The 72089-nt window shown below is 42.8% G+C and overlaps 3 protein-coding genes across 13 annotated transcripts in view; 2 read left to right on the top strand and 1 right to left on the bottom strand.

Moving 5' to 3' along the window:
- MARK3 (microtubule affinity regulating kinase 3) overlaps positions 1 to 10018 on the top strand; it is a 49973-nt gene extending 39955 nt beyond the window's left edge. For 2 of the 11 annotated variants that reach the window (XM_075614994.1, XM_075614998.1), the window contains 4 exons: positions 1 to 105; positions 5283 to 5309; positions 8363 to 8407; positions 8987 to 10018. The exon at positions 1 to 105 is cut by the window's left edge and continues 153 nt beyond it. In XM_075614994.1, coding sequence (XP_075471109.1) covers positions 1 to 105; positions 5283 to 5309; positions 8363 to 8407; positions 8987 to 9332 — 523 coding nt within the window. In that variant the 3' untranslated portion in view covers positions 9333 to 10018. Of the gene's footprint in view, positions 106 to 5282; positions 5310 to 8362; positions 8408 to 8635; positions 8752 to 8986 lie in introns of all 11 variants that reach the window. The other 9 variants (XM_075614995.1, XM_075614999.1, XM_075614996.1 and 6 more) reach the window with 6 other exon arrangements.
- A 21493-nt stretch (positions 10019 to 31511) lies between these two features.
- CKB (creatine kinase B) lies at positions 31512 to 38735 on the bottom strand. The gene is made up of 8 exons (XM_075614993.1): positions 38587 to 38735; positions 36583 to 36787; positions 35935 to 36089; positions 35568 to 35700; positions 33552 to 33723; positions 32772 to 32895; positions 32347 to 32536; positions 31512 to 31887 (listed from the first exon to the last, which is right to left on the bottom strand). The coding sequence occupies exons 2-8, from the start codon at positions 36773 to 36775 to the stop codon at positions 31709 to 31711; spliced, it is 1146 nt and encodes a 381-aa protein (XP_075471108.1). The 5' UTR covers positions 36776 to 36787; positions 38587 to 38735; the 3' UTR covers positions 31512 to 31708.
- A 4636-nt stretch (positions 38736 to 43371) lies between these two features.
- Positions 43372 to 63607, top strand: TRMT61A (tRNA methyltransferase 61A). Its single transcript, XM_075614992.1, has 4 exons — positions 43372 to 43516; positions 45458 to 45801; positions 53344 to 53610; positions 62324 to 63607. Exons 2-4 carry the CDS (start codon positions 45471 to 45473, stop codon positions 62641 to 62643), a joined length of 918 nt encoding a protein of 305 aa, XP_075471107.1. The 5' UTR covers positions 43372 to 43516; positions 45458 to 45470; the 3' UTR covers positions 62644 to 63607.
- The last annotated feature ends 8482 nt before the right edge of the window (positions 63608 to 72089 follow it).

Below are 72089 nucleotides of genomic sequence, written 5' to 3'. Positions count from 1 at the left end.
ACCAGCCTCCCCAAGTTTATCCCACGAAGCCACGCCTCTGTCACAGACTCGAAGTAGAGGCTCCACTAACCTTTTTAGTAAATTAACTTCAAAATTAACTAGAAGGTAAGTTTTGATCCGTCAGGATTTTTCACCAGTCACTCGCTGCTTGCCTCCACTCCCAAAAATTACACCGCTCACGTCACTGATTTGTGAATTTTTTTATTATTGTATTCTTTGTAACTATGTAAATTTCGTGCCATATTTATAAGGTCACGTTTGTTCTGAGCTCTTTTTTTTGTAACTTTTGTGTATAAACTTTTTGTTCTATTCTAAGGGATCTTTTCGCAGTATATGAGAGATTTCAAAATCTAAACTGCAAAGATCTGTTTACACTCGAGTGAGTGAATGTATCTACCAAAACCTTTTGAAAAACCTAAATGGTATAAACCCGTACCTCTCTTTTTCTAACAATATAATTCGATTGTATTCTTTAGGGTGCGGTATGTGATGCTGAAGAGCGCATAGTATACAGTGTGACCTTGAAACAGACTAGTTTGTATTCACCCAATATATGGGAGCACTTCCCTGGCATCATGTACAATGTCTGTACATTATGCAACCGGAATACACTACAGTTGAATTAACCGTATCACCCCTTTAACACCCAGATTTGAGTTAGGCAAGTCTTTGTATTGCCTCGTTAATTCTGGCTATTCCATTGATGGATTTCTTTTACGTTTCTAATCTACTGATGGTTTTTAAAATCTCATGGGAGTTCCATAATTGGCACAATGCCCAGTCTTATGGGTAGATATATAGATATAGCTATAGATATATATCTATATAAATATCTATATCATATCCCTTTCCCTATGATAACCATAGATGCCTTCATGATACATGGGTCTGAGTTGCCTAGGTAGAAGGAAGTTGACATTTTATTTCCTGTATGTTGGAGGCTGTTATTGTACAGACATAGTAGCCCTCATTCAATAACTCTGCACAGGAACGAGGAATTGTAAGGGTGCTGCTATTAAGGTTGCAGCGGCAATCACAGTGCTGTGATTTAAATGTATTTATTTTTTTGCCAGAGAATCCTATGAGATTTTGAAAGCGCCACACACTTAAATTTCATGTGTGACGAACTGTAATGTGTATCCCCTAAAACTTATCAAAACCTACAACCAATCAAGAATCCAAGGGATGCCTTAATTATAATGGGGGAGGGGAGAGGAGACCGGATGAAGCAGTTGTTTGAAGTGACGCCTGTGTCGCTTGAACATATAAGCACATCCAGTCCCTACCAAGTGAGTTGCTGTATTTACTGCTTGTTAAAACGTTTTGTAGTGAAGTTAGTTTGTAAATTAGTGCAATACTGGACCAAATGCCTTTTGTTGCCTTCCATTCTTGGCCCGAAGAGAGAACTGCCAACTGAGCCATATTGTCAGTGTAAAGCAGGAGTGGCCAACCAGTCCTCAAGAACCACCAACAGGTCAGGTTTTAAGGATATCCCTGCTTCAGCACCAGTGGCTCAATCAGTGGCTCAGTCTTCGACTGAGTGTAAAGTATCTGGTGGTGTAATGTATCATCGTACAGTTCTTGCTTGTAGAATAAAGGTTTTATAGATTAAAAAGGACATTGTCTTTGACATTATGATCACGATGCATCAAAGCATATGTCTTGTTTCATAGCTAACTTTCACTCCTTAATCATGAATATTTTGAGTAGTTGCATTCAGCTTTTGGGCATTTGAGTTTCTGTAACCAGTATTTGGGCAGTGGTGGAAAAATTAAATAAAACCTTTTATTTTTTTTCATAACCGTGAATCTACCTCCAAGATTGACAACTGCTTGTTTAGCTTCTTTATGTGCAAGTTGGTATTGTACACCGAATAATTAAAGTTTATTGAACTGTTTTGTGATAATTTGAAAATGCGGTCATGCCCCTTACTAAATAACAAGGTTGTAGGTCAGAATATAAAGCACACAGATTGTAAAATGTGTCCCCCTGTACCATGTAAAAATAAATAACCCAGTCAAACAGATAACCAGGAACATCATTTTTTTAACTAAAATGCCAGACAAAGTTTCAGGTCTCGAACATATTTTAGAAGCCGTAAAAGATGACATAGATGAGCTTTGACAAGTAGTATTTAATGAGTATGGAGATATCTGTCCTATTTTCACTTCTCTCTGAACCCTAGTGACTTGTAGACTGGTTATCAAGATGTTGCTGGTCCTTCCAGCAGCTAAACAATACTCTAATGTACTTTTTATTATGGTGTTTAATTTTTGATGTATGTACAGATACATTTAAAGTATTAAAACTGCCTTAATGTTCAGTTGACCGTATCTGACCAGTTTCCCTTTCAGTCATTAAAAAGAAAAAAGTGAATCGCCTAATATTTGAACCAGTTTTAGGAGTGTTTTGGACTTTTGGATTAAATGTATTTGTACTGTTAATTGCAATGTGTCACAACAATTTAAGTAGTTTACACCAATCTGTTAATAGTGATACAGTAATAAATGTTATGCATTGTACCCACTGCTTAAATGAAAACTGTTTGAACAAACAGAAAAACTTCTCAGGGCCAAATCAGTAATTCTAAGGTTTGTCCTAAATCCAACTCGAGACCCTTTCACCAGAAAGATGTCCTCATCTGGCCGGTCCAGAGGTTGAAGCATCAGGAAGCTTTAATCCTGTTGCCACAGAGGTATAGTTAACAATCTTGACTGAAGATGTTTGTAAATTATGACTTACTGAAGTTATTTACCTAGCTTTCATCCTAACTTGCTTGTAACTGAGAAATTAATAAAACTGTTCAGAAATATTCTGTTTGTGTGCAATACTTAGTTTAAATAAAATTGAAATGTTAATGTTACTATGCTAATTTTATGAGTACTACAAAATTAGTTTTAAACCTTTAATGTTTATTCAGTCCTTTTATAAAAAAAATCCTTTTTAATGTTTTTATGAAGCATCCTATTTTTTTTTTTTCTTCCTTCATTATCTGATCAACCAAGTTCAATGTTTTCAAGTGACATATTTGCAGTGTTTAAAAGGATTAACATTTTAATTTCCTTAGGGCTGGTTTATATAATTTCACATGGACATATTCCAGCAAGGTTTTTCTCCTCTGTGTTGCGTGCCCTCTTAGTGAAATTGGTAGCCCAACGTTTCTGTTTTCTGTCATTTTCATCTGGAGTCAAATTTCTTATTTTCCTAATATTGAGAACCTATAAAACCCTGCATCGAACCATAAAGGAAATCGTAAAAAGGAGAGATGTCTATTAGAGAACTTATACCTCATATCTCTAGTGAAAATGCTGCTTCAGACCTTTTTTGATTGATCTAGAAACCTAGAGAGATCTAATGAACAGAAAATAATGGGTTGCTACCTCCTTTCTATATATCTTTGCGGTAGTTTGAAAGTTGCATGTTCCTTCTTGCAATTTTCTGTCCAGTTTACCGACTCCACATACAGATTTAAATACAAAATGCAATTTGTCACCAACATCTACAGGGCTCGAAAAAACCTACTCTCCTGGGACGAATGGAAAACTGCCGGTGACCTGCTACTGCAGAACCGCTTCTGAACTTTACCAAAGTCGCTCCCCTAAATGCCATGTTATAGCACTATACACGGGCATTGTGGGGCATGCCCTCTAAAAGCAGAGAGGCGATTGACCACAATGCTTCTGGATCGGCTCTTCAGTAGCTGTGGTCTTCCCTGTGCCGGCCCCTACTGTGGACGATTGGTCTCCAGCAGTGGACCGGTGCAGGTAGGTAAAACATTTCGAGCCCTGATGTGCCAAGTTTTTCACATTTATGTGCACCTATACGACAGCACAGAAGGCACAATGACTTCTTTCACATGATACTCTGCATCGGAATACGTGGGGAGGGCCAGAGCAAAATTAGCAAATGACAAATGCGATGTTCATGGAGTGGGTTCATTTTTTTTTTTTTTATTCCAGCGGCAGAAGTTATAGGGGCGTTATAAACAAGTTAACAGAACCCTATAGGGCTCACTCCCATAAAGATATTACCGTTCACGCAGCTGCAGCTTAAATTGTTTATTTAGAATTTAGTTTACTGTAGGTTGCACCTCCAACTAACATCTGGTTTATTAACCGCTCACTAACTATGCACTTAGCCACAATAAGGGTTGGAAGTTGGCTATTTGATAAAGAGTATCGGAAAAATGCGATTTTATTACCTGTGTGAGGACAGATGTGAATGTGCCTTTTCATGATATCTCTTCCCACTCGTGGATTTTGATGTCATTTGGAGGTTTCCTGCTCCACTGCTGTGTTCGTACACTCACTAGATTTGGCTTATCTTGTAATGGACCAGTTATTGGAGCATAGAATATATGTGGAAGTGTAGAAGTCTGAGTTGACATGCTTTTTATAAAAAGGCTATCTAACCATCTCACGAGTAAAAAAGCTACTTTAACCGATGCTTGTATTGCCTCCCATTAAAACTAAATATTGAAATGTGTACATTGTGTATGGGTAGTGTCAGACTATAACATGATTGCTCTGTACATGTGCAATTTTAAATGTGCTTATAGTATTCGACATACACGCATATAAAAAGGGGTTGGAATATTCTTGGAATTGACCCAGCAGAATTGTTTCATTGGGTTCCAAATTATTTTTTTTAGCAGTGCTCTGTTAAAAAAAAATGAAATATTTCACTCTTGCTCCCATTGGGCAATTTCTGTGCATTATAACGAGCGATAGCCAGAATATTACTTGTGTATAATGCATGTAAGAATTTTTTTTTTTAATATATATAAATATATACAGTTTAACGGGGGGTGTTTGTTGGATTTTTTTATTCAGTGGATCTCGTCTTGCAGCTTCTGTGTATTTTAAAATATAATACAAAAAGCTTCATCTTTTTGCTTGTTTAACATCTCAAGTCTTTAGCCATGTTTACAATGCATAGGTATTTGAGCTTTTATTTTGTGTGTGTCTGGTGTGTGTCTGGCGTGTGTCTGCGTGTGTGTTAAAGTTGGCTGTATATTTTTGCTATCCGGTTTCCATTACAATTTTTATTTAACTTTTCTGATGTCTATTAAAACAGATACATCTCAAACTTTGCAAACTGTATCGAGAATGAAATGAGTCCAATGAAGTATGCATGGTGAATAATTCTGGGCTTGTCTGTTACAAATGTGTTTGAATGCACAGGACTGAGGTTATTTTTTTACCTTTTTGTTTTTTATTAATAAGTTTGCATACTTTACATATTTTTTTACTCAGTTTTTTTTTTTTTTTTTTTTTTTATAGAAACATGTCATTCAGATTTATAAAAAGGTAGGATTAAAGCTGCATATGCATTTTACTTTTGAACTTATCTTTCTGGTTCTGGTTTTCTGAATACTAAACTTTCTGCTGAGAACTAAATGTTTGGATGAAAACAGGGCAAATTCCTTCTCTACTATTTAATGCATAATGGCACTTAAGTAATTCGCTAAGCATGCACTGCAGTCATATGCATCATAAAATTTCATTTTTCATATTTACTAATCTACACTTGGCATGCTTATGGCAGATTTGCGGTGTTTGGTCATTTATAACGAATTTTAAGTTCATTTTTCCAAAGGTAAGTACATGTTTTTCCAATTGTTACTAATTTGTGACGCCTCATTTTGAGGTTAAGTACTAACCTCACTCTAATTTGCCCAATTTTATCTTACTTTTCAGCTCTTGAAAGAGAATCTAAATGTTGGTGATACATGTGTTAACCAATTTGTTTTAATACCATATGAAAAGAAAGGAAAACACATTATTGCACTGGGATGGACCAAATATAAATATGAGCTGAGAAATTGGATACAATCACTCAAACCCAAGCACGTAGACCCCCATGAAAGTGTTTCTTTCATATTACAGTCTATAGATTGCAAAATGTTTAGCACGGGGATGCTCGACCGCAGTCCTCAAGACCCCAACAGGTCGGGTTCTAAGGATATCCCTGTTGGGGGTGGGTCTTCAAGACCGGCGTTGAGCACATTTGAATTAGCACACCTCGAAATCTTTGTGAACCATGAGATTACATTTCCTCATCTCAAATTCCATATTCCAGTCCTGTTTTCCTGGGAGCGAGATCTAAGGATTAATAGAATTGATTACAGATTACAAACCTTGAATGTGAAATACTTGTAGCTTTTCTTGCTGTTGAATCAGCAGTTAATCCTACCCTGAATGGATGTGGATAAAATGAGTTTTGTAACGGTGTACACGGATAGGTATAACCTATATAGGTAGTAAGGTTATGTGCTTGTCCTACAGCTGCTGCAATTTTTTGAGTAAGCCCATTCCTGCAGCAGAAAGTGATATTCACCGTTCTATACAAATTTGGGGAAACCTATCCAGCTGACCCGATTCTTTTGCAATACCAAAGCCATATTTTCTGGGCCCTCGGGTGATTACTTGTGAGTGCAGTTCTATTCAGAATATCATACAAATGTAGAGCTCGCTTTCTTGTTTATCCATACAAATAATTTGTGACATTTTTGCAGTAGTTTTTGTTTTCCGAGAAAGTGATGTAAAAACATGTTTTGTCCATTGACTCCTAAATGTGGGTATGACTTGCTTTGCAACTCCTCCGTGACCTCTGATGTCATATTTGCAGAATACATTCTTGGCTCAGGTGTCGGCTCCCAACCAAAGCGGTATATTTTGGGGTTATTCTGTGGATTTTTCATTGCAAAACGGCCAAACCCACACAGATATATCTTAATTTATTAAATCACTTTTAAAAATGATAGGGAAGGAATTTGATGCCTGAATAGATTTGCAGTTAGTAGAAACACAGTGGTTGTCACCACCTGTTGGCAGTGCCACTGTGCCACATACACCCCCACCAATACCACCATAAATAAAATGTCACAATAATTGTCTCCTATTGTGTGCAAATCTGTTCTGTTTTCCAATCAATAAGAACTTACTTTAGAATAATTTAACAGCAGTACACTTCCATGCCGACGTAAATCTTTTAAATATACATTTTGATTTAATATGTTTATGGATAAAGGTAGCCATTCTAAAATGTCATGGTTAACGGACTCAAAATTAAATGTATCGTTTTCCGTTTCTGCATAACATGATCTTGTGACCAACAATAAAATTGACATTGGTTAAGTCCTAAATACAGCAGAAAACCACTGTAAAATTGGCACGCACACACTGGGATGCATCCACCTCAAGATGTAGACATTTAAATATATTATCTTCTGAACATGCAGTATTTACAACAAATTTACTGTGTACTGTAGATGTAAAAAAGAAATGTAATTGAGGTTAATGAATTAAAAAAAAATTGAACTTCTACTTGTTCCCAAGGATTTTTATGCATGTAATGCTAGCGGGCCCTGCCTGTACGTGAGGGGGGTTGAAGGCTAACTTCAGTAGCAAAAAAAAAAAATATTTGGTCATTGCAATGCGCAGTGAAATGGTGCAGTGTAAATACTCTGGGTTGCTTTAAAAACCAACTGTAATCATCCAAGGAATCTGTAGCACACCTACCTTACTGAATTAAGAAAAGATCATTTATTAAATAAAAAATCAAAATAAGATCATTGTTTGAAAATCTAAAAGATAATAGCAAACAATAGTAAATATTGAGTCTGCCCTGTCGAGTACATATCTGGAATCGGCCCTAAAATGTCAGAGCTCAATATTAAAGTGTGTGTGTGTGTGTTTTCATTCTTAATCCTTCCTAGGGAAGTCGCAAAACACGAAATTATTGACGTTAGGGCAGTTGGTTCGAGAGGGCCAAGCTGGGCCTTAATCATCCCCGGCGTCTGCTCTTCCAAACCTCGTTTTATGGCGTTTCCCATTTCCTCCCCCCTTTTTCTTCATTATTTCCCATCCCCTTTCTCTGTCCCCCCCCCCCCCCATTGTTTTGGTTTTTGGGGAATTGCATTTTTTGCGACTCCCCTAAAGAGGATTGAGATTTGTCTCCCACTCTCCTTTCCTTATCTTTAATATTAAGCTTTCGTACATATAGAATCCACACTAAAATGTCACAGGAGAGACTCTTATTAATGTTATTTGCTACAATCTCTTGTTAAATCAAATATTAAAATAAGACGCAAATTACTTTAATGGTCGTATTTTATTCAGTAAAATAGGGTGCCCTGTAATAGTGCCTGAAAGATAGAGGTTGCGCATAATCGCACTGCTTTATGTAGCATTTATTTAAATCCCACATACTGATGCGATGGGTCATTAGAAGTAAATGTAACACTATATGAATAATAAACAGATTTATCAGTTGTCATGTTGCTATAAGTAGCTGCATTAGTGTAAGATTTCTCTTCTCTCTTCTGCTTGCCTTTTGCTTTTGCATTCTGTTCAATGAGGCTCCCAAGTGAATCTGAAAGAAACGGGAGATATGAGGGTTCAAGGTGAGGGTGAACATCCTTTTTAAAAATATAACACAAAATGTATATTTGAATGTAGTCCTATTTTGCATGCATGCCAATAAAGTAATTGATATTTGGATTTTTGCCATACAGTTTCATTAACTAGCATAATAGGATTGAGAGATCAGTAATCCTTGTTTTGTCAATGCCAGCATGTAAATTACTTGTGGGGTTTTTTTTTTTAAATGTTTTTTTTCTGTCATTTTTTAGAGCTGACCATTAATGGATCTCTAGATTACAGTATACATATCTAAAGTAAATCTAGGTAAAGTGAAGTATGCAGGCTTGTAGATGAAATGCAGTTAAATGTAAAAGAAATCAATGAGGTAAGAATTCCTCGCATGACGAGCTTGCAGGCAAAGTAGCGAAATAGGAGTGTGAGGATTTTCAGAATGTAGCAGGGGAGCTTACACGCATGCGTGGGTTGAAAGGGAAGAGTGGCCTTTAAAGCAATGTAAAATTCAACACTATCTATAGTTCCCATGATCGAATGTCTTAGAACCACAGCTGAAATGACTGATTTCTTATTTTAAAAAAAGAGTAACTTCTCTTTTCTTTTAGTCGTAATGTGTCAGGGGACCAAAAAGATGAAAACAAAGAATCGAAGCCACGGGCGCTGCGTTTCACTTGGAGCATGAAAACCACCAGTTCCATGGATCCCAACGACATGATGCGCGAGATCCGCAAAGTGCTGGATGCCAACAATTGTGACTATGAGCAGCGGGAGCGTTTCTTGCTCTTCTGTGTCCATGGAGATGGGCACGCCGAAAACCTCGTCCAGTGGGAGATGGAAGTGTGCAAATTGCCAAGACTGTCTCTGAACGGAGTGCGCTTCAAGCGGATATCTGGGACATCCATAGCTTTCAAAAACATTGCTTCCAAAATTGCCAACGAGTTAAAGCTGTAAAATAGGAAAGTAATCAAGTTGTAAATTACGTAGCAAATCGAAGGTGTTTTTTCGAGAACACTGGTTGTAATGTATAGAATATATCTAGGCAATAATTCCTGCATCTCCTGAATTATGATATTGCAAATATGGAAATGGAACAAGCTGCTGAGATGGGAGGGGGGGAGTTGGACTTTTTCCTTTTTTTTATTATTATTATATATATAAGTGCACTACAGAATTAAAGTTGCCTACCATGTAAATTATTTACTCCTGCTTTTTCTGTGCTCTGTCCATGGCATTGCTATGTTATCCACATAATATATTTCCTTATCGATATACATCCTGTATGCGTGTGCAAGTATGAATGTCGGTTTGCGTTGATCACAAAGTATTATGGTAGAAAATGGCTGTTTTAGACCATGTTTAACTCCGCGAACCCCGTTTTTGTTTTACACCTGCTTACCTTTTTTGTTTTTTTGTTTTTAAATCAAAACAGCGTTTTTGTTTTTTGTTTTTCATACGTTTTTGAGTTACAAGAATCTTTGGCATTTGTAAGTATGCATTCATTTCACATGTTCTGTTCTGACTTGAGTATTTTTTGTCATACTTGAGAAAAAATAAATCTAGTGAAAAGTGTGAGAAATGTGATCTGACATGGTAGGATTGAGCTGGCCAGCAATTAAAATGTGTCCCTGCTAAAGAAACCTACAATACAAGTCTCATTATTTTCTCGGCCTGCATGCAGTTATTTCTGTTTAAAGGCTTATTCAGTGTTGCTCGTGGTATCAGATATCCTTTATCCTCTGTATTAAGGCAGGGGTGCTCAACTCCAGTCCAAAAGCCTCCACAACAGGTTTTCAGGGTATCCCTGCTTCAGCACAGGTAGCTCAGAGGGGGGGAGCTGTGTGGGGGGAGGGACAGTGGCGTAGCCAGACGTGTGGGCCCCCAGGCAAAAAAAACTCGGGCCCTATTAGGAGTGAACATATTCTGTAGACCCCACACACACACACACACGTGTTGGTGGCCCTGCGAGCCCCCCTTTCTTTTACACCTCTTCACTCTATTCACCCCTATCTCATCATGTATTTCTTACACCCCCTTCGATACTACCCCCTTTTTCCTCACACTCCCCCCCCCCCCCCCTCCTTCCTCGGCTATCTCTCAGTAACCCCCCCTCCCCCTCTTTCCACACTCAATCCTCCCCTCCACATTCATTTCCCCCTCCACCCCCTGGCCACACACACACACACTTTCCCCCACACATACAATTCCCCCTACAATACAGTCCCCCCCCCTCCAATACACAAATTTGAATAACCACCTATACTACAATAACCACACACACCCAGTTGAAAAACACTGGTGTACAGAATACTGCACAGTAACTTCTTTTAATACAGCTAACTATAAACAACGGTGTAAAGAATGACACTATTTAAAAAAAAAAAATCTAATATAAAGATTCACGTGTTACCTCAATTGCTTGCACTGAGACTCACGGCACACTGACAGACACTGAGGCGCACACAGTATCACAAATAGCACACTGACAGCAAGCTGTAACTGAAACCTTTACACACAAGCACACAGCAAATGGACACACAACAAACTGACACAAATACAGTGTAGCCCACTTTGCCTATGGGAACTACGCGGGCGACTTCGCGTGCTGCTGTTACCTGTGAGGCTCACAGAAGGCCAAAGCCTCTGCTTCTGGGGAGCCTGGGGTGTGCTATCTCATGGTGCAGTGCCTCCACCTATGAGGATCCCAGCGTAAGTGGGATGACTCCTCATAGGAAACAATAATTACTATACAACCTGGTATAATATACTTTATTGCTGGTAACTTTACTGTACACGTATAACAATAACATACCCACAATATAATACACAACACCCCGGTGTGTCACCCAAAGTACTGAGGTAAACACCTGGTGCCCCCAGAACAGTCCCCTCCCAGAGTGAGGTAGCGCTACCCCAAAGTGTTATGAACTGTTGGTGCACTTAGGATATCTGCCTGGGCACTCCTGTACCCAGGTGTCGCTGATGAAATAGAGGATCATTCTAGTCCCACAATAATCACCTCACTCCTTACGCGTCAGATTCGCCATGTGAAGTGCGAGCTCCAGTTGGAGGGTCTCGCACAATGTCTATAGGGCCCAGGCCACAGGGCACCGCGCAGCTGTCCAGTCACTGGTAGTATAGTATCACTGGGTACTAGTGGGAAGCGTCCCTATCTGGGGCCTTCCCTCTAATACACAAGCTAGAGGGGCAATACTAGGCCTAGTCCAGACAATCACTACTCCCTGGACACTACCTGATCCGTTGCCTCCTTTTGCTGGACTGACGCGCGGTCCGTTTCCACGTCAAACCGCTAACCCTGCCTTCTAGAGAATCCTCAATTGGCTAGAATGCCCCATGTGGGTCCTACCCTAAAGGAGCCTGGGACTTGTTGTCCCGCGCGGCTCTTGCGGAGCCACCTAAGATAGCTGCACAACTCCTGACTGCATGCGACGCCCGTGGTTCACTGCGCATGCACGAGCACAAAATGGTGGCCCCCTGCATACCAGGTCTGGCGCTACGATCAGCCTGCAGCCTCCCCGCACCAGAGGTAAGAGGGGACTCGGCGACAACAGCAAATTGACACAAATGCACACGGCATACCTTCCCACCGCAGCACATCGTAACTCCTCACCCTGATGTCACGGAGAGCAGGGGCGGGCAGAGCTCTGCAGCTCTCTGCCTCAGTTCCGCCCCCAGCCTCTGCTGCCTGTTCTTCTGAGTTGGGCCTGGGACCCGGTGCGCCCGGCTGCACGGGCTTTCCCCACCAGCAGGGGAATCCTACCTAGCAGGTTCCGGTCCCCCCTGCCTGCACAGCTCACTACACGCTGTGGCGCGTCAGCCGCTACGGGATACAAGAGAATTGTAATCCCTAGCGTTGACGCGTCACGTGGTGTGGCTGTGAGCCAATGAGGAGGGGAGGCTTCCGGAGGAGGAGAGGCTTCGGGGAGCGGGGAGGAGTGTGGAGTGCCTGCCTCTGTCTGTGTGTGTGTCTGAGTGCCTATCTGTGTATGTGTGTGCCTGAGTGCGTGAGTGCCTGCCTCTGTCTGTGTGTGTGTGTGTGTGTGTGTGTGTGTGCCTGCCTGCGTGCGTGTGTGTGACTGCCTGCGTGTGTGTGTGTTGCTTGTGATCAGCAGCTCCAGCCCGAGCCCGTGGAGGGAGGGAGGGGGGGGGAGAGTAGCGGGTCCCTCCGCTCAGGCCACGCCCCCCCTCCCGCTCAAGCCTCCCACTCCCTACAGACCGCATATCGCGGTCTGTGTATGTCAGCGCCCCGCCTGTCTGCAGTGTGGGAGCGCTGACGGAGGGAGCGGGGCCTTAGCCTTGGAGCGCATGTATGCTTACATTACAAAGGTAACATTATATTTTGTTACACTTTATAGCTCAAACTGCTGGGAATATTCGCAACAAATTATCACAAACTGGAAAGTGTTGGAAACATCTTTCACTGCTTGGGCGGTGGGCTAAAGCCTGCTATAGAAATCAAAGGATGCTTTAAAACTAATTAAAAATTACATTAAGAGTTGAATATTTTTTTTTTTTTTTAAATACTGTAAGGGTTAGCTAATACTACAGAACTAATTTATTGTAAAATAAATAAAGTGTACTTACACTGCTCAGCACTACAATAGGGCCCCACTTCTCGGTTATCTGCCAATACGGCAGTACTGTTTCATGACTGCGAAGGGGGCCGCCGAGTTCACACATGCGCAGAAGGGGTGCTGCCAAGTCTGCACATGCGCAGAAGGGCCCAGCTGAGTCCGTGCATGCGCAAAAGGGGCACTCTGGGATGGCGTTCGAGGTAGGAGAGACGGGAAATCACTGGTGGACATAGCATTTGTGCGCTTTGCACAAAAAAAATAAAAGCTATGTTCCACTTTTTGACGATTTCTGTTTTTCGTCGGGGGGCCTGGAACTGAACCTGCCGAATTAGTGGGGCCCCACTGTATTAATGTATTGCCGACTTAATATTGCAATATGTTGTATGGGTGCTACCTGTGCAAAGTAAGTAATTAACCGTACATATAGGGGGGTCTGTGAAAGGATTCACAGGTCGCCCAAAAGAATTGCGTTGTAGGTGCACACGAATAAATGACCACTTTTAATAATGGAAATTAAAATATGATTGTGGTATGAAATCGAAGCAATGTATAAATTGTGCAAAAAAAATAAAAAATTGGCTATATATTGGCTATTAGAACTGTGCCTGGTCTATCAGTGAAAGGGTTAATATCCCCCAATACCGCCAAATGATTACTCTCAGGAACAAGGTTCAAATTGTGACACGCTGTAGGGATAACAAACAGCACAGGTCTCCATCTAACTTAATGGAAGTTGGATGAGGAATGAAACAAATCAAAAAATCAAATGTAAAAGACCTGTGCACATAACAGCTAGCCTGAGCACAGGAAACGGATTGAATGTTAACTTATTTAGAAACACTTTTTTTGCACAATTTATACACTGCGTCGATGTCATACTGCCATCTTATTTTAATTTCAATTATTAAAAGTTAAGTTATGATTTATTGGAGTGCACCTGTAACGCAATTCTTTTGGGCAACCTTTGAATCCTTTCACAGACCCCCCCCACCTTTTAGTACTGTTTAAAAATATATATTTTAATAAACACGTCACATGTTTTGCTGCTTTAACTTGGTATGATTTCAAATTTGGCAAGCAATGGTGCAGGGACTCGAAAGCAGATGTGATAAAGACTGAATTGTAAATGTATGTGGAGGAAGAATCACAATGGTGGATATGTTTGTCAGTCCCAGTAATTAGGAAAATTAGTAGGTGTAGCAAGCAGGAAAATTGCTAATTTGTTTGCTAAAAGTGTAACATGATCATCACTCTATAATATCCACTTGTGGAACCATTAAACCATTGCAAAATCCTAACAAACTATTCCGTTGCCAAGTCAGGGGTGCAGTGATGTGTTACAGTCAACTGGCGCACTTCAGAAAATACAGTTGGGAAGATATTGATGTCACACTATTGAAATACACACACACACACTCTCACACTGTGTGTGTGTATATATATTTATTGTGTAAAGGTATCTGTACCGTGTTTGCCGAGTTTAATAATCAAAAACAAATAATCAATACCGTTGTGTGGCTAACTAAATACTTTTATTTGTGCGAGCTTTCGAGATACACTGATCTCTTCTTCGGGCAATGAAAGCTCTCACAAATAAAAGCATTTCGTTAGCCACAGAACGGTATTGACTATTCGTTTTTGATCATTCACACACGGCTTGACAAATGCACTCGCCCAGTGCATTTTGGCTGCTGTTGCTGGCCGCCGGCATTCTTCTCCGCCACGTGGTGTCATTTGACATTTATATATTATACCACACCATGCAAGAATTGAACCATTGATCTTCATACACCAGTCCACTGCTTTAAGCACTACACCACATTGTGGATGAAAGGTTATCCTCTTTAAACAACCCTATGGATGTTTGGATGATATATTCTAATTGGGTGATATACTGCACAGTGCAGTATATGTTAAGAGTTGCAATCATCACACACCCTGTGGTGTAGCAGTTAGAGAATTGCACTCGCATATGAAGCACCAGGGGTTCAATTCCCTGCATGGTGTATTATATAAAGTATATAAAAAGGGCCATGGGATGCCGGGGAGAAGCAGGAGCTGCTGCTGAGCGGCACTATGTGTGGTCTGGTTGCTGCACTTGTCCTGGTGTGTGCCTTGCGCTGCTCCTTGTGTTGCTGCCATGCACTGCGGACGGAGCCCTGGAGGCGGAATCCCGACACTCATGGCAGGTGGGAGGGAGATGGAGCAGGTCTTGCTACTACTGAGGTTTACTTAGGAACAAGTCCTAATTGCAAAGTGTATAACCTGAAGGTGCTTTGATAGAACTATTTGGGGCTTGGGAGTAATGTAAACGGAGCAGCAATGTGATAGCTATGTGAAGGTGTGGTAATAATACAGAAGTGCTGTGTGTGTTCAGGGATCAATACCAGGAAAGCAGAGAAGCTGTATGTTAGGATTGTGGGGCAGTTTTACTCAGCATAATTGGTCAACACGCACGCACGTTCTTTGATCGAAGTTGGTGTATTTACAGAAGACTTTGTATGGGGCGATTAGGCTGGTGTGGATATATATCCTTCATGGGTTTGAGTTCTGTGTGTCTTACAGTGTCGTTTTGGACAACCTAATACCGGTATATCAAGCTTTATAATTTGGCTTGTGCAATGTGAACAATATGTTCCCTTTGTCCCGTCTCAGCAAGTAGGATGCAGGTAAGATTTCAACCACAAGATGACAACATAAATTCAACTGAAGATCCATTTTAAACCCTTTTGCTATATAAATGTATATTTTTACCATGGTATTTGTTTAAAATCAATCCCTGTTTTAATGAGATGTTTATTAGCCCCACCTAGTATAATCTACATTCATTAAATGCACAAATTACCGAACTTTTCACTGACGTAGATGCACTAGAGATTGGTTCAGCTCATAAATCCTACCAAAAGCGCCTCTTTACTGTGCGAGATCTTCCCTCATTACTGGTCACCTTCCAATGCTGGTTCAACTGTCCTTGTCAAATGCTTTTAAAAGCTTCTGCGTTGTCAAACTTTAATAGAAGCGTTTGTATCATCTAAACTGGAACATCTGAAACAATGTTCAAACAATTGTATTGTGAATACATTTTTCATCTGAGTTTTGCCTTTCCTAATCTGACTGCTTAATCTACATAAGGATTTAGGGCCTCTGCTGTAAAACAATACATTGTATTGAAGGGAGAGAGAACTCCATCTGCAGCTTGGTCTTTCGAGTTTGTCATTCATGGCTCGTGGGACCTCTAGTGTACAGAATAGGGAGAGTATTAGTTGCCTACACACAAGTTTGGCCACAGACCCATAAATAATTCTGCACTGTTCTGATCATTGATAATCCTGCTTTTGATTTTACTACACGAATTAAGTCAAGTGAATGACAGTATATCATTCAGAGAACTGGTCTTTTTATTTTCTCCTATATCTCCTGTTGGTAATTGTGAATATAAAGGTGGTTTCGAAAGACACAAATGGTACTGTAGGTAGAGAACAAATACAAAGAAAAAACAGGGTGTTTGTTAGTTTAATTTAATGAGTGCTAGTTATATAGGGTTCTCTTTTTTCATTTGCCTAGGTAAATGTGCGTCTGACCATTGTTTGTTAGTTTACAAAGATAATTGGTATAATGGGAGTGAGTGGGGCAGAGGTACTAGAACAGAGGCATGTGGGACCCCAATTATAAAGACGAGAGGTTTTATTGTATTTAAAAATCGCATTATTGAATTTTTGTTTCTTGGGGGTAGATTCTGACATCTTCAAGTTAGACACTCAGGCCACATAGGTTACTGTTCAGACCTCTTACTATAACACTGAACATGGGAACATTTAATCTTATTTATAGTGCCCAGCTATTTACAGAACAAGAATATCTACAGTATATCTCTCTAGCTCTCTCTGAATATCTGTCTCAGTATATCACTCTCAATATATCTCTCACTGAATCTCTCTCTCTGAATCTCTCTCTCTGAATCTCTCTCTCTCTCTCTCTCTGAATCTCTCTCTCTCTGAATCTCTCTCTCTCTCTGAATCTCTCTCTCTCTGAATCTCTCTGTCTCTGAATCTCTCTGTCTCTCTCTCTCTCTCTCTCTCTCTCTCTCTCTCTCTCTCTCTCTCTCTCTCTCTCTCTCTCTCTCTCTCTCAGTATCTCTCTCTCTGAATATCTCTCTCTCAGTATCTCTCTCTCAGTATCTCTCTCTCTGAATATCTCTCTCTCTCTCTCAGTATATCTCTCTCTCTCAGTATCTCTCTCTCTGAATATCTCTCTCTCAGTATATATCTCTCTCTCTCTCTCTCTGAATATCTCTCTCTCAGTATATCTCTCTCTGAATATCTCTCTCTCAGTATCTCTCTCTGAATAAGAAATGTATATCCTATCATGTGAGTATGTATATCCTATCTATCATATTAATAGCAAATGAAATGAATAACATATATCATATGTAACACCCTCCCCCCCTCCTTTACCGGAGATCCGCATGTGATGTGTAGTATGGTGCTCTGTAGCTCACCTGCTGTAGGCCAGGAAGCCTGAGTCCCTGCGATGTTAGTGGGAATAGCAGCGGGACATATCGGTACTTCGGTGCAGCGCCTCCATCCTGTAGGGTGGCTGCCGGAGGCAGATAATATCCCTGCAGGAACCCCCTTTTCCAGTAATGGACACAGAGACATGGAACCGTTCACCATTTATTTGGCGGGCCAGGACCCAATTCCATCTCTTGCAAGACAGGTACTTCTCACACGACCGTCATATTATATCCTCCCTCGCATCTTGCATCACTGTTATTCCCTTACTAGGCCCCCCAAGGGCTTGAGGCCCCTGAGGCTAGTCACCACCCCCTTGCCCCCTGATGGGGTAAGGCAGAACCCGCCTCACTCACTGGGGAGCAGGCTACATCCTGGAATTACTCTCCTCTAAATTTGGGTTAGGAGCCTCTTATATGCCTGTGGAGGGGTTAGTGACCCTGCCCCAAATTGGGCAGGTGTTAGAGGAGGTCCCGGTGTCATACCATACCATGTGTGACCCATTAACACTCCCCTCCCCAGACATGACGCTCCCAACTGCCATCCAGCCTGCACCTGGCTATGGCAACAATCTTGCTAGTGTGCCAACAGACTCACATCCTGGCCATGTGGAGGGATTTAACCCTGACACTGTCTGCACTTACCAGGACTTACATGCCAGGGCCGGGAAACACAGAGCCTGGGGCACTAGCCTACACATATATCACAGGGGTGTGCAAACTGAGGGGCGCAAGCTTTTGTAGGGGGGGGTGCAGAATTAAGCAATGTGGTGATAGAGGCGGACACAGGGGGAGATGATGGCGATGGAGGGCCGGCAGAGTTAAGCAGAGGAGCAGCCGGCAAAGGAGTTAGGAGTTGCACGGAGGCAGAGTAGGATGGCCGGGGAGGAGCGCGCCCCAATATTCCAACCTGGAAGTCTTTCGGTGTCTGCTGCTACAGTGCGCCCCTCCCCGGCCGTCCTGCTCTGCCTCCAGCAACTCCTAACTCCTCTACCGGCTGCTCCTCTGCTTAACTGTCCACCACTCTTTTACACAGATAGGCATGGAGATGGGGGGGGGGGAGAACTGAGGATGGCGAGAAATGGGATGATAGAGGAAGAGGGGATGAGAGATGAGGGGGAGAAATGGGATCTCTCCTCTATCTCTCTCCTCTATCTCTCTCCTCTATCTCTCTCCTCTATCTCTCTCCTCTATCTCTCTCCTCTATCTCTCTCCTCTATCTCTCTCCTCTATCTCTCCTCTATCTCTCTCCTCTATCTCTCTCCTCTATCTCTCTCCTCTATCTCTCCTCTATCCTCTATCTTCTATCCTCATCCTCTATCTCTATCCTCACACTCTATATCTATCCTATATCCCTATCCTCATCCTCTATCCCCTAGGTGGGCAACCCTGTCGCCAATCGCCACAAGTGGCGAATTGGCCATGAAAGTGTCGGCGAATTTGAGTTTGCAGCTCCCAGAGTAAAACAAACTTTTTTCTCTCTATCCTCTATCTCTGTTCTCATCCTCTTAACCCCAATCTCTATCCTCTATCTCTATCATCCTCTATCTCTGTTCTCATCCTCTGAACCCCAATCTCTATCCTCTATCTCTATCCTCTAGCTCTATATCTATCCTCATCTCCTACATCTATCCTCTATCTCTATATCTATCCTCATCTCTGTGACGGTCGTGAGGATTTGGCCCGGGATTAAAGGGGTTACACCCCAATTGGCCACCCTCTAACCTTACCAGGGAGACAAGGGGTTAACTGGGCTGAGGTCCAGAAATGTGATTTAACCCTTGTTATAACATGAAAATGTATATTCCCCTGTTCCCAGGTGTTATTGTTATATCAGTGTCTGCATCACACACACTGGGATCCATCCGGGAGTGCAAGGGTTAATAATTCATTAGTGATTATAGCCCTTTGTGTAATTTTCTTTGCAGGGACAGAAATCAGAGGAAATTCCTTTGGCCATAAGAGAGCAGATGGTCAAGGGAAGCGTCCCCATGTCTAGAATTTAAGCGCTATTCAAAGGAGTTTATCACCTACACTGTTTACAGGAGGGCGGAGATGATTCAAACCAGAGCAGGCGTTCAGTATCCCATTTCACATCTTACAACAAAAGGTATCCTGCAAGAGTAATCTAAAACCAGATGACAAATGTCCCCCCCACCCAGGGGTCCCTGCTTCAAAGGATTTATTGATGGGGGCAAGGGGTGGGGCTACCCAAGGAGAAAATCAGAATGGGTGACCTTATTAAATATAAGAATATTATGAGATGTCCTTGGCTGAACATGCTAAGAGTTACATATGTGTATTCGTGGGACTTACCCGCAACTAACGGTTACAAACACCTGATGTTTAGCCGGTTCGAACAGACAGATATTAATATCTCTTAATTTTAAATTAATATTTGGTCTCATTGGGAGCGTCAGGCGTGACGGAATGCATTAATATGTCTCACATGCCAGTAAGTACTACTGAACTGAAGTTATGAAGTTATTTAGATAGGGAAAAGCAGTTTTTAAACGTCGTGGGGTGGGAGGAGTTTTACTCTGAGGAAAACTGTCAACTTCACCGCTGATTTATGAGAGGGGCTGGGTTTAGGTGGTGTTCAAAGGGAAATAATTGTATAAGAACCAGGCTCAGCCTAGGGCTATTGTTCTTCATGTCCTCATGTCTTCATGCAAATGTTTTCATGACCTGCCTGTCTTGCTGTGATGTCAACTGAAATATGAAAGAAGTGGCCCATCCTGTATCCTGATGGTGTTCTTGTCATAATCTTTGAGTAAGTGTCTATATTTTGCCTGCTATTTGTATAATCTGTTGTGTTCCCCTTTATCAAGGAATAAATTATATTTTATCATATCTAAGTCTCATCCCAGTTCAAACCCAGTTATATATATATTTATATATTTTTGGTGTAAATTACAGCCTGTCATAAGCTATCGTGACAGGCTTTGAAATATATATTATATATTTTTTGTGTATTATTAATAGCCTGTCACAAAGCTCCCGTCACAATCTCCTATCTCTATTCTCTATCCTCTATCTATATCCTATATCTCTATATCTATCCTCATCTCTATCCTCATCTCCTATCTCTATTCTCTATCTCTATCCTCATCCTCTATCACACTGGTGCGCAAACTGGGGGGCACAGGATTTTCTAGGGGGGGCGCAGCGGTTGCAGAGCCCCCACGCTTTTTCCCCAGGCATGTAAATTAAATGCCGGGAGAGGTGTGAAGCCTCTGCAACTTCCCTTACCTGCTCTCAGGCTGCTCTTCGGTGGCGCATCGCCATGACAATGCGGTGTCAAATGACGCCATGGGGTCAAGTGGCAACACGTCACATGATGCCATGACATCATATGACGCGTGGAGCCTGAGAGCAGGTAAGGAGGGGGGCGCAGGCAAGGGGAAGTGCAGACGGGGGATGCAAACTGAAAAGTTTGCGCACCCCTGCTCTATCATACTCTATCTATCCTCTATCTCTTTCTCTATTCTCTACCCTCATACTCTATCTACTAACCTCTATCTCTATCATCTATCGCTATCCTCTATCTCTCTCCTCTTATCTTCCATCTCTATCCTTTATTGTATTGTATGTATTTTATGTCTTTATATAGCGCCAAAAGTGTATTAAGCCTTCACAAAGAATACAGTACGGGGAATTATAATAATACAATAAGTGCAGCAAAATCAGATCATAGGAAAGGAAATCCCTGCCCCGAAGAGCTTACAATCTAAGTGGTATGATGGGAGACTTACAGAGACAGCAGGTGAGGAAATAAGTGCTGTAGATGGCAGTGCTTGGCCACAATGGGAGGTAGGAGTGAGGAGTGACTGAGTGTGGGACAGTAACCATGAGTGCAGGCTATTGGGATGCTTGATTTGTGGGACGAGTTTTAAGGTTAGTCAGTATTAAATCAGAAGGTTAACACCATTTACAGGGGAAGAGGTGGCAGAGAGGCATGGGTGTAATCGGGTGTGTATGTCTGGCTTCAGGCTTAGGGGAGATCCTCAGCTGCAGATAGAGGGTGTGAATAGAGGAGTTGTGTGGGTGATTTTTATTGAGGGGTAAAGAAGTTGTTGGGAGAGAGGTGTATAAATAATGGTGCAGTGGGGAGTGGGGAAGTTGGAGAGAACAGACGTTCACAAAGGAGTGAGGAAACAAAACAGACAAATCAGTAGGGAGGGCATAGTGAGATGCAGGAGGAAAGACTTCCCAGTTATTGGAGGAACAAATAATCACAGCATTTAGAAAGTCAAGTTCTCACAGGTGCAAAGTTGTTATTGTGCAGAGTCCAGATCTTCCTCTAATCTTCACCTCCAATTTCAACTCCCAAATTAATTCTACAGACACTTTAAATGTGACACTTGAGATGTTACACAGCTATATGAGAGAGACTGCCTTAAATACTCTAAAATAGTAGTGCGCAAAGTAGGGGGGGTCCCCCCTGGGAGGCACTGTATTTGTCTGGGGGGCGTGGGCGGTTGCAGAGGCCCCGCGCTCTTCCCCGAAGCATTTAAATTAAATGCTGGGGGATCGCGAGGCCCCTGTAACTCTAAAACTTACCAGGACTCTGCCGGCGTCACTCGTGTCCATGGCAACGCGGTGGGGTCATGTGACATGATGTAACACACGTCAAATGACGCTACAGGTCGCGTGATGTCACCTGACCCCGAGACGTCATTTTACGCCGCGCGAGGTAAGGAGGGAGGCTCAGAACTGAGAGGAGTAGGTGGGGAGGGCGCAGCAAAAAAAGTTTGCCATGACAAACGCAGCGTCAAATGACACCACGGGGTCATGTGACATCACAGGGGTCAAATGACGCCGTGGGTCACATGACCTGACATCACGTGACCCCGGAGCATCATTTGACGCAGCTGCCAGGTAGGAGAGGGGGCGCGAGCTCCGAGCAGGCCAGACAGGGTGGCGCAGCAGTCAAATTTTGCGCTCCCCTGCTCTATCCTCTAACTGTATCTCTATCTGTATCCTCTATATCTATTCTCTATCCTCTATCTGTATCTATATCCTCTATATCTCTTCTCTATCCTCTATCTGTATCTATATCCTCTATATCTATTCTCTATCCTCTATCTGTATCTATATCCTCTATATCTATTCTCTATCCTCTATCTGTATCTATATCCTCTATATCTATTCTCTATCCTCTATCTGTATCTATATCCTCTATATCTATTCTCTATCCTCTATCTGTATCTATATCCTCTATGTCTATTCTCTATCCTCTATCTCTATCTGTATCCTCTATATCTATTCTCTATCCTCTATCTGTATCTATATCCTCTATATCTATTCTCTATCTCTATTATCTATCATTTACCTCTATATCTATCTCTATTCTCATCCTCTATCTGTATCCACTATCTCTATCATCTATTTTCTATCCTCTATCATCTTTGATCTTTGTTCTTTATCCTCTCATCATCTATCATCTAACCTCTGTCTCTATTATCTATAATCTATCTCTATCCTCTATTATAGTATTGATTAACCGACTATGAACTACTAGGAGTGCACTGAAAGAGTGTATAATCAATTCCAATATAGTATTAGACAGCGGAGCAAATGTAGAGTTGTAGGCACTATGTATGAGGTAGTTGGATGGTAAAGGACCGGGTAACCCCTCAGATACCTGACTGTAACGCCGACACGGGATATATTGTCCTCGGCAGTCAGCTGCAGTTATCCTGAATAGCCCTGGTCCTATTCCCTCCGGTGTGGTGTTTTCTTTCATTTTGATTCATCTCTTGACCAGGTCCCAAAACATTGCCAATTGCACGGATTGTATTCTTCCCCTCCAGAGGGCTCAACACATTGCTCAGGCATGTAGGGGTGAAGTATGTGAAGCTTCCATAGTTGTTGTGTGGTTAATAGGAGAGTAAGGCAATATACCTTTTCACTTGTTACAACACATCAGGATGGACTCGGGTTGTGAATTTAAATACATTTGAGACAATGGATTTCATTAATGCAACACCCTGCTCCAAAAGGTATGTGTATCATTTCCCAAGATATCGGGAAGGAGTAATGACCAAATTGGCCACATGAGGTCTCACACCGTTCATATCTTTTTTTTTACTATATATTTCTAAAAGCATTGTATGTATGTATGTTTTCCTGGTGTGTTCCCTGTCCCTAGCGGCAATCTCATTGGTCCCTTGGTCCGCCCGCCCCCGCACACCTCTCATTGGCCTAACACACTCACACCACTGCTTCAGGCCCCCTTGCAGCTCACCTGCCCCCCTCCCGGTGGCCGTCACTCTCCCCCGTCACCCGGACCCCAGCTCACCTCCCCCCCGCCCCCCCGGACAGGCCCCGCACCTTCCCCCTGTCACACGGACAGGCCCTGCAGCTCACCTTCCCCTCCCCCCCCCCTGGACAGGCCCCGCATCTTCCCCCCTCCCGGTGGCCGTCACTCTCCCCTGTCACACGGACAGGCCCTGCAGCTCACCTTCCCCCCTCCCCGGACAGGCCCCGCACCTTCCCCCCTCCCGGTGGCCGTCACTCTCCCCCGTCACACGGACAGGCCCTGCACCTTCCCTGCTGCACGTTTCCCGGTGGCTCGCGCTCACAGGTGCAGAGAGGGGGCGCGTGCGCAGCGCTCCCCGGACGGGAGGAGGGAGAGCAGAGAAGGACCAGGCGCGCGACAATCGGAGGAGCGCGGGAGAGAGGAGCGGTGCTGTGAGTCCTGGCAGAGGTGAGGGGGCTTTGTGTGTGCGTGGGGAGAGGGGTGGACAGTGTGTGTGGGACACCGTGTGTGTGTGGGGGGGAGGGGAGGACAGTGTGTGTGTGTGTGAGGGGGGGGACAGTGTGTGTGTGTGTGAGGGGGGGACAGTGTGTGTGTGTGTGAGGGGGGGGACAGTGTGTGTGTGTGAGGGGGCGAACAGTGTGTGTGTGTGTGGGGGGATGGGACAGTGTGTGGGGGGGAGAGGGGGGGACAGTGTGTGTGGGACACCGTGTGTGTGTGTGGGGGGGAGGGACAGTGTGTGTGGGGGGGAGGGACAGTGTGTGTGTGGTGGAGGGGGGGACAGTGTGTGTGTGTGGGGGAGGAGGGGACAGTGTGTGGGGGACGACGACAGTGTGTGTTTGGGGGGGGGACAGTGTGTGGGGGGCAGTGTGTGTGTGGGGGAGGGGGGACACAGTGTGTGTGGGGGGGGGACCGTGTGTGGGGGAGGGGGGACAGTGTGTGTGTGTGTGGGGGGGGGGGGGGGGGGACAGTGTGACTCCCGGGCAACGCCGGGTCTCTCAGCTAGTATTTCATAGTGATGCTTTGCAGTGTGGAGTTAAAGGATTTTTGGAGTTTGGGAGTACTGGCTTGGACTGGACCTCTGGGTACTCCAGGAAACCTCCAGTGGGCTCTCACTGTCTAGACGTGCCAAGTGTCTACTGGCTGAATTTCCCATGGCAGTATGGTTGCAGAGTAAGTTTGCTCTGCTTATCTTGATGTGTATGTATCGTCACAATTGACCGACGCCCATTTCGCATTTCCGCTTTCTACATGCTAACGGTTTAATACCTCAGATGCCACAGCTTTTTAATAATATCAAAGGTGATGTCTAGACCATGATCTTATAGGACCCAGTCTTGTCTCCTTACATATCTGCCTTAGGCTGCGCTTATAGTACCGGTGACCCAACGAAGCGGCAAAACAAATGTATTGCCGCCGTCGTGTGCACTTATAGTAGAAGCGACGGGACGTGGCGGCGTGAATTTTTGAAGCCGGTCACATTTTTGACAGCCTATGAACCAATCAATGGCCAGGTCGCCCGCGACGTCGCCGGAAAGCGTATTACAACTTTCGCTGACGGCCACGGGTGACGTTATCCGTCGCGTTGCCGTCTCGCACACTATAAGCATGGCCTTAACCATCGGATATAGTGGGCGCGCGACGGAGCACATGGTGTCACGCGTGCCTGTCGGCCGAGCGATCTATGGCCTGAGATCCACAGCGACGGGGTGGCGGAGGCGTGGCCATGACATCACGATGCTGGTTCTCCCTCATTGGCTGAACCGCTCACGTGACCCGGCCGTCGCGCGACAAAAACAAATTCGCTTATCTGCTGAAAACGCTGCCGCACCATCGAGCTTCATCGCACACTCTATGGCCTGCCTCACTCATGGAGGTGCGGCCTGTTGTTCACGCGCGCACTGTCGCTCACAGTATGGACGCAGCCTTACAATACAGGCAACAGCTTTTCATGTATACTGACAGAGGTCAGTGAAAAAAGTAACTCCAGTTTTAGCTGAAACATCAAATGAAAACCATTTAGCTGAAACATCTATTGCAGCTCTGCAGTCAGGAGAATACCACAGACAACTGCGACATTGGGTGGATACATAGTGTACAGTTAAGTTCCTTTCAGTCACAGCAGGCTAGCACTAGTGTTAGCAGCTGATCTTTTAAACAAAGACATTTCAGGCAGTATGTAATCTTGACAGCACTAATATTATTTGTGTCTGGCCAAGTTTTTATGGACTAATAAGGTAAAGGTTATGTTTTAACATCTTTAATCTATAGGGCATGAGTGCACGCAATAAGGGGATTGTTGTCTGTTCCCAGAACTTGGATATAGTGTATTTTTCCCTTAGTGCCCCTTCCTGAGTCTTAACGAAGGTGGAGCGAGGGTATTTTTTTCTTTGTTTTTTTGTGCTTAAGTGCAAGTGCTTTTATAACTTTGCAATTATAACTTTGACTGGGACCCTACAATCTGTTTGCCTATGTGGACCCTTGATACTTGACACTGGGAGAAAACGGGACTCTTTGTAATCAGAGATGCTGGACCAAGAATGTTTAAGCTTTTAAGAACTTTCCCGTAAACATCAAAATAAATCATTACTGTGGTTTCAGTTCACGTATACAACAGCTAGCTACAATTTTCACACTTTACATGGGGGGGTCTTTACTACCTTTTATGATGCCTTATTTCAGGGGTGCGCAATCTTTCCCACCTGTGTGCGCCCCCCTGGCTCAGCTCCGGCATCAAATAACGTTACGTTAACATGGCAACGCGACATACCATGACCCTGTGGCGCCATCTGATGCGATTGCCATGGCGACGCGTCGCCTGACACCAAGGTAAGGGAATTTACAGAGGCCTTGCGCGGTCTGCCGGCATTTAATCTAAATGCCTCTGTAACCGCCAACCCTCCCCCCCGCAGAAAATCTCGGGCCTGCATTTTGCATACCCCTGCCTTATTCCACCTCTTGTATGTATGTGTATATATTTTTATTTACATAGCACCACCAACGTACACAGCACTCTACAGAATTAGCAAGACATTATACAAAGTCTCGAATGATTAAACAATGGTAAAAATGAGTCATTCCTTTGTAATACTACCTGCAGTATGTTACTGTACTGTATTAGTTATGTGGGTGATGAAGGGCGATGACACCGCAATGTGTTAGTTATTTGGAAGTATTATTGTGGTATAATATTACGTGTGAACACTGGTCCACCTAGATCTCTACTAGCTACCTTTGCTATATTGGTGTCTTTCTGCTTTCTTTTGGCAGCTATTGCAGTGCAACCAATTTATCACCCCTAATATGCAACCTATGGCTAATTAGCAATGTGGCTTTGCTGTGATTTTAAACGTACAACATCAAAGCCACTCATGACCTTGAAACTGTCACCACCTTGTAAGCTAAAATCTCTCATTGGAGCCAAATATCACTGTATATGCATGCTTGGTCAAGCATCCTTTGTTTGACTCTACTTAATCACTCCAAGTTCCCTAGCAGCATATCTTGAAAGGGTTGTGCAGCACTGGGAAATAAGATCTGTAAATCAGATATAAATGAATGATTGCATTTTAATGTCTTGTTTTGTGCTCCATAGGAATGTATAGAATTGGAATAAATGCAAATCAGTGGCATGAAACCATTTGTTCCCGTCAATGTTACTTGAAGCCCATGCTTTGGCATAATTTTGTATATTAACTCATATTTACCGCCTCTACATAAATGAGTGGAAGAATTTCTACTAATATTGAAATCAAATGCAAATGCAGTGGGATTTCCTAACACCAGTGCCTAAAATAATAAAATCAGTGATACTGTGTTTTGATTCAAGAAATTGCAAACCTGTTAAACATTGGGGCCAAGCTTCGTGTATCACGATTCTTTACCACTCTAGTAGTATCGCGAGTCAATATGGTACTCCAATGGACATTGAACGATGTGTATGTGGCTAACAACTTTTTATAAGCAAGTTGAAGAATATTCTGCTCACCAGCGTGAATTTTGCCAGCTCTGTCAAATGTACTTGCTACTCGAGTTCCCAACTCAAAGCTCATTAGAAGTTGTTTAAAAATAAATATACTGGAGGTCCTAGTGCAGAGATGTTTGGCATGTCAAACACAATATACAGTGTAAACATTAACAGGTGAATTAAAATAATCATATATTGGGGACAATTACTGCCATGAAAATCAAGCTCCTAAATAAATGAATTCATAAACATATTTTATTTCAGCACAGACTCCGTAAGGGTGCAGATCTGAGAACATGTGTAATTAATTACAATATGTGGGTTTAAGAAAAAGAGTACTGTACATTTCATTCAGGGTGACAAATTACCATATCATAATGTCTCTTTGACCACGATGGATGATGTCATGTTCCCGGACATTTGTCACAAAGAGTAATGAAGTCTGATGATAGCAAAGGACTCCTGCCAAGAAAACAAGTCAGGGCAGGGTTCTATGGGTAAATGATTAACAGGTGTAGTTAAATGTACATGAAGGCTCCACTAGGCAAGGATGCACCCCATGAATGTTGAGGCACTGTCAAGGTAAAGTAACTTGCCCAGGGTCATGAGCCGTCGACGGCATTCGAACCAGGTTCACCATCTTCCAAAGACCATTACATAACCATTGATCTACTCCTTAAACTCAGGAGTAACGGTGGTTAAAGTGAGTTTTAATTTTTTTTATTTTTTTTTTATTGTGTGTTTTTTCAAAGAAGGGTGGGTACCTATGGTGGTCCTTTCTTCCATGTAGTAACAAAGGAGGGAGAGGGAGTAGATGGTATGTCCATTTCCAATTAATTGTACTCAACGTTAGACCTCCATATTTTTATGTTAAAAACAGCTTGTTACAACCAGTCCTGCATTACTTAATTGTAAATGTTGCAGTGAATCGACATCTTCACCAGGACAACCCAAGTTCCTGAGGTGTGTATCCTTAACCCGTTTAGTATGTGTACTTCAATATTTTAATATTTATGCTCTGAAAACAAAAATGTATTTATTTCTCACATGAATATGTATGCAGAGAGAAATTTGAACTGTAAATATCATCCCACTTCAACCAGTGGGTATAAAGATATAAATTACCACCCAGTTCTACATATGCAAAACATTTTCCCCAAGATGGCAAACCATGGAAAATTGGTCATTTTTCAACAGTGAAAAAGGATTGCAACCTTATCAAAAGTTTGCAAGCGATATGCCAAGTCTTTGTAATCCAGACCCTGAAATAGGGCTTTTTGCTTGAGCTACTTGGGTAGAATGCCAAATTTCAATATACTTTGCATATTGAAAATTAGCTGGTTTCCCAAGTATCTCTCCACATGTTCTATAGGAGTTTTTCAGAAGGGATACAGGTCTACTAAAATAGGACATTGCTTACCCATTGTAATTTTGGTCTCCGAGCAATGCGAAATTTCACAATTTGAGAAACTCACAAAAATTACCTTAATTTTTTTTCCCAAACCAATTTTCAACACATGCACCCAGCCCTAGATTCAAATTATTACTCTAGACTGACAACTGTAAAACATAGCATGTATCTGTTTATAAATTACAGTAGTACCCAAAGTGATTTACAGTGTAATTGTCACCCTTGGATTCACTGTTATGAAGAGGTGAGATCATGGACATTGGGGAGGGGGATGGGAGGTTAACTGGGATCATGGAATGCAATGGAGAAGGAGTTTTCAGTTGGCTTCTGAAGATAGGGAAGGGCACAGATTGGATGTGGGGGGGAGGACAACTTGTGGTGGTGGTGGGGGGGGGAGGAACTTGTTCCAGTGGCAGGGTGGTGTTGAGTAAGGCAAATGATCAGAATTGAGAGGAAAACACATGGGGGGCAGGGGGAGTAAAGTTTGTTGCAGTCAGGGAGCAAAGAGGACGAGAAGGGGGTATAGCAAGAGATGAGTGCTGCAAGGTAAGGGGGGAGGGGGGTAAGACCATGGAGAGATTTGTAGACCAGGAATTTGAACAGGAAACTTGGATGGGTAGTCAGTGAAGTTGGGAGAGGAGAGGGTGGCGTGAGCAGAGGGTGGGAAATTGAGAAGTGTACAAGGTGCAGCATTTTGGATTTGTTGAAGTGGTATGGAGTAGAGGGAGAGAAGTAGTGTTAGAGTGGTGAAGATTGAGTGAATGAGAATTTTGGCAGCGGGGAAGAAAATTAGTGGATGTATTTGTCTGATGTTGTGGTAGTAGTGATGGCGGGGGATGTGTTGGGTGAAGGTAGGGTCAAAAGGTTGCAAGCAGGGGGGGGGGGGAGAAAGATAGTGGGGATTGGGGAGAATGAATCAGGAAAGTAAATAACTTCAGTCTTAACTGGATTTATTTGCAGGGAGGACATCCAGGTGGAAATGGTGGGGGGAAAAAAAAAAGTTAAATACATCCAGCAGTAAAAGGATTAAAGTTAGTGGTGTTAAGTGTGCCAACCTTCTTGCATGTGTGCAAACTAAGGTGTTTGCAGCTGATCGTGCTTGTTACTCGTTCAAATATGCCATTTCACATTGACACCATGTGAGTGTATACCTTTTACACAATCTAGATACATAGTTTACAGTCTGCGCTATTGGCTTTTCTTACCTTATTCCACGAAGGCATCACACCTGTGGATTTCCTGGGTACAGACACCAACACAAGACTTAAAGTGCCACTGATTTTTGGACATCCACTAAAGAACTGGGAATCTGAGTAAACGCTGCAGGATTTTAGAATCATGATTTATTCACCATGAGACATATTGCACTGTGTTTGTTTAACATATATACCTGCGCTCCCATTAAAAAAAATTTTTTTTTTTTTTTTTTAAAAACCTGGACTTCTGAAAAAGCAATCCACTTAAGGGTTTGAGCAGCAAAAATCACTTTTGATATCACGCTTAAGAAAGCAAATATATTTTACTTTATGTAACATACATTTTCACTGAAAATCAGTGAATTCCTTTAAATAAAAAAGTGTAACTAATTGATTTTAAGTGCCACTTTAGATAACACTGTTTTCCCACTGTACAACCAACACATTACTTACAAGAATACATTTCTATATTCAAATTGCCTTCCATGTGTAAGGGAGAAGGCCTAGTGTTCTGTACCAGCCATATGTCTCTTGGGCAGGACATTAAATTAGCTGTATTTAGTCACAGGATTTCAAAGGCATAGTTTGAGAATTAGGAAACCAAAGGATAGACTAAGGATATTTTTTATAAAAATATATAATTTTATATATTTAAAGGCAGATATCTAGAAAACAACCTTAGTCTATCCTTTGGTTTCCTAATTCTCAAACTATGCCTTTGAAATCCTGTGACTGATTTAATGTCCTGCCCAAGAGACATATGGCTGATAAATATATGCCACCAATTGCTTGTGATATGGCTTGCAAGGGGGTGAAATTGGAGCACCTAAAGCACGTATGTTTAAAAATCAGTCACAGTCCACACGTGTACCTGCCCCCACATGTGAACTCTTATTACAGCTGTCCAGTTAACTTAACACCATTCACTTCCATTACAGCTGATTTCATTCAATAAAAATTGTAAAGATCACATTACCTTCCATAAAGCTTTTTCTTTGTTAAAATATTGCTGACTCAGCTTGCGGTACATTTTCATATATTGTAGCCCTCTAGTCTAATGCAAGGAAAGGTATACTTCCCCTCAATAAAATGCCAATTACTCAACGTGATGCAGATCGTTTCTGCATTTGTGTTTGACCCCCCCCCCCCCCTCTGCTCCTGTCCCCACCACCCAATGAGACAGGACACAGCATCAAGGCAAGACAGTTTATTTTCTATTTTCAGTAACATTGCAGCCATCTGGGAAAATAAAATAAAAAATAATAACTCTAAACATGGATGGAAGATGTATCTACAGTGTTACTAAGCAGGACTTGGTCCCATGGTCTTATTCAGGAGTGATACCATTATTCATCCAATAAATTAGAAAGCATGGCCATTCAAGTGCATTTATTTTTGGGCTGGGATTAGGTCATCGATGCACTGGCCCTTCTCCAGGCGCTTTTCCATTTCAATCAGGAGTTTTACACCATCAACCACCATCTGAACTAGATACACCTCAGAGAAACCTAGACGATCAGCATTAGACACATCGAAGACTCCTCCAACAGCTGCAGTATCGACACCACCTGAGGGATGGGGAAAATACACAATTTACTAATTCAAGTATCACTCGCATTTATGCTCACTTAGAAGTCAAATGTAGTAGGAAATAAGAGGCGAACGGCCAAGGCTACAGAGTCTGCAATATGCCCCATTTTGTATTGGGGTAGGTAGAAATCACAAACACAAGTACATAGTATGTCTGCACATTTCCAACAGTCCTTTAATTATGTCCAACACCAACCTAAATGAGTGAACACTTACACTTGGGTAGGTACCAGATGGCAGTATTGCAAATAGTGCTTCTTACCCACACTTGGAATTTTAGGGGCTGGTAGAAACCTTGTAATATACTGAGTACAACAGAGTAAAGTAGGTACCAAGGTGCATGTTAAGGTGGTACAGCTCATCCTCAAAACACAAGATGTCAAATACTTGCGAACACATGTACAGCCCGATTCATGCTGGGCACAGTGCTGTGTTACCTGTTCCTCTCTTCTGAAGCCTGAGCCTCTTTAGGATTTCACCAAACTTCTCGTTCTTGCTCAGATTTGGTAACTTAACGTGAACGCCAGCACGGAGACCAGTCCCAAGGTTGGATGGGCAGGTCAGGATATACCCAAGGTGTTGGTTCCACATGAATTGGTAACCTTTGTTCTTAAAGAGTGTTTCAATCTAGGCGAGAAGAACAAAAAAAAAGTTGAAATCAATTGGAAGGTATCAAGTGGAGAGTTTTTTTTGCACCTCCAACCTTGAAATCTCTACACCAATAGAACCCCCTTTAAAGACTTGCATTTGTGCCATCTGGCCAGCAGCAGTTTTGCAAGATCACAAAAAGTGCAAGTTCCTACAGTAAGGCTTCCAAAAAACAAGAGGACTGTCCGGTTCTGGGTGCCATACAAAAGCCTACCGTTGTCAGTCCATCGCAAAACCGCTTGAACACTTCCTTCATGTTGCCACCCTTCTGCATAGAGATGACACGCAGATGGTCTTCCTCATTGATCCAGACAAGGAATGTCTTATTGTCATTATGCCTTAAGTGAAGTCAAACATGTGTTACCGGCAAGTTATTTTTTTTTTTTTTTTAAAGTGCACTTGTTTAACAAAGTTTGCCCTCAGTGTTCAATATACCACATTAGCTAATATTTCATTGTACAAAGTGGCACAGGAACCAGTATATAGTGTAGATTGAGTTGTAGAGTGGCAGTGCATCCATGACCAAAAGGGCATTGTACATATTCCCATTAGCTTGTACTTCCAAGTAAAGTGCCTACTCCCAGCTCCAAAATGGAACTTACACTGAGCCGCAGGTCAAGGTGCTGTGAACAGAAGCCTTGGATTAAACAGCCACGTTGAGTCTTTATACTACTGGGATTTCAATAGATATCCAGGTTTAAACAGTTTAAGGCTAGTGCTGACAAAACAGAAGACTGCAAGACAATACGTGATACTATGTATCAAAATTGTTCCCCACTTTGTAAAGCTTTTATAAAGGAGAATTTAAATTACTACATTTTATAATTAAATATGGATATTTGATCAACTAAATACCTACTGGTCTATTAAGTACTTAATTCCAATAAATTTAGGCACCATGCAGATATTTAATGTTCAAATTAGTTTCCATAAATTTGGATGCAGGATTGTGGAACTGGGAATAAGCATCCACTGGCCATTGTTGTAAACCTACCAGATTCCTCTGGCATCAGGCCAGTCCCGTCCCATTCCAGAGGCCAAGAGAAGTGGAGAAACTGGCTTATCAAACAGGAAGTGGTCATCAATAAGCTGCTGCTGTTCTTCATCAGACATGCTCTTCAAAGCATAATACGTTCCTTTCAAGTCACCATCCAGGCTAGCAAGAGCTGCGAAGCACAGATAGCTGTCACATATAGGCAGCTTATTCCTATATATTGTAAGTAAACGGCATATTCTGCAAAGTCCAGCCTGCTAGCACCACACCACATTCTAGGAAGTTGGTCCATGTGTTTATTCAAAGTGCAGTTAGCCTGTACAACCCAATTTTTAGGTAACCTACTGACAGATTTGTAATACTACTATGGAAAGGGAGATTTTACCAGCAAAGGAAAGTATTCTTTACAGAAAGGTAGTTGAGAATTTACCAACGATGGCAGATACAATAGATAAGAAAAAAAAGTTGGACATCTTTAGGTTATAGGAATATGGCAAACTAACAAGTGGAATATGGGAAGGCTTTGGATCCAGGGAGAAAGTCTATTTCCTTAGTCCAGTAATGGCAGAAATTGGCAAAATGTTTTGCCATCCTCTGGATCAATAACTAAAATATAAGATGATCGCATCTGATCAAAGTTAACAGCTTGAACTGAAATTACACAGGTTGAAAGTAGTAACTATGGAATACATGAAGCATGTTATGCATGCACTCAGGCTAGAAATAACCATACATGTCTCGGCTTCCTGTATGCTGAACATCCTAGTCAAGGCCGCACTATACAGATAGAAAATGAACAGGATTCCACAATAAGTGTCAACACCCTTAACATTGCATGTTGACCTACATGAAATGTAAGGGCTGGGACCCCACGAGAGTTCCCCACCAGCAGGGGAATCCTCCCGAGCCGGTCCCAGTCCCCCCTGGCTGCACAGCTCACTACACGCTGTGACGCGTCAGCCGCCAGGGGATTCAAGAGAATTGTAATCCCAAGCGGCGACCCATTACGTGGTGTGGCTGTGAGCCAATGAGGGGAGGCTTCGGGGAGGAGTGTGAGGGGGAAAGCAGCGATTTTAAATAAACTGCAACACCAAGGAAGTCCCCCCTGCTCCCTCCCACAGACTCTCCTCTTGGGGGGGTCCCCTTTCCGATTCCCCCCCTGCTCCGATCCCCCGGGCTCCGATTCACCCCCCACCCACCCCCGGTGTGTATTTGTGAGTGGTAGTCTGTGTGCCGAGTTGAGGGGCTGAGGGGCTGAACGGCTGACAGGCGGTCCCGCCCCCTCACGTCAAGGCCGTGCTCCCCACCCGCAAAAATGGTTCCTGTGGACCGGAAAAAGCCCCAAGTGCCTCTCCACACGCCGCCTGTCTGCAGTGCGGGCGCGTGGTCTGAGGCAGCGGGGTCTTAGCCTAAAGGTTCAAAGTAGCTGTTTAATAAGCTAATCCCAGTCCCTGCAACAGCCTACATGTTTAAATAAAATCAGTTGGGTAGTTAGACAAATGTACATTTAAACTCTTAATGCCATTTAAAAAAAAAAAAAATCTTTTAACATACTGATCACCCTTTGATTTCTATAGCAGGTTTTAACACTTCCCCAGCAGTGCAAGACCTTTGTAACACTTTCCTGTGTGATCATTTGTTGCCAATATTTCTAGCAGTTTGAGCTGCAAATTAATAGATAGTGTTACCCTAGTAATACAACAATACATTGTAGCTGCCACATTACACTGACTGAAGGCAGCCATTTAGTTAACCCTGGGAAGCAGGATCTTTGCTAATCAGTCACAGGAGAACTATTTGATTAGCAGCTGAGGTAATTTGTTTTCAATAAAGGTAATCAAATACTGCATATATTTAAACACATTTTTTTTAACGTTCTGCAGACTGCCTCAAGCGTTACAGGAAATAATGTATACATTATGGAGTACATTTCATGTCACCATGAATGATTAAATGCTACTTGACCAACCAACATGGGCCACAGCCCATTAAAGAAAAAAATTCCAGTTAAAATACCTTCGACAGACAGTTTCTCAATTCCCCGTCTTTCTCCACGGCTACAGTGAGGGGGGAGACAAAATCCACGGACACTCCTGCCAGTTCTAACACGAGAACTAATCACATAATTTGGGTCCAAATCATCCCCACCCTAAAAATAAATTAAAAGTTAAACCAGAATATTTCACACGTTTCATTGTCAAGCAACCACATTGATTGCCAAAATAGTATGTCTTCATTTGTTACTTGCATTATTCCTACGTAAACACGTCTGGTTAGGTTGTTAATAAGTTTACAGAAGTACTTCCATGTCTTGCGCATGCAGAACGACAAACCAGTAACCTACAAACTTCTGACCACACTTGGAAATCAACCCTTACTGTACCTTCAGGTTCTCAGAATTCAAGTCAGTCTTATGTTGGTCTGTTGGTTTGTAGCCTCCATGTCTGTCCTCAATGATTGGGTCCAAGAGCTCCTTAAAAACGTCATAACATTCTTCATCACCAGCAACACATCCCACTGTCATAATATAGGGATGGCCTAAACAAGAACAGGTCATTTAGGACTGGCGTCTGGATAAGATCACTGTACATTTTATTCATTTGTCAAGTTAAAAGAATGTCCATGCATGCAGACACTGAATATTAAGCACATTCTAAACGAGTGGTATTCTGGTAAGTGTTGCATATCCAGATAGGGCATGTAAAAATTTTTGGGGGGAGGGGATCATGTTTGAATTGAACATGCACTGCAGCCAATATGGTGTGCAACAAATTAAGTGGAAAGGCTCTTATAAAAAGTCATGAATTAAAGTCAGACTAGGATTTCCCATGTCATAAACACCATTGGCAAACAGCTAGTAGATAAATGTATTCTCTCAGCTGGTTACACAGATGTATTGCTTGTGGTAAAATGCACTACATCAGCCAGGGCGAGGTCAGTAAACCCAATCAAGTTGTAGTTTAAGTCATAAAACCAGCACTTCCAATGAGGGAGAACAGGTGGCAAAGTGGATCAAAAGATTGTCTTTTACCTGGGTTGTCAACCCCAGTTTGAATGACATCATCCACGGTAAATCCACTAGGAGTCTGTTTATCCCTCAACTTCTTGTACAGCCCTGGGGTCAGCACCTTGGACATGTGGTTGTTGTGGAGAGTCAAGTCTGGGAACTCCTCTTCAACACAGTACTTCATCTTCAGCAAGTTGTGGGTGTTGCCGAAAGGCATGATTGTACTTAACTGCAAGATGGGGGAGGGAGAGAACAAGGAAGGAAAGCCATCACCCCAAGTCTCTGATAGGCATCTCCCCATATTGTGACCTTCAGCAGAAATTCCTTTAAGTGGTTATCTAGGTCTAGTCGAGGAGCGGCCAACTCCAGTTCAAGGGCCACCAACAGGTCAGGATATCGATGCTTCAGCAAAGACAGTCCAACCAGTGGCTCTGTCATAATGACAGCCACCTGTGCTGAAACAGGGATATCCCGACAACCTCACCCATTGGTGGCCCTTGAGGACTGGAGATGGCCACCTCTGCTTTAGTACTATTCTCTAGGTCAGAAAGTAAATTAATCATGCAAATCTTCATATTACAGGATAGCCAAAAGCACCGAACTATACCACAGATCCAACAGACCAATGTGATTCTCACTGCAAGAGGCCAGAGGGCTAAATCTAATAATTAAAAGTAATGCCCACTGCCGAGGAATGGGGTTATCTGCCGATAACACAAAAACACAGGGGCTCACAGGCTTTATTTTAGTGTGGTTAGTGATAGTCCTAGGGAACCGCCACCAAATACCTTAATAGAAAGGTAACCAATACTCTGCTCTTAATCACACAAGAAATAAAAAGCATGACAGCTGGGGATAATATGCAAAGGGAAACCTTCAGACAAAAGTGCCTGCATTGCTGTCCTCTGGCAGACAGTTTACTAGTACTGAATGTCATCACCCAAGAGTGATGGACCACTGCAACAATAAATAACCCCCAATGCACTTGGCCCTGAGCCCACTGGCTGCACCACAGGAGGATAGGAGCAGCCAGTTGGGGGCAGTGCTGAGCTGGGACATGGGAAGACACCAAATGTACAGTTACATTAACCCCTTCCCTGCTTTTTTTTTTTTTTTGCCTCCATTACATTTACCCCCAAAACGATTTAAACCTAAAAAAGGGAAATAAAAAAAATTACAATACAAATCCTGAAAGCCAAGATACAAGCAAGAGATGAGGTCAGCCACCCAAATCCTCTACAATAAATCCAAATCCGTTCCCTTCGCAAGCACGGGCACCCTTATAATAATCAGGCAGCGCCTGGATGGGTCTCCTTGTCATGGAATCCCTGCTGATCCGCTGCAGGAATAGCTTTGCACCCATACAATCCGAGATGCAAAGGCTGCAAACGCAGCGCCCTTACCCCGACCTGCGGGGGCGATCCCAAGGACACGGACCCCTCCACCAGCATCTTGTGCATCCCAGAATTTATCATACCACAACACCTACTGCAGCTTGGTTCCGATCCAAACCCACTACTGACCTCTCCTTCAAAGGCATCTGTATTAGAAGCAGACTCATGAAAGCGCATTTCTTTTTAGGACAACGCCTTGCATCCCATCCCTTCCGAACTACACACTCATTAACCCTGTAGATGCTGGAGAGGCAGAGCAATGCGTTGCTGGCCTCTCCAGCAGTACTGGACTTGGAGAAGGTGTAAATGACACTTACACCCCATGCAAAACAATATGCATGAATGCATCTCCTACATTCTAAGCAATATGCATTAATTAATCCCCTCCATCCTAAACAATATGCATTAATTAATCCCCTACATCCTAAGCAATATGCATTAATCTCCTACATCCTAAAAAATATGCATTAATTAATCCCCTACATCCTAAACAATATGCATTAATCTCCTACATTCTAAGCAATATGCATTAATCTCCTACATTCTAAGCAATATGCATTAATCTCCTACATTCTAAGCAATATGCATTCATTAATCTCCTACATGCTAAACAAGTGACAGATTTCTAACCTACCTGGGATGTGTTGGATTAGGGAATGACTCTGATAACACCACTCACTGCTTTTCCCCTGAGGACCTGCAACCACCAAGGCTTGAAGTGTTGTGTGAGAGAAGGTGCTCCCCTGCCTTTATATAGGGAGCTGATCCTGCCTTCCCATTGGCTGCTATTTATATTCCATTCATTCGATTGGCTGTTTCTGAGATGGAGCACCAGCTTTTAATCTCTGATCAATCACTGTGTTCCCATTTTGACAAACCCAGTCCCAGCTGCCTTGTGCTGCCTGCTTCAGGGGAGCAGTGGGACAGAAGGACAGAATGACATAGACAGGGCAGACAGTAATTTGTGTAATCGACTAATTAGTGCACTGTGCACATATATAATCATATAATAAAAAATATATTATTATTATTAACCCTGCAGTATGTAACACTAATAATATACTGGTTTCCTCTCAAGCAGGCAAGAAACATACATACATATATATTTGTGTGGGTGTTTTTTTCTTGAGCTAAGACTGCACTGATTAGTTTGTTACACAAATGACTGTCTGCCCTATCTTTGCTGTTATTTTTATTAGGGATATCTGTTGTTATTATTATTTTTTACAATTATTATTACTAGTTTATGTGCAATTAATAAAAAATAAAAAACGTTACTGCCATTAGTGTGTGCAGTGTATTGCAGGCCTCTTAGGTAGCAAAGAGTTAAGAAAACAAAACAAATGTGTATGAATGTTCCTTTTACTCTGTTCCTTCATGTTCTTCTGTAATACAGGAGGTCCTCGATTATCCGACAGAATCCGTTCTGGAAGTAGCGTTGGATAGGGAAACCGCTGTTAAGTGAGTCCAATGTTAATCAGCGTTGGATAACGCATTCCGACGTCGAAAAACAGCCCTTAGGGTTGCATTGTAAAGCGTTGGATATGCCATTCGTTGTAAAGTGAAACGTTGGTTAATGAGGACTGGCTGTATACTGAAGGCCCGGACATGGCAAAAGGGCATCATTTGTTGTAAATGTGAATTTGTGGTCTTTTTGTCACTGTGTATAGAGCCCCTCTCTTGTCTCCTGCTGCAGCACTCTTGCACATTTCTGTATGCTGAAAATTTCAGGAGTATGTAAAGAAGCTAGTTTCCTTTCCCAGAAATGAGTGGTTTTGCTGTCTATTAAATGCATGATGTATATGATGCTTAAGGTCAAATGTAAAAAATTTGTGATTTGTGATTTATTTTGAGCTTTTTAAAAATTGCTTGGGCAATATTTTACCTCCAATCACAATGTATACAAATATATATGAGGAATGCAGTTTATTAGAACACAGATATCTAGATTTCGGTTTGCTCTTTTCGCTCAAAAACTGTTTGTAGAAATCTGATTGCATACTTTGTGCTCTCTCTGTGCTGAGAAGACTACTGTATTTGTCTTTTTCCAAAGTATGTTAACTAAAATAAGGGATTTCTGATTAAAAACATTAAAAAAAAGCTAAGGTTACAAGATGAATATATGTACTATCTCATTGGTCATTTGGTATTGGCTAATCTGACTTTGCCTTTTCCCCCTTACGGCTGTGTTTTATGAAAATATCAAATCGTATTGTATCTGATTGTATATTCATTTATTTTTTAGCAGTCTAATAAACTTAGAATTTTATGAATGACTCAGAGGCATAGAATACATTGTAATTTCCATATCAGGCAGAGCCTTCCTTAACACATGAGGATAAATATGTCTTAAACCACAGAACTGGCCATCGCAGTGCAAACCTCTTCATTTTTTCCAAATTGATATTAATAGTAACCGTGCATGTGACATCAATTCATTAATTCCTGTAGGAAGAAGGAAGAATTACTTAGGGTAACTATTTTTAAGAAAAGATCAGCCCAACCAAACCAAATGTGTGTGTTTGTGGGTCTATGTGTGTGTTTGTGGTCTATGTGTGTGTGTGTGTGTTGAGGGAGAACAAATTAAATCTTAAATTATTCGGAGCAAATCTTAACTATTGTCTTTGTGTGTTTTATAGGAAGAACGTTCCAATCAGTGGTGTGAAAAATGGGGCATTAGTCCTCAGCCATTGGTTAGTACAGGGGTGGTCAACTCCAGCCCTCAAGGGCCACCAACAGCTCCGCCCAGGATATCCCTGCTTCAGCACAGGTGGTTCAGTCAAAGACTGAGCCACTGATTGAGCCACGTGTGCTGCAGCAGGGATATCCTGAACACCTGACTGGTTAAGCCCTTGAAGACTGAAGTTGGCTATGCCTGGGTTAGTTAGCTTAGGGGTGCGCAAACTGGGGGACACCACATTTTCTGGGGGGGGGCAGAGCTTACAGAGGACGGACGCTCTTCCCCAAAGCATTTAAATGAAATGCCGAGGGAGTGCGTGAGGACTTCGTATATTCTCCTACCTGCTCTCCGGCAGCTTCTGGTGACACGTCACCATGGCAACGCGGGGTCACATGACATCATTACGTCAGAAACGAAGGAGAAAAGGTAAGGATGGAGAGAGCAGACGGGGGAGGGGGAGAGCAGACGGGGGGGGCGGGGGCGCAGACGAAAACATTTGCGCACCTCTGAGTTAAATTATACCTAATACCCATGTGCTCTTCCCAACTTATGTTATAGTTTAGATCTTTTCCTTGTCTACTGTATGCACATAGCAATGACAAGATGTGCAGCGCTGAACATAAATAGTATACAAACACAATAATAGAAAATATGATCCAAAGGGATGAAGGCATCCCTGCCTAGAAGAGCTTGCATTAAACACTGACAAATTTAGTGTACAATGCTTGACAAAGTGTTGTGTTAGTAAAAGAACAAAACAATATCATTAATAATAATAATAACTTTATTTATATAGGGCTTTTCTCCCAATGGGACTCAAAGCGCTTCACAGTTACAAAAAGGAAAAAAGAGGAAAACATGTAAGGTTATAAAAGAGACCAAACACAAGGAAAGATACAATACAGGATGGGACGGAACTGTAGCTATTAAATGTCAGACAGGTTGTGGTTCATTAATTACATGCCTGGGTAAACAGGTAGGTCCTGAGCCTGTTTTTATAGATTCCCAGAGAGGGGGCCTCTCGAAATGTACGGGGCAAACTGTTCCAAAGAGTGGGAGCAGCGTGGCTAAAAGCTCAGGCCCCAAAGGAAGTCAAGGAGATTCTGGGATCTGTTAGGAGTCCTTCATCTACATTAAAACATTGAGAGAAAAACAGGGGGTGTCAATGTGCCTCCCCTGTGATTCACAATATCTTCCTGAAAGGAAACATTGAATAACCTCCAAGATTTTGCAGCTGCAAATAATGAAGGTGACAGTCCCACTCAAACTTAGTTTTAACATGAAAGAATGACCATTACATATAACGTGCTGCAGTATTCCAGGCAGCCAAGTATTTTTCTTTTCACGTAGAAAGTTCCAAAGAGGTTTAGGCTACGTCTATACTCAGGCAGACGGAGCGGAGGGGAGGGGAGGCGCACACACGCTGCAATACTCTTACTAAAGCCTGAGCTTTTTCATGGCTTTGCAGGGTATGCAGCGGGCGCGATTTGGGGGCGTGGCAATGAAAATTTGGAGGCGTGGCAATGAAGTTCCGGCGGGGACGTCACTTTCCTACCTCACATCCCGATGCCATCGCGCAAAAAATCACTTGTCTCTGTCTTCTTGAATTTCGCGCCATTGTGAGCTCCGTCTGAGGTGCGCGCTGGCGCCGTCTATCGGCATCCTCAAAGAGGACAATAGATGTGATGGCGCAGCGTGGGTGCGCCTCCCCTCTGCTCCGTCTGAGTAAGTATAGACGCAGCCTTAGAAAGCGCAAATAAATACCATTAAAATGAAAATGGCCATTTTTTTAAATGTTATTACAGACATGTTTTTGAGGAAAATTAGTTCAGTTATAGCAGTGAATGACACAGAGGTGATTGTTTGGTTTAACTATAATCTAGAGACCAATAATCCAGTCCCTGCTTTGCCATTACATCACCAAAAAGATTGCAGCGTTTTGAAAGGTGTCATGCAAATGAGACGTAAAATCAGATATTGAAAAATAGAAGGATCAGGTCATGCTTCTCTGAAGCAGTGCCTAATAGTAGGCGCATTACCTCTATCAACACAATAACTCAGCCCCCTTTTGCTTCTGATTACATACATGGGATCTTTTACAGTAAAGGGTTCGAGGTTATGATAAACAAACCCAACTGGTTATTTCCTCACTTTCAATGCAATAACTGGCGGCCATAATTTGTTTTATGGATTTTTTTTTTTAATAATGAGAATTGACAATGTGCGCACTGTACAAACACACTTTAATTGACACTCATGCATCTGGGATGACTTTTTGCATTAGCTCCTGTGTGTGTGTGGCGTCCATGGCGCTCTGCAGATATTTGAAGGGTAATTTGATGCATAACTGGAGCAAACACATTACTACAGAGTCAGTTTCATCAAATAAAAAAAATCTCTGTGATTTCTATTCTGCGCACTTTGTAAATTGCAACAAGGAAACTTTGCTAAATAATCCACTTGGGAAGGAGAGGAGAATAAAACTAGTTCTCCTGCTGCACAACAGCAGGTTGGATAAACAAGCCACCAATCTCATAGCTGCCTGTGGGATCCACTCATAAATCTGATGCTGTTTTTATGTTCTGCACTATTACTGGAGCAGCTTTGCAGCAGGACTGATAGATGCAGACATGCAATAACTCCTAACCCAAAAGGAGTGCTGTGCTATGTGCTGCCACTGTGATGTCCTGGGAGATGGGATATAACCATGAGCTCCCAACCTTTCCATCAACAACAGGGAAATGTCAGCTCCCCTGACGTCATCTTTGTGCGACCCGGCAGCGGCCCCACGTGTCTGACTGCACAGAGGCAGCAGATTGTGTTTGTAATCGTTTCCTCTTGTTCTGTTTTCCTATCAGATTACTCGGCTTGGGAATCCCAGCAGGTAACGGCAGATCATGGATCTGTTTATGTTTTGTTTTGCATTTATTGATTGCCTGGTTTATACAACGTGAGATAGGGAATAACTAACCCGAATTGCAGAAGATGGTCTGAGAAAGATGAAATTAAACGTGATATGGCAAAATCCCCACTTTGCTAGAATTTATTAGCTGAGTTTTCAATGTCACCGAAATCCCCTTTTCAAAACAGGGAATTCTATGTAATTCGTATTTGTATTTTTTTAATGTATTTTTTTTTGTAACTTTGAATCATGTTTGGAGACTCCCTATAAACAATCAGGGGTTTGCATTATTCAGTTAACCAGTGTTTTGACATCTGAATTAGTTTCATAATGGTCTTTAAAAAAGAGGCATCACAACAAAGGCTTCAAATACTTGGTGTTGCTGAGCTATTTTGTTTTTCCATTTGAGTAGTAGTAGTACTTATTTTTTTTTTTTTTTGTAAATGAATGCAGTCTGGGGTCAGAGGGCAATATAAATAGTATACTTTAACACAGTGGGTGAAGAGGTCTTTGTTGATACAAGATTGTAATTCATGACACAACAGGTGTACAGCAGAACTGATGGCTTGTGCCTGAAGATTTGCAAATGCAGACTTACATATGTAGCAACAACTACAAGTGTGTGGGTAATAGTAAGCAGGCACACCAGGTCTTGGAGAAAAATATCAAATGTATTTAAATACATTTTTTGATATTTTTTTTTCTCCAAGACCTGGTGTTCCTGCTTCCTATTACCCTTTTTTACTGACCTTTCCTGCAATCTGCACCCAGGCCATTCATTTAACTTTAGTGGAGTGCCACTATTACCCACATTCTATATACTGTATCTATATCTCTGATAATGTACATGGCTCTCAAAGAACTTACAATTTAAATTTTGGTGCCTGAGGCACAGTCCACACAACGCTAGCCAAGTTGATTCTCTCAGGACATACTAGAGATAAAGATGTAATACTTTTAGTTATATATAAAAAAATAATGATGCTTCAATTCTAGTACTAACAAGTGTTAAAAACCTTCATATAATGTATGCAAGTTATGACTGTACATATGACACATAGTTCCTTGTTTGAAATTTATTTTGATGCATTATGTCATGTTGAATAGAATTTCAGTCAGATACAGTATTATGTGTTTTTAATTTAAAACGAGTTTTAGTCAATCTAAATCATTAGCATCCTATTATTTGTATTAACCATACTGTGAAAACAATATACAGTATCTTGTTAGATTATTAAACATCCGTGCTGCGTCAAATACATTTTTTGCATGATACATAGAAACTTAATTCTGAGCCAACAATATGTACAGATTTATTTAATTTTTTTTAGAGTTTACGCCAGGTTCAACTTGGCGGGCGATTTTGCCGCAGTTCCAACTATCTGGCACATACATAATATTTATTTAGTACGTACCAATTTGATCTGTACACCAAGTACATTACATTTCAGTGTGCCAAAGTATGTGACAAAAAACATGAGGCGCACAAAGAGCGAGGGGGGGAAAAAAAGGTTTGTAAGTAGGCGCACGTAAGCGCTATATATTTATGACTCGTGTAAATTTTACGCCAAAAATACAATTTGCAATGCTTTGTTTATAGGCCCCAGTATAACTTTTCAGTGCAAGAAAACAATCTGTCTTCACAAAGTAATGCAGTTCAGGCATCTCTAATAGTGATTAGATATATCAGAAGTATCTTCAAAAATGCTTCAGGGAGACCACAGAATATCTGAGCCAAGGCCATATGTTGCCTTTCAGCTTAGCACTGCTGGGTAAATATGACCCTTAACCTCCACGCATATTCCTTAACAAATATGAAGAACGGACTTTAATGTTTTCCGAAGCTTGGCAATTACAGCATTATTTGATGCAATTCCTGTTGCTCCAGATAAGAATCTTAAATATATATGCTTGTCTTTTAAGATTAAACAGAAGGATGAGTTTTGCAGAGTACAGAGAGCTCATAAAAGATGGAGACACTGCTATCGTCTTTCTGGGCCATGACTCGATGTTTCCAGTGACTGTCCAACAAGGGAGTCAGACCCAGACCAAGTACGGAGTCATCCGACATTCCACTGACTTGATCGGAAAAAAGTATGGGTCAAAGGTGACTTGCAGCAAAGGAGGCTGGGTATACATCCTGTATCCTACACCGGAGTTATGGACCATGAATCTTCCTCATCGCACTCAAATCCTTTATTCTACTGATATATCGATGATCACTATGATGCTGGAACTGAAGCCAGGATCTGTGGTCTGTGAATCTGGTAATGATGTTTTATCGTGTCTTTGGTAGTACGTGTAGAAAGGTTGCAATGTATGGTAATCGGGGTAATGTCAAACTCTCCGCTGCCGTTTCCTTTATATTACACCCTTTTTGGCAATGCTTTTGCTGTCTCCAGAAAAAGATCATTCACCCTTTTTTATTAAAAAAAAAAAAAAAAATTGTGTAGAGCTTCAGAAAGAGCGAAGCATGTGCTGCAATGGAAAGACCGTAATAGTTACCTGTGATGCTGCATGGCCCTTATTCTTGGGAGCTCAACTCCAGTCTTCAAGCCTCCTCCAACAGGTCAGGTTTTCAGGATATCCCATCTTCAGCACAGGTAGCTCAATCAGCTTCTGCTTCTGCACAGGTGGCGCAGTCTGACTGAGCCTATGATTGAGCCACCTGTGCTGAAGCAGGGACTGATTGAACAACCTGTACTGATGATGGGATATCCTGAAACCTGACCTGTTTGGGCGAGAATGAAGGCTTAACGGTGCACTAGCCTAGATGGTAAAATGTAAAGCTTACAGGTCAATTTCTCCATTTTTTTAAAAAAAAATTTTAAATGTGTAGTTTTCTGTGCTGTAAAGGATAAAATAAAAACATTGTTATTCGTGGACAATGACACACACACACACACACACACACACACACACACACACACACACACACACACACACACACACACACACACACACACACACACACACACTTCCATTCCATGATTCAGCCTGAAATAAAACATTAAACTGTGCATTTTGGTCGATGCAGATCCAGGTTTGTACTCGGGTGAGGCATTACGCTGCTCGCTGCAGCCAGGATGGGGCTTAGTTCCTCCCTCTTGTTGATGAGATCAGATGTGACAGACACGTCAAAAAGTGTTTGCCACACGTTCCCTATTTAATTTATAAGAATTTGTATTTTACACTTGGCATTTGAACTAGTTAGCAGTTATGTCATTTTCTGTTACGCAGTATTGGAACTCTCTGCATTCCTTGAAATAACTTCTACCTGTGCATTGCAGTCCAAGTGATGCTTGTGTTGTTGTGTGTCTGTGTCACTCCACTGGACAGTGCGAGTCATACTCGCACGTCTGGGATGGTTATGGTGCATCAAGCAGCACTGCTCAGTTTCAGCTACAGCTAAAGGCTGGGCCCAGTACTCGCCGTCCCGCTGAAGGTGCGGCCGCGCCGTACTGGCAGTTTTTTGAAACTCAATGATATTGAGTGTAGAACTTGCGACGGAGGCGTGGCCACGCCCCCGCCGGCTGTTCACCCAAGGAGGGCGAACCATCCACGTGAGGTCATGGCCACGCCCCTGAAAACTCCCAACCATACCCCCTCCCATCGCAATCTCCCTCTCTCCTCTAAGGCTGAGTCCCCAGTCTTCACTGTGGCACGTGCGCCCGGCGGGGGGGGGGGGGGGGGGGGGCGGCGCGTGCACAGCGCTACACCACGATCTGCGGTCTGGGGGGAGGGAAGTTTTGTGACGGGAGGGGGTGTGGCTGTGGGTTTGGGGGGGCGTGGCCATGACGTCCCACGGCTGGTTCATCCTTATTGGCTGAACCGGCAGCGGGGGTGTGGCCACGCCTCCGTCGCACATGCTAATTTCAAATTCCCCTGCCTCCCTGAAAACCTGTCGCGCACCGCTGGGAAAAGGTGCGCGACAAGGTAGGGACTGGCCGGACTGGGGGGGCGGGGCTTGATAGCACAGCGCACGCCGAGCCGTGCGCTGTAGAAGTGACTGGGGCCGCCCCCTAAGACCGCAGATCGCGGTTAGCGATGTGCACTCGCCACCCTCCCCACCCCGCTGGGCGCGCGTGTCACAGTGATGACTGGGACCGCAGCCAAAGGCAGTGACGTGAAGGACAGTATCTCCATATGACTTTAATAACTATTTCATATAGCTCTTTTCTGCTAATTACAGTGTAGTGTTTGGTAAGCAGCACATAGGATTTTTACAGACCGGGCCTTGCCAGATGAGCTTACAATCTATATTTTTGTTGCCCGAGGCAAAGTGACTTGCCCAAGGTCACATGGAGCTGACACCGGGAATTGAACCGGGCTCCCCTGCTTCAAACTCTGTGTCATTGATTAGAGTCACTGTCTTTACTCGCTGAGCTTCTCCTCCCTGGCTCAGTGCATATCCTACTAAGAAATAAATGTGACCATCATGTATTACTGCCTGCAGTGGTTTGGGAACCCTGGTGGAGTTGTTTAAAGAAGCGGTTATTAAGGGGAAAGATTGATCCTGTCATGTTGGCAGTATCGGAAACTGCCAACACCCCCATGTTCCTTCTCTATAGAAAAAATGGAACGGTGCAAGATCCCAGCACTCCATCATATGCTGCAGCTGGTGGGCAAGAGCTTATGCCTCTTGGGCCTTTATTCAGCAGTATTGAGAGAGGCCGGACAAGTTAACGGCACAGTATCTTATATTTACTAAAATAGAAGTAAACCCCTTGAAGGATTTGGGGTGTTAATACATCATTACCCCACTTTTCATAATTGAATGTCTGACTGTTTCCTTGGTTAGAATTAAACATACATTAGTTGTGTGTGATCATCCTCAGTAATATATATATATATATATATATGGTATACAAATATAGCTGTATGCTCATCTGCATGTCTTAGGCAGGTCTGCAACCCCACCTTTCCCCATTATCACCCAGCATACAGCACTTCCACTGCAGCAAGGGATTCTGGGAAATGACATGCAAATGAGCACACAGTGTCACTTTTTGCCTCAATAACCATTTTTAACATGGTTCCCTATAGGCTTAAGCTTGCTGCATGGTCACAGCTTTGAGCACAGCCAGGATTAAGGTGCATACCCAGAAAAATATATATATATACGATACCGTATATAAAGGTCCCGTTTGTGGACCGAAACGTTGGAATGATGTCTTGTTGATTCAATACAATATTTTGACTACCATTTGGAGTGCTGCCTCTGATATTTCATCTTGATGCGGTATCGTATTGCCTACATTATTTTATAGGATTTGCACCCAGTATTTTGTTGTTCCAGACGGAGTGCTTGTGGTTCTTTCAAACTGCTATATATAATATATAATGTGTAGCATGTTCCTTATCAGGGTTTGCTCTGTAATATGGTCCTGTGCTTCCTGCTTGGATGATATTGATCTGTATGCAGGTGCTGTGTCAGTACCATGATGTACCTTCGCACTGGGTATTTAATTTTGATAATGGTATAGCATTTGGCAGCCTCCTGCTAAGCTGGTGTTCAGAAAGCTTAGTCAGGACATGTGATCCTTACTGCTCTGGAGGTCACAGATGGTATCTGAGTAGATTTGTGCTTCAGCAGGAAAATAACAATTTATTGTGGACAGTAACCTAGATTCTGTTCCTGTATATGAGCAGGTTGTGCTTGAATAATTGATCTGAAATCCCCACTATCAAGATCTTACAGCCTCTGCAGAATATCCCGGTGTGTCTTTTTTCCCCACCAAAAAAAGTGTGTATGTATAAAAATGGTTTTACTTTGTGTCCATAAATTTGATTAACGGAGCCTCAAAAACCCACACTCCTATATTTTGTAAAACACACTGTTGAAAAGTACAAAGACAATCCCCTAAATAGCACTCTAAATTACACCACCAAAAATATTTTAAAAAGAAAGATATAGCTCTAAAGAAAGACAAATTTTCCTATATTTTGTGTGTATATAATCCACATACATCATCACTGTGTGCCCTTGTCGCTCTAGTGCTGCATTACGGCCTCCCCAAAGATCCCCAGGTACTCCCATTACAAGCCTCTCCTACATATTGCTCCAACAAATTTCCGAATTTCTTCCTCCCATCTTACTTTTTGATCCCTTTTGATATACCATGAAATCCAGTCCAGTACCATTTTTATCCACTGATAGTAATCTCTTCTTGCTTTATGTCTGGCCCACCGCCGTTTTCATTTCTTCACCTTTGTGATGATGTCACAGACCCTTTTTTTGTTTGCTTCTGGACCCATTTATTTTCCTGTCTCGGGGTAACACCGAGCATACATCTCTCCATACTCCTGTGAGTTGTCTGAAGCTTCTAAATGATCTTCGCATTTAGGGTCCAAGTTTTACATCCATACGTGAGCACTTGGCGGGATTAACACTGGTCAAACACTTTCCTTTTGAGGCACAGTAGAAGGTTCACTTGGAAGAAACAAGACAATTTTTCATGTGTGCTCCATCCCAACTTCATTCTCCTATTGATTTAATTCGTTAGGTTCCCAGCCATTAATACTTGCGTAGGTTTGAATAATGGTTTTTGGTTAACCTATCTTGGCACCCTTTTGCCTTCTTCCTGAACGCTGTCACACCCAGGGACAATCCAACCTCTGCAAAATGAGGGCCATTGCTTTTCGGTGTGTTCCATATTTGGTGGTTGAGGCCTCGCCATGTTGGCAAGTACCTTTCCCACTTTGACTGGGTGTATTGTACAAGCTTTCATAGTATGGTTGAGGTTGTGAAAGGGTGTGTTTGTGTAGATCTATGTAATCATCTTCAGCCCTTGTCGAGCCACTGTTGGATGAAGGCCTCCCCAATGATCTTCCATGTACTGCGGGTGCAAGCCTCTCTTCTCCACGTCGCTCCAACACATTCTCTGATTTCATCCTCCCATCTTACTTTAGGTCGCCGTCTTTTAATTTCCCTTGGAATCCAGTCGAGTACCATCTTTGTCCAGCGATGGTCATTTCTTATTTCAATATGTTTGGTCTACCGCTATTTTCATTTCTTCACCCTTGTGGTAATGTCAGACTTTTTTTTTTGTGTTGATTTCGAACCCATTGATTTATTTTCCTGTTTATTCGGGTAATACCCAGCATACGTATAACTCTGTACTTCTTCTTTGAGTTGTCTGAAGCTTCTGAATTATCTTTGCATTTAGAGTCCCAGTTTCACATCCATACATGAGCACGGGTAAAATACAATGGCCAACATTTTTCATCGTGAGGTACAGTGGAAAGTTCCCTTGAAATATGTCTTGTTTGTTCCAAATGCGCTCCATCCAATCTTCATTCTCCTATAGATTTAATTCAAAAGGTTCCCATCCATTGTTACATGGTGGCCAAGATCTTCTGTACTTGTGACATAATACACTACCGACACACTTTATTGCTCATCGGCCAGATCCGCAAGCCGGGAGATTTCCCGGCTTGCTAGTGGCCGCCCCTCGGCGTGCCGCGCGTCACCGACGCGCGGTCACGCGTCATCGGGAGCCTGCGCCCCCTGCACGCGCGTCCAGGGAGCCCTGGTGTCCCGCGATCGCGGGACGGCGGCAGGGGGTTCCGGGGGACCCGGCGGACCCGGCAGCGGTAGGGAGAGCGCCCCGATCGGAGGGCGCTCTTCCGCTGCTTCGGCGCGCGCCCGTCACCCTCCGGCGCGCGCCAGGATACTGCTGCGGCCAAGAACGGGCAAATGCTCGAATAAACTTGGCCGCAGCAGTATCATCTGCAAATTGTAGGTGACCAAGTATTCACTGTTGATTTTTGATTTCTTTTTTTCTCCCCAATTTAAGATCCTGAGCAAATCATGTGTTGCTGTGAAAAGCTTCGGTGATGCGGTGTCTCGCTGCCGCACTCCCGCGCTGATCCTTATCTTGCTTGTATCTTCATGTAATCTAATAGTTGATGTGGCATTCTCGTGTGTGTGTGTGTATATTAAGCCTATAGGGAACCATCTTACAAATGGTTTTTGAAGCAAAAAGTGGCACTGTGTGCTCATTTGCATGTCATTTCCCAGAGTCCCTTGCTGCAGTGGAAGTGCAGTGTGCTGGGTGATAATGGTGAAGGGTGGGGTTGCAGACCTGCCTAAGACATGCAGATGAGCATACAGTTGTATTTACATTTATTTATGTATATGTGTGTGTGTGTGTGTGTATATATCTCTATCTATATCTCTCTCACACAGGTAATTACCTTTTTTATGTTTCTAATAACTGTGTATAAATAAAGTCATTAGATAAATATACAGCTAAATGTACAATATATCATAAAAACAGCCTTTTCCAGCATATATTGAATCCCTCAAATTGCAAAAAGAGAGAGTACAGCGCACAGCCAAGAGAGTGGGTCCAAAATAGATATAAAAAGGATTATTTTATTAGGTCCATTAAAAATAGAGGTATAACAGACCTCCTACGCGTTTCATGCACATTGCACTTTATGAAGGAGGACTCCTTGATAAAGTGCAACGTGCATGAAACGCGTAGGAGGTCTGTTATACCTCTATTTTTAATGGACCTAATATAAAAAGGATTTTATCTATTTTGGACCCGCTCTCTTGGCTGTGCGCTGTACTCTCTCTTTTTGCATATCTACATTCACCATCAGCAGCACGCCTTACTAGGGACATAGGACACATTCATATATTTGTGAGTATATCAACATTGCTTTCATGTGTTATAGCAGTTCTGGGACTATCCCAATGAGGTTTTGAGGAGTGGGCTTAGTCCCATTACTCTTTTTCCTTCAGGGTGTTGTCCCTTTTCAGAACTTCATTACACTAGAGATTTATATTCTCTCATATACCACTAGCCTTGTGTCCTGTGCCCTGACTTACGTACTTTTCTGTTTATTATCTTGAGCATCCAGCGCTGGAGCACTTATTCCACTAAACCTTGTATCTATAGTGAGTCCCTCTGCTGAAGTCTTTAAACCCCACCACAGAAACATTTGGAAAAGCTGCTTACGATTTGTAAAAAGAAACTGCACAACATGCAGCATTATCAATCTCTGTAACGTGACACCGCGAGCATTAGTCTGAAGTCCCCCGAGTAACGGGGGATAGCACTTTGCAATGCATTTAGAAATATTCATTTACATATTAGCATGAGTCACACAAGACATTGTTCTCGGAACAAGGGACAAAGAGCATTTTACAGGGCGGCATGTTTGTCTGCTCCAAGGAATACTGAGATCTGGTTTAATTAGCAGTCCGGAGAAACGTGGCTTCTTTGCAGCCTATGAAACGGTTTATTGCACCAATCCAATCACACAAACACACACACACACACACACAGATTTTGTGCCAGGGTCATACAAGATGCAATGAACATGTCAGATGTAGTGATTTGTATGTGGCTTAACCGTGTCCGTGCTAGAAAGGACAGCATCACACCAGGACATGTATTGGTGTTTTTTTTTGTTTTTTTTTAATTGTATATAATATTTATTTTTTAATAAACTCGCCTCTTTTTCAAGATTTGTATTTCAACTGCAGAAATCTTCCACTGGAAACGGGCACTAGAAACATTTCTGTTTTTTTTCTTCTTTTTTTAATTTTTTCATAAAATCAGGAAATTGGTAGTGAAAGACGTCTACGTGTTTTCGCCTCTTATGTATTTGGGGCACTAGGAAGAGAGGAAGGCAGGACCATATTTACAAAATAATTAAAGAAAAGGGGAATTTGTAAAACAAACACAGTTTTTGGGGGGTTTTTTTGCACAGTACCGCTGCTTTTTAAGGCCCTTTGGGATTCTAGCTGCCATCCGTTTTTAGTGCACTGACTTGAACCTGTTATGTTTTAGGCACAGGAAGCGGCTCGCTTTCTCACGCCATCATTAGGACAGTGGCGCCCACGGGTCACCTGTACACTGTCGAGTTCCACCAGCAGAGGGCAGAGAAAGCAGCCGAAGAATTCCGGCAGCACCAGGTGGCCCATCTGGTCACGGTGAAGAATCAAGACGTGTGCAAGACCGGCTTCGGTGTGTCTCAGGTCGCAGACGCCGTGTTCCTCGACATTCCGTCCCCCTGGGAGGCTATCGGACATGCAAAATCAGCCCTAAAGCTTGAAGGTACGTATACGAATGGCCAATTCAATATGAATTCTCAACCCGTGTCCTGCTATAAGGACATCGTCTTTCTTTACAATGCTTAGCAGAACACTCGAACAGGGAAGGCCAGTAATTACTATAGCACAGGGCTGGGCAATTCCAGTCCTCAAGGGCCACCAACAGGCCAGGTTTTGATGATAGCCCCGCTTCAGCACATGTGGCTCAGTCTTCGTCTGCTGCTGTGTTTTGATGTTGTGGGCAAATGTTACCTGCCAGTGCCTCATTTCCCTACCTGTAATTGAGTAATAATTACTATGTTATTCCCTCCCCTCTTCCTTCCTCTGGAACCTACCATATAAATATCGCCCCCAGGCATGGCTGCTTTGGTGGAGTACACCCTAGATAAAGGACCTACCCCAGTGCAAGTCACTGTAGTAATCACTTCCATTGAACCGACATGAAAACTGCGTGTTGGTGTTTCCCATATCCTTGGAAACGGAAGAATCAAGAGGAGAAGTTAGAGAGTGTTACTGAAAGATAACTCGAGCTGTTCCAATGTAAACATGACACAAGTACAATGCAGTCAAGGTGGGGTTTAGTAAATGGTGGCGTTTCCGTGGCCCTGTAAACAAACCATCCTGATGAAGGTCACTCTTGCCAAAAAATATTTATCAAAACATTATTTGGATTGTCTTGTTCCTGTACATATTGAATTAAGGCTCCGTTTTGTGCTCCTGAAAGCCCCACGATAACGATATCTATGTAAAATCGCCACTGCAGTGCCACAGTGTATCACAGCCGGAAATAAAACCCTCGCACAGGATGACTTGCACAATACTGATCTAATGTATTCCCCTAATGGCTTCTGTCTGCTGAAAATAGGAGGTTTAAAAACCGCTTTAGAAACGTGTTTTTATTTTTTTAAATGAGATTATGTAGGACGGTCTCAGAACATCACTGATAAAACAACAATGAGATGTCACAAAGCTTTTATTTTATAACATTCTAATCCTGCTTTGTTTCTTTCCTTTGTTAAATGAACCATAACATACTTAAAGCCGCAATCTTCCCCAGAAGCCTTTGAGTTTAACCCCTGTAATGTTACCCCTTGGGCATGACCTTCATTTTTTTTTTTTTTTTTTTTTTTCATAATCGGTAATACATAAAAAAATAAAAAAATGTTGTGTGTATATCTATATCAAATAAAAAGATCACTTGTGAACACATTCACATGTCTTAGACAGGTCTGCAACCCTGACTTTCACCATTATCACCTCGCATACAGTGCTTCCACTCTAGAGCTTGAGAAAGGACCTTGTTGGTCCGAAATGTATGTTGCTCTGGATTACATTGATTGCCTGATGTTTCATTAAACTGCTATTGTCTATCTGAGAGTGCTGCGGACCCCCCGCCCCCCCCTTTTTTTTTTTTGCTGTGTATCGACTGGATGGTGTTCCCTGCCCTTCTGCGTGCACCTCTATCTCTGCTAAGTATGTTGTTTTTCTGTTTTTTTCATATAACGTCTGTTTCAGTGCACCCGGCATTTTTGTATGTATGTTTATATAGTGTGTGTGTGTATATATATATATATATATATATATATATATCTGTCTCTCTCTCTATATTCCATAGTGTAAATGAAACAATTTACACAAGCACTGCAATTGCAAAAGACTTATTGAAACAAAATCACATTCTATTTCTCAAGGGAGACTCCCCTCCCCCCCTCCCCCCCCCCCCCCGGGGACCGACGTGTCGGGTCTCTGACACACCTGCTATTTTGTATGTGATTTTATTTCACTAAATATTTTATAACAAAGGAATTCTGGTGCTGATTCATTTACATGATGGACTGTTACGCTTTATATTCAGAATCTTGATACACCTGTCACGGATGAGCTTTTAAAGGGTCATTCTGAATTTTGTGTGTATGTAAATCAACGTTTCTTTGAAAAATCGTTCTCGTCAACGTATGTATGTATGTATGTATGTATGTATGTATGTATGTATGTATGTATGTATGTATGTATGTATGTATGTATGTATGTATGTATGTATGTATGTCTTCATTGTTGATGCTTAGAATTTGCAAGTGACACTGTCCTCTAACTCATTTGGAGTCAAGCGTCATGGAATTTAGAAGGTCAGCCTGAATTATTACACCTATCTGTGCCTCGTTCGTCTGATAAAACACTCGGAACCAAGTGCCGGCTCCAGCAGCTCAGTAACACTCACGTGTCTGCTATTTCTGTTGCTTTGGAAGTGACGCTTGTACAAGAGCCGGCTGAGATAACCCTGCTTTCTGTAATCCCTTTGCTGCGAGGGTTGCTGGTCACTGGATCAGCAAAGGGGTTAGTTTCTATGTTATGGGATCTGAAGTCGCCTTCCCTGGTCTTAAACACTCGTCCTCACATTGGCTCATCACAGAGGTCCGATTTTAAAAGGTTTCAACATGCAAATAATAATTAGCATTGTGTTTATACCCCCACCCACACCTACATTGTGGTACATAAATCGCAAAACTAACATCCTTGGTGTGTACAGGACAAAATGACCAGATATAGGGGTAAATTGTATATAAAACAAGAAACAAAAGTGCAGCGCAACATCCAATGTGACAAAAATACACAGTGAAATACCTATATATCTCTTTTGAAAAAGGGTAATTTAGTTAATCCTTTGGCCAAAGTGTATAAGCCTGTGAGCCACTTTCAAGGCATGACCATAATATCGCAGGTCCTAACAATAACTGATTAAAATCCTTATTTACCTCTATAATTAGAGGAAGGATGGTCCTGGCATTGAACCTGTCGCAACCAGCTGGTCTCAGCTGTTTTGGAGGTTAGTGGCTCCTCCCACCCAGGGTTTAAAGCTCGCCCCTCCCCACTGTGACACTACTAATATATATATAATGTAATTTTGTGGGGTTTCTGAGAGCTTGCTGGGTATCTGTGTGTAAATTTGTATATACCCAGAAGTGGCTGTTTTCGACCCGAAAATCTGTCGACCTCTTCATCCAGAAATCACCAGAGTGGGGGGAGATTTTTTTATATATATCCTATCTATCTCTGCCAGCTCTGAGTAGTTTCAGATTCATATTTTAAACAGACTGCAAAACCATATTTGTAGCAGCCAAATCCGATTCCTTTTTTCCTTTGTTTTTATTTTATATGATGGTGAGAGGAGGGCTGGGGGGGGGGTGAGAGAGGGCTGGGGGGGGGGGGTGAGAGGGCTGGGGGGGGGGGGGGTGAGAGGGCTGGGGGGGAGGGGTGACCTCTCCTGCACCAAGAGACGCGTGGGAGGCCGTCCCTTCCCGAGACCAGGAGGCTGACTGCAGCAGGTTTGCTGAGGTTGGCATGTATTTGAGCAGATCTGCAGTCGCAGACGCAGCAGATGAGTGCGCAGTAACTGTGATTCAAGGTGAATTAGTCTGCCTGCGGAGCCCCGTTCTGTCCTTGTGTAGGGGTCCCGACTGTTCCCTTGTGAGTGCGGCAGTGGGGGCGTATGCAGAATGGCGGTACGTTTTGGTTGTTAGGGAGATATGTACATGCGTTATCCATGTTACCATTTTCCTTTGTCCTGCTTCCCATTTACCATGCTCCAGCTGTGTCCCCTGGCAATGGAAGGGTTAAGTAAACCATCCCTCTCATTAGATCCCCAAACACATCTTTGTGCAAAGTGATTTTGCTTCCCCCCCCCCCCCCATCCTTGGTCGATTTTAACCTTGACTACTGCAACCTGCAGCGATCCCAGGTAAGTATGGGCCCTTAAAGAGCTCCCAAAGGCAGCAGCATGTGTTATCTGGTGCAGTATATAGTTACATAGTAGATGAGGTTGAAAAAAGACATAGGTCCATCAAGTTCAACCTATAGTATTTGTCACATGCTTCCGGTAGTTGGTCTTTGTGCAGCAGACTTCGCAAAGCTATTAAACCAGGGGTGCTCAACCCCAGTCTCATGAACACCCCCCACCCCCCCAAAAAATGTCAGGTTTTAAGGATATCCCTGCTTCAGCACAGGTGGCTTAATCAGTCCCTGCTTCAGCAGTTAGTGTTTGAAGAATTAATTTGAGGGGTTTTAGCAACCCTACAGTAAAAAGGTCATGCGTTTATAAAGAGGAGAGCGTTATCGAGTCATAATCGAGAAGGTATATTTCTTTTGTATAGGTGAAGCAGACTGCGGGGGAGGGATAGTACCCCTGCTTGGGCTCATGGTCAGGTTTTACGGATTGAGCCACCTGTGCTGACGCAGGGATATCCGTAAAACCTGACCACGTACCTACGCAGGGGTAATATCCCTCCCCCGCAGTCTGCTTCACCTCCTACAAAATAAATATTCCTTCCCGCAGAAGCTGATTTATGACTCGTAACGGTCTCCTCTTTACAGCGTCTGACCTCCTTACTGTAGGGTTGCTAAAACCCCTCAAATTAATTCTTCATCAATCACTGTAATTAGCTGCAGTGGGAAGAAGCGAGTTGCTTTGGCTTGTTTTTCTTCATTTAAGTCTTTTTTTAAATGCCACTTGTGACGTTTTGGACTGTGTGTCCTTGTCCCATTATCCTGGCGCTAGAGAGTGTTGTGATTGAGAGTGATCTCTCCCACACACCTCCCCCAGCGCCAGGTATACGGGCACATTACATAGAAATGTGAATGCTCGATGCTGATATTCTGGAGGGATTACATCACCGAACTGTGCTCTTCTGCTGAGGCGTTCACACGCTGCTTGCTGATTTTCAAATCTAACATTTAACATCTCAGTGCGGGCTGTGGGTTTTGTTTAATAATGTGTACACACACACACACACACACACACACACACACACACACACACGTAGTGGCAATGTCTCTAACGAAGGGGTGTTCAACTCCAGTCAAGACCCCCCCCCCCCTCCCCCAACAGGTCAGGTTTTCAGAATATTGCTGCTTCAGCACATGTGGCTCAATCAGTGGGTCAGTCTTCGACTGAACCACCTTTTGCTGAAGCTGGGATATCCTTAAAACCTGACCCATTTAAGGGCAGTTGAGCACCCCTGCTTTAGAGCAGGGGTGCACAAACTTCGTGTGCTGCGCCCCACCCTCTTACCTCTGCGCCGGCGTCGTGTAACCCTGTGGCATCATTTGACGCAGCGTTGTCAAAGGTCACGTCGCATGACTCCGCCCCTGTGCTGCCATGGCGTCGCGTCGCCCGAAGCCGGCTGAATCGCGGTAAGTGAGTTGGAGGCCTCGCGTGGTCCCCCGGCATTTAATGTAAAGGCCTCTACAACCGCCCGCGCCCCCCAGTTTGAGATTTAAAATGCGCAATGTATGTCATGGAATCCCTCCCCCATCTTGCTGTAACGGCGTACGTGCGCTGGCGCCCCTCCGTAAATCTCCGTTCTGTATTAATGTTGCTTTTTTAGGATTCCGCATACTCCTAAATTTCACCCGAGTTGTAAGTTTGGAGTCGTTGAGGGATCCTTCTAATCCTCCCTCATTTCCTAAACCTTCCGCTGTGAGAATGAATGTGTGGTCAATAGAGAGGAGTGTGGCCCTCCCCAGGATGAGTTGTTATTATTATTGTAAAGTGCCAATATATTGGGCAGTGCGGTACAATGGGGGTACAAAGATTTGGTCATTTTATCAACCGTTGTATACCAATAAGGACAAACATGCCCAAACAGATATGAGAGCTGGATGGACACGTGTGTGCAGGGATGCTCATAGCTTATGTCATACATGTACTTTCTCGTGCGGCTTAGGAGCTAATTGTTAAGAGCCGTGTCCAGATGTAAAATGTCAGCGTAGGTACGGGCAGGATGGTAAATGTACGTATTTATTCTGACTGATTGCAGCCGCCTACGCAGCAAACTTCGGTCTTCATCACGCCAGCAGGCTAAAAATATCATGTTATCCCTCAGTGGGTTTGTGCTTCTGTCTGTGGCAGCCGCAGACCGAGCATTCAGCCCCTTTATACCTGCCGGCTATACACAGGACTGTAACCACTCGCTCACTAACAGTTCTGTCAGCAGCATACGCCAAAATCCCGTTATTTTACAGCACGGGTGGGCAACTCCGGCCACCAACAGGTCAGGTTTTCAGGATATCCTTGCTTCAGCACAGGTAACTCAGTCAGGAGCCACTGAATGAGCCACCTGTGCTGAAGCAGGGATATCCTGAAAACCTGACCTGTTGGTAGCACTTGAGAACTGGAGTTGCCCACCCGTGTTTTAGAGCAATAGGAGTTTCATGGGTCCTGATTTCTGGGCTGTGGACAGTATGCCAGGGACTGGTTAGAAAATATAAGCTGTCGAAATGCCATAGATGATGGCACCAGGTGCCCTTAACCACTTTGCAGCATGTAGCAAGTATCACTGGCAGCAAATGGGTTAAAACATTAGTTGTAGGAAGAAAGACCACCCAATAATAATAATGTATGTGCTGTAGTGTTAGTGGTGGGGAGGATCTCATCCCAGACACAACTACTCCTTTTTAAATACTTGCCCAGTCTGCCAATGTGTTTAGTGGTGTTCAACCTTCCTTGTGTTTTTTGGGTTTTTGTTGTTGTTAAGGAACCCTATAATTTTATTGTGAATTTCTGCTGAACCCAACCCTCTCTAATAGCATTTCTGAGATCAGATACATTGTAAGGAACCCCAACCCTCTCTAATAGCACGTCTGAGATCAGATACATTGTAAGGAACCCCGACCATCTCTAATAGCGCGTCTGAGATCAGATGCATTGTAAGGAACCCCAACCCTCTCTAATAGCGCGCCTGAGATCAGATGCATTGTATATTCTTCTGTATTTGGTGGTTTTCAAATAACCTGAACATTTCAGGGATGACCAGGGAACCCAAGGATACCTAGAAACCCCTCTTGAAAAACACTGCTCTAGGCCATGTTTATAACGTATAACTCAATCTGCCCACCAAGCTGCTTCCCTTCTCTGCATCTTTGAGGAAGGATGGAGGATCGATGTTAGTAGCTGCAAATGCTGGACGAGGGGTTTGAGGCTTCCTACTCTGAAAAGCAGCAGGGTGGAAGTGTGGAGCACTAGTGTATCTTGTTGGCTAACCTAGATTAATCTCACACCTTCACTGTCAGAGGTGTGTGTGTGTGTGTGTGTGTGTGTGTGTGTGTGTGTGTGTGTGTGTGTGTGTGTGTGTGTGTGTGTGTGTGTGTGTGTGTGTGTGTGTGTGTGTGTGTGTGTGTGTGTGTGTGTGTGTATTCTGCACTGAAAAGGCATATTGGCCCTTTTTGCTGTGGAATAATGTATTTCAGATCCTTCCTGCCGCAGGATAATAAATCAACATGCACTTCGGGAGTTTGTTTACCATTGACTAACCGACTCCGTATATGCCAAATACCCTGCCAGCTGCAACATGTAAAGGTTCAAGTGTCACCATGGACCATGTTTAAATGTAAGGACTTTAAAAGTTAAAAGACTTGAAGCCGCTCAGTGGGAGAAAGTACAGCTCGTGCTGGAACTCCTCTTCTATCCGTTCTACAATCTTTTTCCTGCTCCTTTACAAAGTGTTCACTGTCGGGGCATTTAATGTGAGTGGTAAAGTGTATTAATGCGGTGCATGCGATCATAGATATCTTTACCTTAAAACTAGCTCCATTTGCTTAGAGCACAATAAAAAATGTATTCTTAATTCAGATTCCTCCGCCCCCCTTCCCCTTTTTTCTTCCTTTTAGAGCTGGGTGGGGAGGTTATACTCCTCCTCGTATGTAATGCCTGGCATATCCCTAAGACTGGTTTTTGTTTGATTACAATATGTAATCTGCTTCCATTCAACCCTCCACTTCCAAAATAAATATATATATTTTTTCTCTTTGTGTGTGTATGTGTGTGTGTGTGTGTGTGTGTGTGTGTGTGTGTGTGTGTGTGTGTGTGTGTGTGTGTGTGTGTGTGTGTGTGTGTGTGTGTGTGTGTGTGTGTGTGTGTGTGTGTGTGTGTGTGTGTGTGTGTGTGTGTGTGTACCACAATATTCTTTGCTGCTCTAAAAGATTCATTTATTTAAGGTAGTATTGTTCTTATATTTTTGTAACTTTAATATTTTGTTGTATAAAAAGATTTAAAAAGAAAAAAAAACAAGGAAATTCTTACAGAAAACTGACGGGGTGGAAGTATCCTTCCTAGGAGAAGAAACCTCAACTAATTGCATGTGCGCAGTTATACTCCGCATCGCTTTATACCACAGCATTCGCCCTCGGGGAAATACATTACTGCTGCTCTAACATTCCTTTATGTGATTAAAATGGAGACGGAGCTATGGATGAGGGGCTTCGGTGGAACCCTAATCACACCAATAAAAGTGAAATCATCCTTTAAAAAAAAAAAAAAAAAAAAGAGATAATAAATAAAAAAGCAGAAAGTTTTTTTTTCTTTTTTAAATGCATACAGTGTGTAGTATTGTCTTAGAGTTCATTTTTTATGTTACTAAGAAATTAAAATGAACTCTGCTGCTGTAACATTCTTTCCTCCGCTTGGTATAAGCCCCAAACTAACCCCTCACAATAGCTGTGCTTATTATGTATAGATTTGGTGTTGGAGGGGGGGGGGAGGGGAGAGAGAAGTAATCAAGCATATTTAAATAGTGTATCTTCAGTACAAGTTGCTGCACGTTCCGAGGGATGTGAGCCGGGACACGGCGACCATTCCTGCGTGCTGAGCTCGAGTCTGTGACATACAATGACTGTAATGTTGTGGGAACTGCAGCTAAAGTTGGCATTGCTTTGCTGTCTTTCAGGCGGTCGCCTCTGCTCCTTTTCCCCCTGCATTGAGCAGGTCCAGCGAACCTGCCTGGCCCTGGAAGAACACGGCTTTACCGAGCTGAGCACCTTGGAAATCCTCCTCCGTGTGTACGATGTGCGGACGGTCAGTTTGCAGATCCCCGACCTTGGGAAACCGGCCGAGGATAAAGGCGGCCTGGGGCCGGACAACAGTGACAAGTCCAAGCAGAGCGCAGGCTCGCCGCAAGGAAGCGCACTTATCAAAAGCGGGGTCCCGCTCCGGGAAACTGTGGGTCACACAGGGTACCTGACCTTTGCCACCATGAATTTATTTTAGACGTTGTTGTAAATAAATAAATATGTGCAGATTGTACTGCTATAGCAAGAGAATGCCATATATAGTCCGACTGAGCTGAAGAATGCACTTGTGTAAACACCGCACTGTCAGGCTAGAATAGCACAGTCTGTGTGTTCGAGCTTTGGAAGCGCTGTAACGTTTCTGCCAAAGGAGGAAGAGAAATCATCGCTGAGCATCAGTTTGGCAGAGGGAGCAAATAATGAGCCCCTTGTTGTTCTACTCCCCAGGGGTGGCAAACTCCAGTCCTCAAGGGCCACCAACCGGTCAGGATATCCCTGTTTCAACACAATGTGGCTCAATCTGTCCCAGCTTCAGCACAGGTGGCTGAGCCACTGATTGAGCCACCTGTGCTGAAGCAGAGATCCTGAAAACCTGACCTGTTGGTGGCCCTTGAGGACTGGAGTTGTGCCCCCCCCTGTTATAGTATGCAAACTGTGACTTTTGGGGACCCTTGTATTGATCGCTGTCTGCACACACTCTCTTGGTTCAGTTGTTACTTTCCCTTTGCTGGCTTTTCAGACATGAAAGTGGTACCTGAATAAAGCTGCCGTCTGTGGGCTGCTATCATTTCCTTTTATAGATGCTGAAGTCTTGCCCTGCAGGATGGCCACAGATGGGAGGATGCCGGGCTGGAGTTTCCATATTAGTATATACGGCTGTACAATGTTTGGCTCTGCAGCTGGCTTTCCTATTACACACAGCTCTGAGGAGCTGAGCTGCACACATTCGGCACGGAAGCTCTTTTGCTCCATATTGCAGCGTAGAACTGTTTTGCATTGCCACAGACGTTCATGTTAAAGTAATACAAATATCCCCCTATCCCAATGCTTTATACCAAACATGAGGCCTTGTATTCTCCACAGCTGTCAAATGTAAAGTTACTGTTTCAGTTCGAGAAAATTCATTTTAATGTCCTTAAATAAATAAACAGGCTGTATGATTACTAACGGTTCTGTTTTATGTTTGATTGACGGGTGGGTTGAGAAGGGGGTTCCCAAGGCAAGCAGCTGAATAATAAATATTTGGTGCATTGCTGCTGAATTGATTTTTGTAAATGTTGCAGACGGTTTGTTGCAGAATTTACAGGCACAGAAAATGCTGCAGCGTTTACCATCCATCTATTGCACAAACTGACCATCTCGTTTTTAGGGTCACAACTTTGTCCCTGCATCGCAAACCCACATTGGTCAACTACTATAACCACAGACCTCCAGCCATTAAAAAAAACAACTGAATCCTATCGGAACCAAATGATTATATGGAAGTTTTAAATGACACGGCAATATTTCATACAAGTGCCACGGATCTCAATCCTTTCCCTGCAAGTAATGCTCTGAATTCTGCTACTGAAGATTTCGGCAAGAAAACCTTTTCATTTGAGAGCTTGCGTTTCCCTTTCAGAGCCTGACTTTTTTTTCTTTCTTCATCTGTGTTGTTGTATCAGCACTTTTGTCCAAACAAGTACAAATTTAAACTGGAGATTTTTGAAAAACCTTGGAATGAGTAATTTACTGCAGCCGACGAGTAAATCTGTAGGTTTTAAATTTAGATTTAAAACAGAACAGTAAATCAATATGACAACGCGCCTACACAGCTGAGCCAGCTGGAGGAAGGTTTTACTGTGAGAATCTGCAAAGAGCTTATTTTTGTATTAAATGACCCAGCAAGATAGGACTTCATTCAGATCAATGACTACTAGCATTTAGTTTACATCTAATATGTCCCTCTCAGCTCGGTCATATTTACAGGAAATATTCAGCTGCTAACATGTCACATGTAGACCAAAAACTCCAACAGTATAAGCTCTGCAGATAATCTCCTGAATAGTTGATCTGTTCTGTTATTATCTACAGGAAGCAATTTTCTTATGTAACACATCAGCTACAGTATGTGTTACTGTTTCTGGTGTCAAAATAATGGTTACGATTGGGTTGTTTTTTCACCGCAATAGTGTTTGGGAACTTTAGTAGTTTATAAAGTGTTTTGGGTCATCATTAATTGGCCCAGTTACATTAATTGGCGAGCACTGTAGAACCGTGGCACATTTCACATAGAGAATGATATGTTATGCTGCTAATCGATCGCCTCTGCACAGATGTTATAGAAATAGATCTAACAATATTACATTCACTTTTATGAAGTGGACAGGTTCAGTAGTCTGCAGTCATTAGATTGTAAGCTCTCCGGGGCAGGGACTCCTTTTCCTAAGTGTCACTTGTCTGTCTGAAGCACTTCTTCCCATTATGTGTTGTTTATATTATTTGTTATTTATATGACTTTCACGTGTGTTACTGCTGTGAAGCGCTATGTACATTAATGGCGCTATACATACAAGGGCATATATTTTCATTACCACTGGGCACTTTTGGTACAGGAGGGTTGAATCTGAAAGAGGGACTCTTTTAGTGTTGGGCTAAATGTATCTTATAACGATAGATCCCGTGGTTCTGGTGAAATGGTCATTATGATGTTTGAATGTTCTTTATTCCAATAGGACACCTGCTCGGCTTCCTGCCTGCGAGTGGGGTTGGACTGTGCAAATGTGACTCCACAGAAACATGCCTGATGCACATATCCTGTGATAATAAAAAAAAAATGTATTTATAATGAAGGTAACATTGTGAACAAAGGTTCCAGAATAACAAGGAGGAACAAAGGCAGAGCGCTTTCATTTGCATTTCCTCGATATTTTTAACGTTAGATTTTTTTGTGCATCTATATGATTTCTTGTTGGGAATTAAAACGAGGAGGAAATGGGCAGTGTTATATAACGGCACAGATGAAAGCGGTGGAGCACATGAAATATGCAGCTGATGGTTTAGCAGCCCTACAAGGGTGTTTGCTATGCAATAGAAAAGCAAGAAGCTTCACCTGATCGTGCACTAGATTATATAACGGTGGATTATTGTTTAAGCTCGGCTATCTGAAGCCTCTTCCCCCTTCACTTTGAGAGGGTCCTGCAACACTGCAGCTTCTATACGAGGGAAAACATATATAAACAATATTTGTGTGCTTGTATTTTTTTGCCAGTTGACAGGTGGAGAAAAGACCGAAGCCTTTCAACACCACGCTCCCCTCTGAATATTTTAACGATCGATTTCTCCAGTGCGTGCCAGAAATAGAGACCTGTTCTCTGTTATTCACGTGAGCCCGGCAGGTTTATATCATGCAAGTACCTAGCGGAACAAGTGTGCATGTTACGTGTCTCTTATATTAATGTTCTATTATAGTGTCAGAGGGGCCTGCAAATTATTTGGCAGTGTATCCTTTGTCTATCCTATATCTGTGTGTGTGTGTGTATATATACAGCGATTTTCAACTTCTTTGTGGTTAAGGAACCAACCCTATGTGAAGTTGAGGAACCCCCAACCCCCTCGAATAGTGCGTCTGAGAGTGTTGGTGGTGGGGAGGATCTCATCCCAGACACAGCTACTCCTTTTTAAGAAAGTAGAAGTCAAATACTTGCCCAGTCTGCCAATGTGTTTAGTGGTGTTCAACCTATCTTTTTTTTTGGTTAAAGAACCCTATAATTTTATTGTGAATTTCTGCTGAACCCCAACCCTCTAATAACGCTTCTGAGATCAGATGCATTGTAAGGAACCCCAACCATCTCTCATACTGCGAAATAGAAGAATTTACAATGCATTCAATATTTGGTACCATTTTCACATTACTTGGGAATAGCAGGGAACCTTTTTAGAGGTGCCCAAGGAACCCCTGTTGAAAAATGTGTAGAAAATAGACATGGACTGCACCCAATGGAATCAGGAATGAAATTGACTATATTCCCTCGCTAGCAAGAAACACGTGATTGAAGACTACGCTGTAACACAAAAAGTGATCGCTCCAAACTGCATCTTAATGTGAAGATGGAAAGAAAACTGATTAAAAAGACATACACAATGAAGATGAAGTGCCTTAAAACAGCAGAGCAATTGGAGCAGAAACATCGCTCTCGTACTCGAGATGCATCGGGATGCTAACAAACCGGTATGCAAATTATAGCCGAGTGCGCAGGAAAAACTGGAGGAATCACTATAAAAACAGGGTCGGGAAATATCAGATGAGACAAAGCTGTTACAGATAACACGGGGCATAATCAAGCAGATGAAGAGCAAGAAGAAACCACCAATGTTGTACCATGCATCCATCCAGAGGACGTTGCAAAGGCAATTTAAATCACATGAAGAATGGAACGCCCCCTGGGTTAAATGGAATTTCAGGAAGTAAAGGGTGAAAACAGAGCGCAGCCAGCAATATGGTCAAAAATATCCAGGGCAAACGCAAAACTATTGATTTATTTGCAAGCTCTTAGAAGAATGCCAGATGAAATGCACCTAAGCGTTTCATGCAGGTGCACTTTATCAAGGAGTAAAGGTAAGGTAAGTGTAATCACCGTGATAGTGTACCCGCACAAAAGCGTTTCATCTGCCGTTCTTCTAAGAGCTTGCAAATAAATCAATAGTTTTGAGGTTGCCCTGGATATCTCATTTTTGACCATATTGTTGGCTGTGCACCGTTTTCACCCTTTACTTCCTGGATTTTGTACCTTTACAGGCTTCACGCCCCGGATGTACTGGACTGTCCTGTGACCAAGCTGACAGGTAATGGACAAGAGCCCTTTATATTTATTACTCTGGTACAGCAATTATCCACAACCTTTATGCCCAATGGAATACATTTATATGCCACAGTATGTGGTTCTCAGGTGGACACCGCTAGGCACTTATCCCACTCTGGAATGCACTATATATGGATTTTTTTGTCACTCTGGACACTCATTATGTTATCCGGATACTGATGGATTTATACAGTCATATTTTTTATATTGTTTTAGTCTAGGTAGCCGCTCCGCTACCAGTGTCCACATTATGGCAGCATTTCAAAGCTCCCGCATCCTGCGGGCCAATGGGAAGCCGTGACATCATTAGGTTTGGCTTCATATTGGCCCGAGTGATGCGGGAGCTTTAAACTTTACACCCCAGCTAGTTCAGCCGGAGGGGCTACCGGTACCCACTACGCAGGTAAGTATCTCCAGAAGCAGGGGGTCCCTGGAGCTGAAATTAATGGAGTTCCTATTCGGAGACCGCCTGCTTCAAACCTATGTAAAAATGTTTTCATTAAAAGCTCTTGGATGGCTCCTCTAAGGAAAGTGTTTGGCCGGTGTAGTCTGCCTGTGCTCACGTACAGATGTGAAACTTGCAATCTAAATGCAAAGAACTCATAAGGTTACAAAAACTCGAGGTATGGAGAGATGTGTGCTGAGTCTAATCCAAGTAAGATAGGAAAACGATGACATGGGTTTGGAAGCAAAGAAAAGTCTGTGACCTCATCACAAGGGTGAAGAAATTAAAGTGGCAGCGAGCCAGACCAATCGCAAGAAGAAATGACCAACGAAGGACAAAGTGTGTGTGTGTGTGTGTGTGTGTGTGTGTGTGTGTGTATAGATAGATATATGTAGATATGTGTATGGACACATAACAATAGGTCTGTTTAAGGTGTGTGTATTTAAAAACAATATATATAGTGTGTGTTTTTAAATAAACACACACCTTAAACAGACCTATTGTTATGAAAATCTGTGACATTGGCTGATGATACCATATTTAATTTGTAAGGTTTAGTAGAACAATCGAATAGAATGAACTTTACCTTCACAAAATGCATCATCTTGGTTGCACTAGGTGTGGTTGACCTTTATACTGTAATAATACACTGAATTGAGCATGCTTTTTTATACCTTGCTTTAGAGCAGGGGTCGCCTCCTTTGGACTGTCTCATGTTCCGTACGTATATTTGCTTTGCTGAGCACTTCCGACTCTTTTATTTATACATTTTTCTTCGTGGAATCCAGCCCTTTGGAAAATGACTTGAAGGACATGGCTATAGAGCATTGATGCTCAATTCCAGACCTCAAGCCCCACCAACAGGTCAGGTTTTCAGGATATCCGAACTTCAGCACAGGAGGCTCAATCAGAGGCTCAGTCGAAGATTGAGCACCCTATGCTGAAGCAGGGACTGATTGAGCCACCTGGGCTGAAGTAGGGATATCCTGAAAACCTGACCCGTTGGAGGGGCTTGAGGACTGGAGTTGAGCACCCCTGCTCTAAAGAACTCGGGGCTATTTTGGTCCGACACCCTCATCTCCTTTTCTTATGTAATACGTTCAGCTACTGGCAATGTAATGCATCCTACAGAAGCCAGCATGCATAATGGAATCCCGGAGAAACATTACCTGTGCAATTAACAAAGCAATTACCTGGGTTCCTCGATTTCTGCTGGTCTGTTTGAATTCCCCCGGATGCATAAAAAATGCAAGACAATGGAAAGGGAACATGGCAAAGACGCTGGTTCCAGGATACAACGAGGCAGGCCCTACCTGTGAGTTGTGACGGAGCATTTCCTGTAATAACTTCAGCGTGGGGCATGGACTTGCGCTCCTGTACATAGGAGCAATGGAAATGTTAAAGAAGATCAGAATTAGCTTTTTTTCCCCTAGGCCAATTTCAGCAAAGATCGGACGGGCTATGTTGACTTCAGATTATTTATACTGGGAACGTGTGATTGCAATTAAGTCATCAGTGTATGTCAGGGGTGACCAACTCCGGTCCTCAAGGGCCACCAACAGGTCAGGCTGTCAGGGTATCCCTGCTTCAGCACAGGTGGCTCAGCCATTCTGCTGAAGCAGGGATATTCTGACAGCCTGACCTGTTGGTGGCCCTTGAGGACTGGAGTTGGCCGCCCCTGGTCTACGTGCATTAACTGGTTAGTAACATTTATGTCTTTAATTGTTTTAACATTGCCCTGAACTGGAGGAGACGACACGTTTACTTTGCTGGGGAGATAGAAGTGGGGTATCGGTTAATGTTCAGAGTTATAGTTAATGCAGATAACACTGCAATGGTGCACTCATTGTTATATATGGTAGTGCTGCTTTTAGGAGGTTTCCTATCCCGTTAACACCTAACCCCTTCAGTATCCCCGGGCCTTTATGGTGTGTGTTTGTTGTTTAGGGGCTGTATGTGCCGATTGCATATAGCTCGGAGGCCCGTCACATCCGGCTCGATAGCCGGACCTGGAACTCATCACGTGATCGCTCGGAAGAACGGGCATGTAATTAGGAAGTGCCGGAGGATCTGTGGCCATGGAAGTGACACAGCCCACTGGCACTGAAGGGTTAAGGTGCAATCCGCCCGAACTAACCTGAAGTATTTGGATTGGATTGGAATCGGGGGGACCTCCAGGGCCGAACCGCACTATTTTCAGGTTTGGAGACCACCTAGTTCCTGAGATACTTGGTGGCAAAGTTACCAACACTACTTCCGGGTTTTTAAAGTGGATGTAAATGGCCATCCAATCGGAAGCCACAATCGATGACGTTGCAGATTTCTATTGCCCTGAGATTTGTCAGCCATTTTGTTTCCCCTGTTGGAGATTTAAGCCTGCTAACTTCAACGGTAAGTATCTCAGGAACCAGGGGTGTTCTCTGCGCTGACAATAGTGGCGTTTGGATCAGGGGATAGCAAAAAAAAAAAAAAAAAAAAAACTAAGAGCAACAACTCCTTTAACAATGTTCTTCTCTTCTTAGATTGATGCCCATGTTGCAGACGCCCTATTTACGGCACCCCCGTGCATCACAAATTTCCCTTTTGCTGTCTTTCTTGCTTTGTATGCAACTATACAACAGTCACACCACTAATGCTGCCATCGGGGTGTGTGATGCAGAGAGGGAACGTTTGTAAAGGCATCTTTAACCAGAGTAACCGAGAATGTCCCGGTATGTTTAAAAGATCACAGGGAGACTGCGCGCCCTCCTACAACACATTCTGATGTCCTTTCTGTAAGAAGTGAACTTTGTCTTTATTTGTATAGCACGTGTCACAAGATAAACCAATCCACCGCACAGGCGCAGAAAGGTTCATTTGGAATCTGCGCACGATATTTGACCTTCAGATAAAGCTTCGTGCTTTTAGATACAATATCCGCCGTGTTCCAAGTGTCTTTCTCAATACTACCGATTTGTAAGCCGTATTAAAGATTTCAAATTGGTTTAAAACACATCATTGCTCTTCTTTCAGAGGGTTGCAGAATTTATCTTCAACAAGAATGAATACATGTAAAACAGATACATGCGTTACCTGCTCCTGCAGAGAACTTAATATGTCACAAATATGAGAGAGTTTAAAGGAGCAATCCATGCCTGCACATTTGTTGTTGAAGTTTAAAAAAACGAAAAATATATATATATATATATATATATATATATATATATATATATATATATATATATATATATATATATATATATATATATATATATAACATCATCAGTGCGGCTATATATATATATATATATATACATATATATATATATATATAGCCGCACTGATGATGTCACAGGTTCCCACTGGTCCACAGAGCGCAAAATCTTTGAACAGCGGACATATTGTGAACCCTGGTAGCCGAGGAGAACGGCTAATGCCATCTACTTCGGAGGTAAGTATCTCCGAAAGCAGGGGGTCTCGGAGCTGAAATTAACGGGGTTCATCACCGGAGACCCCCTTCTTAAAAAAAAATAATATATATATACTGTATACAGAATAAATTAGTTCTTCAGTATTAGGTGATACCTTTTTTATTGGACTAACAATTTATGTCATAGGACAAGCTATATATATATATATATATATATATATATAAATATATATATATATACATACACACACACACAAACAAGTTGCACAAAAATCCGCCGGTATGTACTACCACTTTAATAGTCCAGACAATTGAGAGAAATGCTGCACACCTCAAAGTAGAAAAAATAATGATACAGTTACCGGTGCTCCAGTGTTTGCACGAAAGCCTGCAATCAGTCCTGGATAGATGAACAAAGGAACATAGGGCACAACGGATTTAGCAAATCAAACTTCCCCTGAGGAAGTGTGGTTACCCACACGAAACGCGTAGGGCTGTTTTATTCTATTTTGGACACTTTTGCTGAGTACAAGCTGTTATATCGCTGAGCGCTTTTGTTGAGCGAAGTAGGGGCAAGGAGGTGCGGATCGCCATTTCCCTGAGACTTCACTGGATTCACCAGTCCTGACGTCACACCCGGCGACGTCATTTCCGGTTTCGGCGCAACGAAGACGTCATTTCCGGTCCTCACCAGTAAGGAGTAACAGAGGGAACACACGGCATCCTGAGAACCCTGCGACACCCCCACACGTGGATTTCGGCTCACATTGACTTATGCGAATCTACATCTGCCGTCCTGTGAGTGTTATTCAGATTTTAACCCACCGGAGCGGCATATCAGCAACCTGTCCTATTTTTTATTTTCAGTTATAATAAATTAACTTTTATCATTAGCTTTGCTTTAATGTTGTCTGTCTAGTTGTGTCTGTCTGTCTTGTTCCCCTGTGTCA

The sequence above is a fragment of the Ascaphus truei genome, chromosome 9 (assembly GCF_040206685.1).
Source record: "Ascaphus truei isolate aAscTru1 chromosome 9, aAscTru1.hap1, whole genome shotgun sequence".
Classification (NCBI taxonomy): domain Eukaryota; kingdom Metazoa; phylum Chordata; class Amphibia; order Anura; family Ascaphidae; genus Ascaphus; species Ascaphus truei.
The sequence above is the reverse complement of the archived record's forward strand: the minus strand, read 5'-3'. Positions and strand labels throughout refer to the sequence as shown.

Bases quoted from the DNA above. Each gene is read 5' to 3' on its own strand.
- CKB (XM_075614993.1), bottom strand. From the start codon at position 36,775: ATGCCTTTCGGCAACACCCACAACTTGCTGAAGATGAAGTACTGTGTT. The intron at 32,537-32,771 runs GTAGGCTTTTGT...CTTCTCGCCTAG, and splicing joins TTTGCGATGGACTGACAACG to ATTGAAACACTCTTTAAGAA. The intron at 31,888-32,346 runs GTAACACAGCAC...CCCATCCCTCAG, and splicing joins GCTTCAGAAGAGAGGAACAG to GTGGTGTCGATACTGCAGCT.
- TRMT61A (XM_075614992.1), top strand. From the start codon at position 45,471: ATGAGTTTTGCAGAGTACAGAGAGCTCATAAAAGATGGAGACACTGCT. The intron at 45,802-53,343 runs GTAATGATGTTT...GTTATGTTTTAG, and splicing joins ATCTGTGGTCTGTGAATCTG to GCACAGGAAGCGGCTCGCTT. The intron at 53,611-62,323 runs GTACGTATACGA...GCTGTCTTTCAG, and splicing joins ATCAGCCCTAAAGCTTGAAG to GCGGTCGCCTCTGCTCCTTT.